We start from the raw sequence: 72,089 nt of genomic DNA on the forward strand, positions 1-72,089 counted from the left end.
CAACTGGAAGAGAAGGTACTAAGTACCCTGGCTTCCTCTCAGGCCTTCCTCGATGGACTCCCAGAGATAGACTCCCTTGTCTTGTTGTCACGAGTCTTAGTGTCGTAGACTTGTATTAGCATATCCACTGGGAGTATAACATAATGTGAGCAGAGCCCTCTCTATGACATCAGAGCCCTCTCTATGACATCAGAGAGGACTGCTGTAACCTGTATGGAACTTTTTACTTGTGATCTATTTGGACTTATATAGCGCCTTTATCCAAAGCGCTTTACAACGGCCTCTCATTCACCCATTCACACACACATTCACACACCAATGGCGGCTTGCGGCCTCGTACCTATGACTGAATCTGTCTTGTTATTAGTAATAGAGTAAATAGCTGTCTGTTTTAAGGCTATCTAGTTAAAATTGGACTACTGATACCTGTCTGTTCATAGGGAGAGTGTGGGAATAGGGAGAAAGCACATTGGGATATAGGTCCGTAGAGTCACGTAGAGTCCAACTCACTATCCACTAGAAGAAGAAGAAGAAGAAGAAGAAGAAGAAAAAGAAGAAGAAGAAGAAGAAGAAGAACTCAAGGGCACACTAGTAGTGGTGTGGTTTCAGGCAGGATTTGACCTCACAACCTTCTGATCACAAGTCCAACTGACTATCCACTGCGCCAGGCGAGGGGAACGATAGCCTGTTAAGGGTGGGGAAGAAAGTGCAAGAGGGGGAAGAAGGGGGAAGAAGAAAAGGGAGGAAAAAGAGAGGAAAAGGGGAGAAAAAGAGGGAAAAGAAAAGGAAGAGAGAGAAATTGAGGCTTCTTTTCCATTATCTACATGTTTAATAGTCTCAATGTATTCTAAACAATTAATGCACAATAAAAAATGTCGCCATTGCCATTTTTGTATGGGGGGGAAGAATGGATCAGAAGGTCACCGGTTCAAATCCCACCAGAAACAAGAAAAATTAAAAATGTCTCCAAAAGTGTTGTTTTGTGTAAATTCAAAATCACTTGAGCCAAAAGTTGCTTTTTGTGACATAACAGAAGTTTATAGACACTAGCTGTTGTTTTATTGATGTTTAAACATCAATAAAAAGAATAATAGTATAATATTATATATTATAATAATAGTACAAATAAACAAGTTAGCCTCTTAAAAGCCCTGAGGTTGAATGAATAACTTTTTACAAAGAGAAGAAGAGAGAGCTACTCAGAATCAGAATCAGAATCAGAATTGCTTTTATTGCACCAATGTACAGGTACACAGAGTAACATTCTTGGGTTCAGGTTCATTCAACATTGGCATTGCAGCAGAATACAAGATCAGTAATAAAATAAAGTATGATATAAAAACAACAAAATCAACAATCAATAAGCAGGATATGAGAACAACAAAATCAACAATCATTAATAGCAGCAATAGTATCAGTAGCATCAATAGCAGCAGAATGCAAATCAACAATAAAAGTAAATGAGTAGGGTGATAAGAGACTACAGCAGTACTACAGCTGCACCAGTCATGCTGCTGTAGAACAGTGGTGTAAAAAGCTGTGCAGATTCCAATGACATGGGATGTAATATCATACAGTATGCAATAATATAGTTCAGATATGATACAGTACAAGTTCAAGTACTGTATGGTCAGGTGGTGCATAAAATGCTGTGCAGGTAGCAGTGAGATGTAATACACTGTCATACACACCGTCTATGTCTCACTGCTACCTGCACAGCATGTTATGCACCACCTGACTACTACTTGAACTTGTGCAATATGGTACAGATAAGGAGCAGTACATATGTTTCAGTAGAAGTAGTGTTCAAGTAATCAGGCAGTATGTAGTTAGTTATAATATATATTATTAATGCAGTGGGTTTGGTTTGGGGGAGACAGACGTTTGCCTTCCTACTTCCTCATCTTATCCAACTAGTGCTCCTTAGTCAGAGACTAAACGAGGGACAATGCCAGATGAGGGGCAGGTGGACCTTTGGGACAGCCAGATGAGGGGCAGGTGGAGCAAACAGGGTTGAGAAAACGACAGGAGGGACAGCAAAGACAAGGGCGGTAGGGGGGGGGTTTGGTGGTGGGACGCAAAGTAAAAAAATGAAAGTGGGGTCAATGGTGTCGTCTTGGAAGTCCTCATCCTCTAGTTCCTCCTTCGTGGCCAGGTCCTCCAGCAGCTGGTCAATATCCTCTGCCTCAGGGTCCATGTCCTGCAGGGTTCTCCCTGTCTGCCTGTACAGGTAGTCCACACCAATCATCTTTCCTGTTGACGAAAGCAATAATCTTGTTAGTATAAACATACACACAAGCACAGATATGTACAGTTAAAATACAATACTCCAGAATTGTTACAGCACTACTGGTTAGATGCTGAACCGCATTTCATTGTCTGGTACTTGTACTCTGCAATGACAATAATGTTGAATCTAATCTAATCTAATCTAATATCTATCCCTTCCCGTCCCCTGACTATAACCATATACAATACACAGTACCGTGAAGGCTATACACTGGGACTGATCTATACCTATGCCTCTATGCCTGAGCTTTAAAGAGCAAATAATAAAGTTTGGACGAGTAGGAAAATATTAATAATAATAATATAATAATAATAATTAATAATAAGTCATCAATCAAATACCTCAAAGTTAGAGGCTCTACACACAACATACAGTATGACATAGTACAGTATGCGTAATGTAACACTTACAGACTATTTATAGACTTAAGGGCTCTGCACACAGCGTGCGATTTCTGTTGCGCGTCAACGTTCCATTTTGAAGTTTGAATGGAAGTCTATGAGAACATCGCATTTACCCACACACGGCCCCGATTTTAATCGCACGGCGAACATTCGATTCCATTCATTTTGAATGGGACAAAGCACACGGCGTGCGAGTTTTGTCGCACTGTCAAATGAATGGAATCGAATGTTCGCCGTGCGATTAAAATCGGGGCCGTGTGTGGGTAAATGCGATGTTCTCATAGACTTCCATTCAAACTTCAAAATGGAACGTTGACGCGCAACAGAAATCGCACGCTGTGTGCAGAGCCCTTTACAGACTATTTATAGACATCAACCACACATCAACCACATATCAGGGGTCTTATTCAACTTATTCTTTCTTGATTCAATAAGCTATGTAGCTATTCAAGTTGTTTTTAGTGACTTTAGTGACACATTCTAAGTGATCGAAAGCGAGTTTACCTTGCACTCGTATCGGTCTCATACACAGCGAACGTTGAGTGTGTTGCTAAGAATGGATTAAACAACACAGCATTAATTCAGCAGGATATGTATTACATATATAATATTCAATATAATTGATGGATACATTTTTCTGCGAACGTGAGTGTTCAACATAGAACTAGCCGTGTCCGTCCGTAGTCAAAAACGAGAGGTGCAAAGTGTTGCTATGAACTGACAACACCGTATTCATTTATATTAACAATTCCGTTGATAAAAACAATTTATAAAGCCAAGCTCAGTATCTGGACTTACCATAAACGGATGCAGTGAAGCTGAAGGTGACAAAACCGATGGACTGACAGTTCGAAATGTCATGAGTTGTTTGCATAATTATGATGACGTGCACCACCACTAAAGCATTTGGGCAACATGATTGGCCACCACCACTAAAGCATTCTAAAGACATGATTGGCCACCACCACTAAAGCATTCTAAAGCATTGATTGGCTGCACTAAAGCAACCACTAAAATGCGGGCGACATGATTGGACACCACTAAAGCATTTGGCGATATGATTGGATGTGCACGTTCTAATGAACCAGACTAACGTGCTCTAGGTAGCGCCACCACTACCCACTAAAAACGCACAAGCCTTTCACCTTTTACTAAAGACTTCCGTGGAGAGGAACACTTACGAGTTCAAGCTATTTTTGGCAGGCTCTGCGTCTAGCTGAGCCCATATCCGTGTTTCAAGGTAAGCCAGGTGGGGGTCACAGGTCAACCCAGCTTTCACACTTTGACCTGAATGGCGGCGGAGGTGGGCGCGGTTCAATTTATGGGTTATCGCTTCTCGGCCTTTTGGCTAAGATCAAGTGTAGTATCTGTTCTTATCAGATTTCGAAACTTATCAGCAAAAGAAAAAGATCAAGTGTTGTATCTTGAATCTGCCTTGAGAAGCGGAAGATGGATAACTCATTTGAGTCGGGCCCAAAGGCCGGAATGTTCAATGTTATACGGTTTGCATGGAGAGACCAGACGGAGGAGATCCAGCAGAGGGATACCTTCACTCGGGCAGTTCTGCTGGGTCAACTGAAATTGACTGTCCCAGAAATCTTTTGCCTCCAGGGCAATAGGCGGGAGAACGCTTTCGACGTGACTTTTCACACGGCGGCCATGATCGGAAAGGTGATGGACATGGTTACCGTCGGGGCCGAGACCATGCCTCTGTCACTCTATAGGGTGACAAACATGGCGAAAAATAACTTCAGGGTCATGACGGTGACCATGTACAATGCGTATGTGACGGATGAAGCTGTGGTGGGGTTCCTGAGCCGCTACTGCAAAGTCACGTCGGGGGCACGCCACATCAGGGACGCCCGGGGGATCTGGAACGGGACGCGCCAGTACCAGGTGCTCCTACGGCCAGAAGAGGGTGGGTTCGACGGCTACACACACCCCCCGGCACTTTTCTCGCTGGGGGCGGACAGGGGCAACCTTTACTATGCCCGGCAGGCCCCCTTCTGCAAAAGGTGTATGCAGGCGGGTCACGGGCCAGGTTTTGCATCCTGACCCTCCACAAAAGGATGGGGGGCAACAGGGTTGTTTTTGTTTTAATACAAATTGACTGATTGTGAAAAGAAAGTGCTGTTTGTTTTGGTTTGCGCCTTAACTCCCCACAAAAGAACGGGGGGTGGACGTGTTTGATTATTTTTGTGCAGTTTTAATTAGGGATGCACGATATGCATTTTTCCCAACCGATACCGATACCGATATTTACCCGCTTCTCGTGGCCGATACCGATACCGATACCGATATTATTATTTTATTTTTTCTTTCCTAGCACCAGGGGAGCTCCCCCTCCCAAATTTCGTTGTTTGGTACCTGTACTATATCAATGACAATAAAGACCATTCAGATATCATTTCACAGTTGATAACCTGTAGTTCATGCACACCCGAAGGTAAGAAAGGCTATGTAGTGAGCAAAGATTGATGATTTAATATTCCATAGTGATCTCACCAAATCTAACTTACATCACTATTGTTAACACAACAAAGAGAACACTTCTGAGTCTTCAAATAATCATTTATTATTTCCTCTAACAAACAGAATCTGTTATACAGTGCACAATGCTTTTTTTAGCCAAGATCTGGCCTCCTTTTATGAAAACAAAAAAGGCTCACCTAAGAGTAATAAGATCAACAAAGTGTCAAAAATAAAGTGCACCTTGTGCATCAGTCAATACAAAAATAAAGACTTTTAAAGAACCAAAAGTTTTATAGAACTTTTACAGAAACTAGTGCCAAATGGCTGCTTAGTCTGCAGATAAACAGAATGATACAAGGCACATAGTAGGCTACACTAGTATGCTTAATAAAGCAACTGAAAAGGGCTGGGCTATGCTACTTTTAGTGCATGAGGATGAGGTAGGTTGTGATAAAGCCCATCAAACGTTTTGCATAAGAATTCAAAATAAATTGCACTGACATGGAAAAACAAAAAGTGCATGTTTTCCTTGTAAACAACTTGTCTTGTATAGCCTACATTCACATTCTCACCTAAATAATAGACACGTTTTCCATTGGTGTTCCCTAATATACAAACTGAATACAATTCCTACCTCATAGAACCTTTGCTAGCCTAGTCTTCAGAAGCAGTAGCCTAGCCGCGGTGGTAGCCTAGCCTTCAGAAGCAGTAGCCTAGCCGCGGTGCAACACATTGAACACGCATTTGAAAACTGCAGGAAGACAGCAGACAGCTCAAAGGCTCAAGCAATCAATGAAAAAATAATGGAGTTGGTGGAGCTACCACCGCGGCTAGGCTACCTTCTGAAGACTAGGCTACCACCGCGGCTAGGCTACCTTCTGAAGACTAGGCTACCACCGCGGCTAGGCTACCTAGTGCTTGATATTCCTTCCATACAGCGTGCTTGCAATGGTGAATCTTAAGGTGACTTACGAGATTCGTTGTGTTGTAACTCGTAGACCTTTGCCCTCCTCTCCAAACTTTTGTTGAACATGTATTGCAAATTGCAAACGCACTATCTGCCTTAGAAATTGTGAAGAATGTCCACACCGGGGAAGGCGTGTTTCGCTCGCGTCTCGTCTATACAAACTGCGTGCCTGAGCGCGGAAACCGGAAGCAGAAATATTTCCGGCTTCATATTATCGGTTAAATATCGGCTAAATTTTATAATAAATACCGATACCGATAAACATTAATTCCTCAATATCGGGCCGATAAATATCGGTGCCGATAATATCGTGCATCCCTAGTTTTAATGGAAAGGGGGAACAAGGTTCCCCGTGTACGAAAAATGGAAATAAAAATACTTTAACAATCTGATCTTATCAGATTTCGAAACTTATCAGCAAAAGAAAAAGATCAAGTGTTGTATCTTGAATCTGCCTTGAGAAGCGGAAAATGGATAACTCATTTGAGTCGGGCCCAAAGGCCGGAATGTTCAATGTTATTAGGTTCGCATGGAGAGACCAGACGGAGGAGATCCAGCAGAGGGATACCTTCACCCGGGTGGTTCTGCTGGGTCAACTGAAATTGACTGTCCCGGAAATCTTTTGCCTCCAGGGCAATAGGCGGGAGAACGCTTTCGACGTGACTTTTCACACGGCGGCCATGATCGGAAAGGTGATGGACATGGTTACCGTCGGGGCCGAGACCATGCCTCTGTCACTCTATAGGGTGACAAACATGGTGAAAAATAACTTCAGGGTCATGACGGTGACCATGTACAATGCGTATGTGACGGATGAAGCTGTGGTGGGGTTCCTGAGCCGCTACTGCAGGGTCACGTCGGGGGCACGCCACATCAGGGACGCCCGGGGGATATGGACCGGGACTCGTCAGTACCAGGTGCTCCTACGGCCAGAAGAGGGAGGCTTCGACGGCTACGCACACCCCCCGGCACTTTTCTCGCTGGGGGCGGACAAGGGCAACCTGTACTATGCCCGGCAGGCCCCCTTCTGCAAAAGGTGTATGCAGGCGGGTCACGGGCAGGGGAACTGCCCTGGGATGAGGTGCAGGAACTGTAACGCCAAGGACCACGTGGCAAAAGACTGCACCCAGCCCAGGGAATGCCACAGGTGTGGCTTGAGAGGACATTTGTACAGGGACTGCCCAGACCGCCCTAAGCCTAAATCCTACTCCGATGCAGCAGGGGGGGCTAAGCCGAGAGACCAAGGAGCCGGAGGAGCACCGAGCGAGGGCGCCCCCAGCACCTCCACCCCCACAACCCCCCCCGCCCCCAGACCCACCCCCCCCACCCGTCCCCCCCCCCTCCCCCCACCCCCCAGACCGAAGGACCCGGAGAACCAACCTCCGGTAGCAGGCCCTGAGGTGGGTGGGCTGGGGGACGGGGCTCCGGTTTCGGCCCCCGGGGAGGGGAGTGACGCGGCGGGGGAGGAGGGGACCCTGGAGGCCCTGGAGAGGGAGCTGAATGCGCTCCTGGGGGAAGAAGACCCGCTCCAGGATTTCGTGACACCTCTGGGGGGCACGCAGCAGGAGTCGACCCCCAGGAAGCAGCGGAAGAGGCAGCGGAAGAAGGAGAAGGACAAGGAGAGGAAAGCGGACAGGGGCCGCAGCAGGAGCCGCAGCAGGAGCCGCAGTGGGAGCAGTGAAGAGAGCCCGGGTGGGGGGTCTAAGCGAGGGAGTCGGTTTGACCCGTCGCGAGTGAGTCACTTGCATTTACTGATCGCTGGTCCCCCTGCCCGGGGGGAAAGTGGAGAAAATCTGGGGGAGAGAGGGGGGCCTCAGGCGGTTCTGAGGATGCCGGAGCCCCCGGTCTCAAGCCCTACATGGGCTGCACAGATGGAAAGGGAAGAGGCTGAAAAAGCCATGGAGACGGATGGAAGGTCTGATGAGACGGATGAGACGGACGAAAGTTCTGAAAGGAATTTCGATTGAGGAGGACCTTTACCCCTCGGGGTGATGTATAATTGTTTGTTGGTTTATGTTGCACATTGAGGAGTGTGGTTGTCGGTTTGTTTGCTTGTTTTGTTAAGTTGATATGCAGGTTTTGCATCCTGACCCTCCACAAAAGGATGGGGGGCAACAGGGTTGTTTTTGTTTTAATACAAATTGACTGATTGTGAAAAGAAAGTGCTGTTTGTTTTGGTTTGCGCCTTAACCCCCCACAAAAGAACGGGGGGTGGACGTGTTTGATTATTTTTGTGCAGTTTTAATGGAAAGGGGGAACAAGGTTCCCCGTGTATGAAAAATGGAAATAAAAATACTTTAACAATCTGTTCTTATCAGTTTAATATCTGATACGTCCCCTACCCTACAGAGAGGTATGGGCTTTGTGCCGTCTGATCTAAACTGCCTGATGAAGCCCCCTGGGCCGAATGAATGTTTTGAAGTGAGCTTTAAAACCCCCCAACTGTTAGAGGAATTCTGGACCTTTCATAGGATTAATGAACACAAACCCCCACTTAACCGTTTTACAGCCCACCCACTAACGGATTTAGAATCAAAAGTGGTCACAATTCAATTCCACAATGAGGTGATTCAGGAATATGATATTGAGGTGTGGCTACACCGTCATGCCACCCTTAAATCGGGGGCCCGGATGGTCCTGGATGAAGACGGAGTGTGGACGGGGGCCAAGAAATGGCTGGTGCAACTCCGTCCGGACCCGGAGGGGATAGGCGGAGTCCAACATATCCCCAGCACCATCAACCTGGGGAACAACAGGGGCTCCGTCTACTACTACGGTATGCCGAAGCTCTGCAGGAACTGCGGCCAATTGGGCCATCTGGCAGCGGCCTGCAAGGCCGTGGTATGTAAAATCTGCCGCCAAGACCACCCGACGTCGGAGTGCACCACGACCAGACCTTGCAACCTGTGCGGGGGACAGGGGCATCTTTACCGTGACTGCCCAAGTTCCTATGCAAGTAGAGCCCGGGGCTATAAATCCAACCAACCACCACCCCCCAACCCCCACCCCCACCCAAACCCACACCCCCACCCCCACCCCAACCCCCACCCCAACCCCCACCCCAACCCCCACCCCAACCCACACCCCAACCCACACCCAACATGGAGGAAGAGAAGGGAGAGACGGAGGAGGACCGGCGCTCGAGCGATGGAGGGGACGATCAGAGCTCGAGCGACGGAGAAGGAGAAGGAGAGGAACCAACCGTCCCAGCACCCCCTACAGACAACCTCAACACCCACCCCCTCCTAAACCCCATTGCCACCTCCACCCCCTGCAAAAACACCATGAAGGGGGAGCCGGCCTCTATTGAGATAGCCACCAGCAGCACACCGCAGATCCACCTCCCCTCCCAATCAGACAGTGAAAATGACTGGAGCTTGGCTCAATCAAAACGCAAAAGACCACAAAAAAAGGCAATCCGGAAAAAACCAGACAAAAAGACTACTCCAGAACCCAAACCCCAACGCCATACAGGTAAGCCGGCTCCCCCCCCCAAACCCTCCTCCCCACCCTCTTCCTCTCTCCAGTCATCACATGCTCCTCACCCTGCACAGCCCACCAGCCACCCCCAGTCCATGCTCACCGGACCGTACGGGCCACCGAAAATCACCTCATCAACAACACAGATGAGGGGGCCACCAGGCAGTCAGTGGGGAGACAACCCCCACACCATGAGCAGCCAAGGGGAGGTGCCACACTATCTGGCCCCCAACGACCCATTGGAGGGCCTCATCCTCATTTGCAATAGCTTAGCAAAAATTGGAACAAACCAAATCCAAGAACCATGAAGATAACAATCTCATCTCTCAACACCAGAAGCCTCCGGCAACCAGACAAACGGGAGGTCGTCTACCAGTACATCACCCAACATCAGTCAGACATGTATATCCTCCAGGAGTGCGCCATCCCATTCAAGGAGATGGACGCCACCCTGGAGGAGGAATGGACACGGGGGGACTCTCTCTGGTCAGGCTCAAACATCGATAGAGCTGATGGGGTCGGCATTTTGGTGGCCAACCCTTTTCTGCAGACCAAAAAGGGGGAGGTTGTAGAGAGCGGGCGAATCCTGGTTCTGGACCTAGAGATCCAGGGTTCGCCGCTGAGGGTCATCAATGTGTACGGCCCAACCAACGTGGCCAAGAGAGTCTCCCTTTTCAAGAAACTTCGGTCTCTCCTCCTCATTCCCACACCAGTCCTAGTGGGGGGAGATTTCAACTGTGCCCTCCGGGATGAGGACCGCAGCAGGCCCAGGAGAGACCGATCCACTACAGAACTTCAGTCCATCATAGACGACTTCCAACTGGTAGACGCCGGTGGCACCTCCCCGCCGACACACACAAGGGTGAGTTCCTCTGGGAATTCTTCCTCCAGGATAGACATGTTCTTGCTCTCGCCAGGTCTGAGGATGGGAACCCTGACCAGCCAGGCGGCCCACTTCTCGGACCACAGGATGTTGACAGTGTCCCTGGAATGGGACGGCCAAACAAGAGCGGGTAGGGGAACCTGGAGGATGAATACATCGATCCTTCAGGACCCAACAGTGGTGCATTCCTTCTCCAGGCGCTACCTGGAGTGGAGGACCCTAAAAGAACTGTTCGACTCCCCGATAGAGTGGTGGGAGATGGTTAAGGCCAGGACAAAGGGCTACTTCGGGTCAGTCGGAAGGAGGAAAGCGGCAGAACAGAGGGCCAGGTTTCAACACCACAACGCGGCCCTCCAACGCCTGAGTCTCCTACAGCTGGGTGGTCTGGATGTGGCCCGAGAACTGGCCGAGACCAAACAACACCTTGCCACCCTCTACCGGGAGCAACAACAAAAGAAACAGTTCAGGGAAAAACTCCAGGGCCTGGAGGAGGAGGAGAAATGCACACGCCACTTCTTCCGCAAGGCACGGTCAAAACACAAGCCTATCCTGTCCCTATACGACACCAATGGGGACACCGTGTCAGACAGAGGCAACATCCCGGGGGTGGCAAGAGAGTTCTACGAGAGTCTCTACAACATCAAGACAACCGACGAGACTCTCATGGCCCCCTTCCTGGATGGTCTGGACCGGGTCCCCGAGGGTGGTGAGAGTGAGAACCCAGAGCTGACCACGGAGGAGCTCACCCGGGCCGTGCACTCCTTGAATACACACAAGGCCCCTGGACCGGATGGGATCCCAGCAGAGTTCTACAAGACTCTCTGGGATCTCCTCAAGGAGGACTTGGCGGAGGTCTTCAAAGCCGTCTACAGGGAAGGGAGGCTTGGAGAGTCAATGAGACAGAGTACGGTCACACTGATCCCCAAGAAAGGGGACCTCAAGGACCTCCGGAACTGGCGCCCCATCAATCTCCTCCCAGTGGACTATAAAATCATGACAAAAGCCCTCACCCAACGGTTTCAAACCCTCCTCCCCTCAGTTATAGCCCCTGACCAAACCTGTAGCGTCCCCGGTAGGTCCATCAACGACAACCTGCTCCTGGTGAGAGACCTCATCCTGCACTCCCAGGAGCGGAGGTCCACTTTAGGCCTTCTCAGCCTGGATCAGGAGAAGGCCTTTGACAGGGTTAGCCATGGTTTCCTGCAGAGGGTGCTGAGAGGCATGAACTTCCCCCAGCACCTGCTCAACTGGACCGAACTCTGCTACAACAACATCACGAGCAGAGTTCGGATCAACAACCAGTTGACAGACCCCTTCCCCATCAAAGCTGGAGTACGGCAGGGATGCCCCTTGGCCCCTCTACTGTACGTCATCTACCTGGAGCCGTTCCTACGGAAGATCAGGAGCTCCCCCAACATCATGGGCTACCCTCTACCAGGGGCCCGGGGGGAGAGGCTCAAGGTGGTGGCGTACATGGACGACATTACCATCGTCGGCACAGATAGTCGCTCCATTTCCACAGCAACGAAAGTGGTGGAGGACTACTGTGCAGCCACTGGCGCCCTGATCAATAGGGGTAAGTGTGAGCTGTTTCTGTCGCAGCACTGGCAGGAGAACCTGGCAACCTCCTTCCCTGTAAAGACGGAAAACATTAAGCTGCTGGGGATCACCTACCAGAAAGATGGAGGAGCCTCCGGCAGCTGGAAGGAGACCATCCGCCAGGTCCAAAAGAAGATCTGTGAGTGGAGTGCACGGCCTCTCACAATGACAGGCAAGATCCTGGTCCTGAAGGCTATTGTTCTTCCCATTCTCCTTTACCTGGGCAGGGTGTTTCCCCCAGACAGAGCAGTATCCAAAACCATCGAAAGGATCATGTTTACCTTTGTCTGGGGGAGCCAGATGGAAAAACTAAAACGCACCACCCTGTACAAAACAGTGGAGAATGGGGGGAAAGGGGTCCCAGACATCCTAAACATCATTAGGGCACAGGGACTCTCCAACCTCATCAACAACATCAACAACAAAGATAGGAAAGCCAGGTTCTTTGAAATATTCTATGCCACACCCATCCTCCGGACACTCAGGGTGACCGCATCAATAAATCACACTGTGCCCTACAGCTGGGACCCCCCTCCAGTCTACAAGATATGGAGGGACTTTGCCTTCAAGACAGGATTGTCCGCGGCTGGGCTGGCCTCATGGAAATACAAAGACATTATGACCTTCATAAGGTCGAAGGAAACCATTACTCACCCCAAGGCCAGCACAGCCGTGGACTCCAAACAGGTATGGAAAAACATTAATCATAAATGTACTAACAATAAACAAAAAGACATTGCCTGGATGGCTGCTCATGGTTGTCTCCCCACTAGGGAATTCTTGCATAGGCGGCACATCGCAACGACTGATAAATGCCCCCACGGATGCACGGACACAGAACACATTAACCACCTGTTCTGTGAGTGCTCCGTGGCCAGGCGGGTCTGGGCCCTGTTTGTTCCCTCTGTCTCCCTAAACAGCCTGCTGACCCTGCCCCGCTTGACGGGCGAGAACATCCTGTATCACCCTCTTCCTCAGGGACCATGCTATTGTTGACTTTAAAAATAACCCGGATCAAGCAAGAGCGGTGTGGGGGGTGGAGAGATGGAAGGACGTCATCCTCTAAACCGCCCCCCATGCCGCGCCGCATTTTTCCCTGGATAAGCTGTGTACAGGTTTTTCGCCTCTGCTTGCCTGCCATGCGCCGAGCTCTCTGGGCCTCTCCTCGGGGGCCTCCGGTCGGCCTGCGTGCTCGATCTGCTCCGCCGCTGGGGCGCCTGGTCCGGCTAGCCTCGTGAAGGGCTACAGGAGTCTGAGCCTGGTGGGCTGGGCCGGATGCGCCGGTGGTGGGGCGGGTCGGGTGAGTCGGGTGTGTGGGGTCCCTCGGGGGAGGGAGGTGGGGGAGCCACGGCTTTGCACTGGTGGGCAAACTGGATAGTAGTCGCTCTACAACTAGAGGGCTGCAGGGGAATTTTTTTCCCGGATGCACAGCGAACAGGTTTTTTACCCCTGCCTCCTACCGACACTGGAACCTGGACACTGAACACTGAACACTGAACATTACACTACACTGGACAATACACTGAACACTGAGCACTTTAGTTAGTTTAATGTTGGTTGTTGTTGAATGAAATGTCTTAAATGTCTGATTATTTGATTAATTGATTGTATACACGGTGTTGCGTTTTTATAAAAACCAATAAAAAACACCCTACCCGGGGACCATATATTAAATTGATTTTTGCAACAGGGAGCTGGAATCGGGGCTTGCTCCGTCCACTCCACGCATCGACCTGGTATTGCAGTACATCCAGGAACGGTGCACTCCTATCTCATGTGAAGAAGAAGAAGAAGAAGAAGAAGAAGAAGAACCCATATCAGCCAGGTGGGGGTCACAGGTCAACCCAGCTTTCACACTTTGACCTTAATGGCGGCGGAGGTGGGCGCGGTTCAATTTATGGGTTATCGCTTCTCGGCCTTTTGGCTAAGATCAAGTGTAGTATCTGTTCTTATCAGCCCTCCACCGTTTGGCGCAACGTAGCCCACCCTGCCCTCATGAACAGACACCGAGACCTGTCGTGGATGGTGGCCCATGAGATCCTCCCGGTCAGGGCCGTCATGCACTCCCGGGGCATGGCGGCATCTGCCACCTGCCCCCGACCAGGGTGTGGCGCCCCCGAGACGGTGCGGCACTTGCTCTGGGAGTGCAACACAGCGAAAGACCTGTGGGCACGAGCCGGCCCCCTACTATACCCGTGCCTGCCAGCGGGAGAGGTCCTAGATGCCCAACTGGTGCTCTACGGGGTGAGCCGGAGGAGCATACCATCAGCGGACTTCGCCAGACTCTGGCTCACCCTGACATGCTTTAAAGAAGCACTCTGGACCTCCCGCAGCCTGCTGGTAGGGAAGCGCGTGGAGACCACCCCACAGGCGGTGGTAGCTGCGGCCATTGAGACCTTGAGGGGATGTGTCGCACGTCGCCCATTCGGAGGAGGGGGTCAGAGGCCCACCATAGAGGTCCGGCCCTGAATGCGCGAGTGCCACCGCTGCCATGGTTGAGGGTCTCCTCTGGGAGCCTGAAACGGCGGTCGCGGGGAACTGTTCATGAAGGCGGGCGAGGCAGTCTTGATAAGGACTCACCCCGCTCCTGTACAACAGCCATGTTTTTTTTTAAACATGTAATGTCATAACGTGTACTTGTATTTTTTACAATAAAACCTTTCGAAAGAAAAAAATCTGTTCTTATCAGTGAGCAGAGTTCTTTAACTTGCAAAAGGCAAAAATCAAGTGTTGTATCTTGATTCTGCCGGGAAAGCAGAAAATGGAGAAAGAGTCGGGCCCAAAGGCCGGAATGGTTAACGTGATTCGATTTGCATGGAGAGACCAGACGGAGGACATCCAGCTGAGGGATACCTTCACCCGGGTGGTGTTGCTGGGGCAACTGAAACTGACGGTCCCGGAAATCTTTTGCCTGATGGGCAATAGGCGGGAGAATGCCTTCGACGTGACCTTTCACTCGGCGGCCATGATCAGAAGGGTGATGGACATGGTTACCGTCGGGGCCGAGACCATGCCTCTGTCGCTCTACAGGGTGACAGACATGGGGAAAAATAATTTCAGGGTCATGACGGTGACCATGTTCAACGCTTATGTGAAGGATGTAGCTGTGGAGGGGTTCCTGAGCCGCTACTGCAGGGTCACGTCGGGGGCACGCCACATCAGGGACGCCCGGGGGATCTGGACCGGGACTCGTCAGTACCAGGTGCTCCTACGGCCAGAAGAGGGAGGCTTCGACGGCTACGCACACCCCCCGGCACTTTTCTCGCTGGGGGCGGACAGGGGCAACCTGTACTATGCCCGGCAGGCCCCCTTCTGCAAAAAGTGTATGCAGACGGGTCACGGGCAGGGGGACTGCCCTGGGATGAGGTGCAGGAACTGCAACGCCAAGGACCATGTGGCAAAAGACTGCACCCAGCCCAGGGAATGCCACAGTTGTGGCATGAGAGGACACTTGTACAGGGACTGCCCAACCCGCCCTAAGCCGAAATCCTACGCCGATGCAGCAGGGGGGGCTAAGCCGAGGGACCAAGGAGCCGGAGGAGCACCGAGCGGAGGCGCCCCCAGCACCTCCACCCCCACAACCCCCCCCGCCCCCAAACCCACCCCCCCCACCCGTCCGAGGATCTGGGGGAGAGAGGGGGGCCTCAGGCGGTTCTGAGGATGCCGGAGCCCCCTGTCTCAAGCCCTACGTGGGCAACCCAGATGGAAAGGGAGGAGGCTGCAAAAGCCATGGAGACTGACGGAATGCTGGATGAGGAGGACCCATACCCCTCGGGGTGATGTATAATGGGTTGTTGAGGTATGATTCACATTGAGAATTGTGGTTGTCGGTTTTTGTTTGCTTGTTTGTTCTTAAATTACACATTATGGATTTGGTTTTTGTTACGTTAAATGTGAGGGGTTTAAGAGACAGGGTGAAGAGGGCAGCAGTTTTTGGTTATTTATTGTCACTAGATTTCACTGTATGTTTTTTACAGGAGGTGCACTTAAGGGATGAGGGGGATGTTAGAAAATTTAAGAGGGAGTGGGGTAGGGGGGAGTCCTTTTGGAGTGTGGGGGGGGTCCACTCATCGGGTGTAGGGATTCTGTTAGGGAACAGAGAGGTGAGGGTGGAGGGTACTTTTGTGGGGATGCAGGGTAGGGTTTTAGGATTAGATATTAGTGTAGGGGAGTGTAGGTTGAGGGTAGTTGGGGTATATGGGCCACAGGTGGCACAGGGCAGGAGGGAGATGGTAGACTGCCTTGTGCCCCTGTGTGCGACTAATAGACACTTGGTGGTGGGGGGTGATTTTAATATGGAACTAGGCAGGGGGGGGGAGGGCAGCGCTAAGGCCATGGGGTTACTGATGGCTAGCTGCGGGCTTGTGGATGGGGGGCTACACACCACACCACCACTGGCGGTTCCCACCTGGCGTAACTCGCGGGGGGTCGCGAGGAGGCTTGACTTTTTTTGAGTTGATATGCAGGTTTTGCATCCTGACCCTCCACAAAAGGAGGGGGCAACAGGTTTTGTTTTTGTTTTAATACAAATGGATTGTGAACATGAAAAGAAAGTGTTGGTTGTTTTGATTTGCGCTTAACCCCCCACAAAAGAACGGGGGGTAAACGTGTTTGATTATTTGTTTGTGAAGTTTTAATGGAAAGGGGGAACAAGGTTCCCCGTGTAAGGAAAAATGAAAATAAAAAACTTTAACAATCTGTTCTTATCAGTTGTTTTTATCATTATTAATGGCTCTCACAGTCACTACTTTAAATGTTAGAAGTGTTAAGTCGACTGTGAGAGCCCAAACTGTTTTATCCTTTTTAAGTAAATGTGATTCAGATGTGTTTTTACTTCAAGAATGTTCTCTACCCTTTTTAAAATCTTACCAGGAGTGGGAGAGGAGATGGAACCATGGGCCCTCCATCTGGAGCGGGTCCAATAACAACCGCTCCGATGGAGTGGCCCTCCTGATCAAAAACCCCCAAGTGCTGGTGAAGGGCAGCACTGTGGTGATTGATGGGCGGGCACTTTTAACACATTTGACATTTTTAGGAAAGGATTTTAACATTTTGAATGTGTATGGTTTTAATGATAAAAATGACAGGTTTGACCTTTTACAGGACTTGCAGTCCCACATGCTAGGTAGGGCTCCCCTAGTGGTAGGAGGGGATTTTAACACTGTTTTAACCAATAAAGATAGGAAAGGGGCAGGGGAGGGTTTTAGAGTAGATAAGGCAGGGGTTTTATTGCAAAACCTATGTAGAGATTTTAAACTAACAGACTGCTTTAGATGCATGCATCCAAGAGAGGAGGGCTTCACCTGGTTCAGTGGTGATGGCACCAGAGCCTCTCGCATTGACTACATTTTTACACGGGACTGCCCGCCGACTGATGCTAGATTATCCCCTGTTTTCTTTTCCGATCACGCTATGCTAACATGCACCCTCTCACTTTCTTCGGGTGTGACTGTAGGAAGAGGTCTGTGGAAGCAGAACTGCTCCCTCCTAGAAGACAAGGAGGTGGTGAAGGAGTACAGGGAGCAGTTCAGTGGATGGCAGACCCTTCAAGACTGTTTCCAGACACGAGCACACTGGTGGGAGATGGTGAAGGAAAGGACTAGGAACTTTTTTAGGAAGGTAGGCAAGCAGAAAAAAGATAGGGAAAACAGATGCATGTTGGGACTGCAAAAACGACTTCAAAGGTATTTTAATTTAATTCAACAGGGTTTGGATTTTAATGAAGAAATAAAGGAGGTGAAAAAAGAAATGTCAATTTTAGCAGAAATAAAAAGCAAAGGTGTCATATTAAGAAGTAAAGAACGGGATATAGAGGAGGGAGAGAAATGCACAAACTACTTTTTTAAGAAGATTATTAGTAAAGGGGGGGTAATATCAAATTTAAAAGATATAGAGGGAAACACAATAAAAGACACAGAAGGGATAAAGAAAGTAGTAGAAGATTTTTATGGGGATTTGTATAAAGAAAAAGAAATTTGCAATGACACCTTGGGAGAAGTTTTAAAGTTCATTGATAAGACAGTAGGGGATGGTGTGTTTTTAGCCCAGGATTTCAACCTTTTAGAGTTGGATAAATGTGTAAAGAATTTTAAGAAGGGGAAGTCCCCCGGCCAAGACGGACTTCCCCTGGAGTTTTATCTGACTTTCTGGGACATTTTAGCACACAACCTTTTAACTGTTTTTATGGACTTTGAACGACTTGACAGACTACCTGACAGTTTTAGAATAGGGATAGTCTCGCTTTTACACAAGAAACATGACAAGACTGACCTAAAGAACTTCAGACCAATCACTCTTTTAGACTTCGACTGCAAACTATTTAGTAAACTTTTAACAAATCGAATGTCTTTGTTTTTAGGGGATGTGATTCACCCGGATCAAGCCTGCGCCATTCCGGGGAGGAGGATCACAGACAGCCTCGTACTGATCCGAGACACCATCTGTTATACGAGAGACAGAAACATGCGGCTGGTAGTCCTAAATTTAGATTTTGAGAAAGCATTTGATCGAGTCTCGCACCAGTACCTCTTCCAGGTACTGCAAAAAATGGGGTTTCCAGGGAGGTTCCTAGCTTGGGTGGGACTGCTGTACAGAGACATCACCAGCAGAATTCTTGTAAATGGGCAACTGACAAAAGCGGTGGGAATACACTGCGGTGTCCGTCAGGGGTGTCCGTTATCCCCCCTCCTCTACGTTGCCTGCATCGAGCCCTTGGCGCAGCTCTTGAGAAGGGATCAACGAATCTGTGGGGTGGGCATTCCTGGGAGTGGGGGACTGACCGCCAAGTGTGTTTTATATATGGACGACGTGAACCTTTTATGCACTGACCATTTATCTGTTGACCGAGCACTGGACCAGACTGACTGGTACGGACGGGCCTCTGGGGCTAAATTAAACAGAGAAAAGACCCAAGCCCAATTTTACGGACCATGGACAGTGACCGATGTGGACAGACTCCCCCTGACAGTGACACAGACTGACCTACAGATACTTGGGGTTAAGTTTGACAGGGAGGGGGGAGGGACAGGGAACTGGAAGGACGTGATGGGGAAAGTTAGACAGCGACTGGGGTACTGGGGACTCAGACGACTGACTTTTGAAGGCAAGGTTTTAATCATTAAAGCTGTGATTTTACCTGTGCTTTTACTCATCTGTTCTGTTTTTATCCCGTCACGAACCACTCTTTTAGCTTTAGACCGAGCCATGTTTTATTTCCTGTGGGGGTCCAAGTGGGAGAGACTGAAAAGGGAGTGTTATGATTAATAACTGTCCGCACCGTGGGTAACAGTCATCACTTTATTATCTCCTCACATCGCCATCTTGCACACCAACAACACGTGTCAACCGGGGGTAACTCCACACACTTCCGGTGTCTCTTAAAGGTGCAGTCCCACATACATAACATTTACCCCCCCCCACAGGAACCAGAAGAACACAATGAATAACACAACATTATAATTATCAAACTTATTTTTTCTTTTTTTTTAAACTTAATGAACTGGGTAGACTGCCAGTCACCCACTGAACAGGCTATGCCCTAAACCCTACCCTTGGGTTCACCAGTCAACGGCATAGTCCCTCAGGTGTGCTGGTCTGACCCGGGCACGGGCCGGACGAGCCTCTGGGCGAACCCCGGCCTCCACCAGTTCAGGTGGGAACTCAGCTGGACCCTGCGGTTGTTCTGGGTCTATGATGGGAGGCGATGCCACCTTCCGAAGCCGGCTTGCGTGCCACCGTGATCCGTCGTCCAGGCGAAACGAGGCTGGGCCCAGCTGAGCGGTGACCTTCATCGGCGCAGACCAGAACGAGAGCAGCTTGTGGTCCCGGTTAGGGCGGCGAATCCTGACCCAGTCCCCCTCTGTGAAGGGAGGTATTCTCACCCTCCGTCTCCTATCGAACCGCTGCTTCATCCGCCACTGTGCGTCTGCGACCCTGGCGCTCTGGCAGGGTGCTGCTGCTGGCGTGGCGACCGCTGGGGCCCGCAGCCGATTGAGGGGAAGCTGCAGCTCACGGCCCATCATCAGGAGTGATGGGGAGCTGCCGGTAGTTGAGTGCGGCGTTGCTCTGTAGTGAAGCAGGGTGCGGAGCAGCGTGGCTGAGAACGGCAGGCCATCTGCCAGGTGTGCTCTGACCCCATTCTTCAGAGTCTGGTTAAAACGCTCGACCCCCCCATTTGCCTCCGGGTGGTAGAACGCCGTTCGTATGTGGTTGATCCCCCTTTCCTCCACGAAGACGGCAAACTCCGCTGAGACAAACTGCGGGCCATTATCCGTTGTGATGGCGTTTGGATTGCCCCACCGAGCAAACAGAGAGGAGAGGAAGTCAGTGACCACCCGAGCTGTTACGGACCCCGTGGCGACCACCTCTGGCCACTTTGAGTGGAGGTCGTAGGCCACTAGGAGGAAACGTTGGTGGTGTGGGACGCCATGAAGTTCGCCACATATGTCCAGCTGGATGTGCTCCCAAGGCGTGGGTGGCCACTGCAAGGGCTGTAGGGGTGGTGAGGGTGGCGGGCCCGTCTTCCCACTGACCAGGCAGGCCGTGCACTCCTTCACCATCATCTCGATATCACGGTCTATGCCCGGCCACCACACCAAATCCCTGCAGCGCTGCTTCACCTTTACAATGCCCAGGTGGCCCTCGTGCGCCATGGCGAGGACGCGCGCCCTGAGGTCGCTGGGGATGAACGTGCGGAGCCCCCGGGCCACACAGACACCGTTCCAGCAGGTCAGTTCATTCCTGACCCGATGAAAAGGCGCCAGCTCCTCCGGCACTTTCGTGGGCCAACCCTCCCGGATGTAAGTGCGGAGATGGGAGAGCGTGGGGTCCTCTGTCGACGCGCGCTGAAGGTCCTCCAGGGAAACCGTGGCCTGGAGTGGGGCGTGAAGCATGAGCACGAGCTCTGACTCCATCTCGTCTGGGCCCTTGTTGGGCAACGGGCCGGGGTTGGGGCCGCCGAGTGCTGGGACGGGGGTGGCTCGGGAGAGCAGGTCAGCCACTACATTTTCCCTGCCGGGGGTAAACAGTGTGGTGAAATCATACGGTTGAAGCCTCTCCGACCAGCGGTAGATCCTCAGCGGCTTGTGGCCCGAACCTGAAGTAGCGAGCAGGGCCGTGAGAGCCTGGTGGTCAGTTCGCAATGTAAAGTGTCGCCCGTACACATACATATGCCACCGCTCGCACGCCCAGACGCAGGCTAGCGCCTCCCGCTCCCCCACCGAGTACTTTTGTTCAGCTGTGTTGAGGGACCGAGAGGCGAATGCCACCGGGCGTTCCGTGCCCCCCTGGATCTGGGACAGCACCGCCCCGATCGCCGTGTTGGATGCATCACACGTCACGAGTGTGGGGCTCGCCAGGTCAAAGAATGCCAGCACCGGCGGCGAGGTCAGCTGCTTCTTCAGTTGGTGAATAGCAGCAGAGCAGGCCGGGGTCCACTCCCAGACCGCGTCCTGTTTCAATAGTTCACGCAGTGGGGAGGTGGTCATGGAGTATCGGGGAAGGAAACGCAGGTAGTAGGCCGTCATCCCAAGAAACGAAGCCAGCTGAGCTGGGCAGGACGGCTCTGGCAGGCGCAGCACAGCCTCAACGTTAGAGTGTAGCGGGCTGAGTCCGTCGGCGGTCAGGCGGAACCCCACGAACTCGATGACCGGAGTGGCGAAGGTGCACTTTTCCCCATTTAGCGTGAGGTTGTGGCTGGCGAGGACGTCCAACACCCTCGCCAGGCGCTCGTCATGGACGTCCGGTGTCGCACCATGGACCACTATGTCGTCCAGGAAGATGACCACGCCCGGGATGCCGGCGAAGATGGTGGTCATGATCTTCTGGAAACAGCTGGGGGCTGAGCTGAGACCGAAGGGCATGCGGGTGTAGCGGAACACCCCGCCATGCGTCACGAAAGCTGTCAGGTTGCGGCTGTCGGGGTGCAGCGGAACCTGTAGGTAGCCTTGGCGAAGGTCGAGTTTCGAGAACACAGAGGAACCGTAGAAATGTGCAGCCAGCTCCTCCACCGTGGGCAGCGGGTACCTGTCCGGGATCACTGCCTTGTTGACTGACCTGAGATCGATGCACGGACGCAGGCCCCCTGACTTTTTCTTTACCACCACCAGGTTCGAAATCCAGGGGGAGGCATCGACACGCTCGATGATGCCCGCATCCGAGAGTTTCTGGAGCTCGGCGGTGACGTCGTCGCGTAGGGCGAGGGGCAGGCGGCGTATGGGCTGTATCACCGGATGCACCTCGGGCTTGAGGAGGGGCTGGTGGTTGAAGGCGGTGAGGCAGCCCAAACCGCTGAATAGAGCAGGCCAGCGTTGTTCCCACGGCGAGCCGACAGACAAGATGGCGGATCCAACATTGTCCATGAGGGTGAAACCCAGCTCGCAAAACAAATCAAAACCCATGAGGTTAGAACCCTGGTGAGACACCTGAAAGGTGAATGAGGGGAGGGCCTTAGTCCCGTAACGCACAGTGAAGGCGATTGTGCCCACCATGTCTATTTTGCAGCGCCCATAGCCATATAGGTCCTCGGCGTTGGCAGTGAGCGTTCGGAGTGGAAAGAGCCGCCGTACCGTGGCAGCGTTCATGAGCGACCTGGAGGCCCCCGTATCCACCAGCAGTGGGAGGCGAACCCCATCCAGCTCAACAGTGCACCACTTAGCCGGTCGGGGGGTGGCAGTCACTGAATGGATGGTCGTCTGTGTGGGCCGTCCCGGTGTACCTTGTGGCCGTGGACTGTCTGTTGTGGGGGTAGAGCGGCAGACCCGGGCAAAATGGTTCTGCCTGCCACAGCGCTGACACTGCTGCCCCTTGGCAGGGCAGTTTGGGGCTCGGCTTTGGTGTGATGATGAGCCACAATTACCACAGGCCCGGCGTGTTGTCGTACCCTGGCGTGCAGCAAAGTTCACATCGAGGCCGTCCTCTGGGAAACCGGACTCGGAAGGCTCCGTGGGCGGTGCCACCATTTGAGTTAGTAGCATGGGTCTGGGGGGAAACGAGCTGGAGGTGGGCGCTAGCTGTGACTTCAAGGCTGCTGCTGACTCGAGCTGGAATGCTAAATCCACAGCTTTAGCTAAAGTTAGGTCGTCTGGCATCATTAACAACTTGTCTCTGAGCTTTGAGTTATTAGTGTGTTCAGCCAGCTGATCCCGTATCAGTTCGTCTTCCAGCACCCCGAATTTACAGAGGCTGGCTAGTCCCCTCAGATCAGCCACGTAATGGCGGATAGACTCACCCGTCTGCTGCCGACGTTGGCGAAACATTATCCGCCGGAGCATTACATTCTGTGGAGCAGCAAAATGTCCATTGAGCAGTGTCACACAGTCCGCGTATCTCGGAGCGGGTCCGAGAGTCCGAAAAATCCGCTGTCCCTCGCTGCCCAGTGAGTGAATTAGCAGGGCTTTTCTTCGTTGGTCACTAGCACCGGCCAACCCGGCGGCTATTATGAACGTTTCGAAGGACTCACACCAGCGAATCCACGGGACCGGTGGATCGCCCGGCAGGGCGAAGAACGGGGGAAGAGGTGAGAGTAGAGAATCCATAATCCTCGTCGCCAATGTTATGATTAATAACTGTCCGCACCGTGGGTAACAGTCATCACTTTATTATCTCCTCACATCGCCATCTTGCACACCAACAACACGTGTCAACCGGGGGTAACTCCACACACTTCCGGTGTCTCTTAAAGGTGCAGTCCCACATACATAACAGGGAGGAGGTAAAAAAGACACCCAAGAACGGAGGGAAAGGACTCCCAGACCTCCACCTGTTTTTAGGCAGCCGCTACACTACGCTACATATGGCATACGCCTTGGCCCCATCCAGAGATCACAAAACAACAGCGATGGCACGGTTCTGGATGGGGTCATACCTGAGACGGCTGCAACTTTTAAAAACAGACTTGAGAGAACCCGTGTCTTTTAATCTCCCACCGGCATATGTTTTTATCAAGAAGTTTTTAAAAAAATATAACATGGAGAATGAGAACAAAGCTATTTTAATTAAACACCGTTCTCTTCTTTCTCTTGTGCAGGAGCGGGAAGCAGTGAGTCCAGTGCGCGGGCTTGCATTCGGCGAGCCCTCCACCGTTTGGCGCAACGTAGCCCACCCTGCCCTCATGAACAGACACCGAGACCTGTCGTGGATGGTGGCCCATGAGATCCTCCCGGTCAGGGCCGTCATGCACTCCCGGGGCATGGCGGCATCTGCCACCTGCCCCCGACCAGGGTGTGGCGCCCCCGAGACGGCAACGAGTCTACAGTAGTGCAATGTCTATACTCACTACGCGTTGTCCATACTCGCTACGCCAATCAGATGACAGTGTCTATACCCGCTACACCAATCAGATGGCAGAGCCGGGTATAGACATCCCAATCAGATACAGAGCCGCCTTTTGATGGGCGGAGCCAGAGCAATCGCTCATCAGGTTAGGTTCAAGAAAAGTTCAAATTCAGCAGAGAGAGCGAACGTCTGTTCTTCAAAACGAGTGAGTAAGAAAAAATAAATATTTGAATAAGTCAAAGTATTTCTGTGTAAATGAATGTCCTTCACGAAGCATGCTTGTGTGATGTGTATAGCTTGCTAGTTAGTGCGTTAAAAATACTTCCATCAGGAAGATATAACAGAATCTATAAGCTTAAGTCATCAATGTGAGGTTTGTGTGCGATATCCAGCACCGCCTTTGTCCGCGAATAACACCGCCTAACACCAGCTAGGAAGGTGGTAAAAATACAAGACTATGCTGGATAACTCCACCATCAGTATACGGTCAGTTTGAGCCATCAGGCATCATTCGGGCACCCCGGGAAGTAATGTTTTGAACCCCGAGAGCATGCATATGTCTAGCCGAAAATAGTACACTCTCCTCGGCCACTGCACGCGCCTACAGCACCGTGTATTCGGCACGGTTCTTTGCCGGTGTGAAAGCCCTATCCTATCCCTCTGCCTCTCCACTCAATTAATCCTTTATTCATTCATTCATGTATGAATCCACCCATTAGTCCATTATGGACAGTGCGCTAGTTATGGGTGATTGTCAAATGTTTCAGATGTACACATGATTGGTGAAGATGATATGTACTGTCTGTCAGACCATATATCTTTTTTTTTATTCTGGCCCAATATGATTTTCTCTCTCTCCTCCTCTCTCACCCTTATGTCTCTCTCTCCTCCTCTCCTCCTCGTGTCTCTCTCTCTCCTCCTCTCTCACCCTTATGTCTCTCTCTCCTCCTCTCCTCCTCGTGTCTCTCTCTCCTCCTCTCTCACCCTTATGTCTCTCTCTCCTCCTCTCCTCCTCGTGTCTCTCTCTCCTCCTCTCTCACCCTTATGTCTCTCTCTCCTCCTCTCCTCCTCGTGTCTCTCTCTCCTCCTCTCTCACCCTTATGTCTCTCTCTCCTCCTCTCCTCCTCATGTCTCTCTCCTCCTCTCTCACTCTCATGTCTCTCTCTCCTCCTCATGTCTCTCTCTCCTCCTTATGTCTCTCTCTCTCCTCCTCATGTCTCTCTCCTCCTTATGTCTCTCTCTCTCCTCCTCATGTCTCTCTCCTCCTTATGTCTCTCTCTCTCCTCCTCATGTCTCTCTCCTCCTTATGTCTCTCTCTCTCCTCCTCATGTCTCTCTCCTCCTTATGTCTCTCTCTCTCCTCCTCATGTCTCTCTCCTCCTTATGTCTCTCTCTCTCCTCCTCATGTCTCTCTCCTCCTCATGTCTCTCTCCTCCTTATGTCTCTCTCCTCCTTATGTCTCTCTCTCTCCTCCTCATGTCTCTCTCCTCCTTATGTCTCTCTCTCTCCTCCTCATGTCTCTCTCCTCCTCATGTCTCTCTCCTCCTTATGTCTCTCTCCTCCTCATGTCTCTCTCTCCTCCTCATGTCTCTCTCTCCTCCTTATGTCTCTCTCCTCCTTATGTCTCTCTCCTCCTCTCCTCCTCATGTCTCTCTCTCTCCTCCTTATGTCTCTCTCCTCCTTATGTCTATGCCTTATGACTTCTCTGGCCAGTGCTGCACCCACAAAGCTGCACCCACAAAAAGAAAAAAATGTGGAGACAATGCCAACCCAACTCAACCCTACTTCATGAAGACAGGAACCACAGGCAACCGGTGAAAATCACAGGCATATGGGCTACCATGTCAGGTAAAATAGTCTTACTGAAAGACCTTGTATAAAAAATATTGATGGGAATCTATAGCCTGTATACCTTAATACTTGATGTCTTTTATTTTCAGAGAATCCACAGCTCCTGTTTGAAGGGACCGTGTTCCTGCCACTCCACAGAGAAGATCCCCTGACAGGCTGTGAAGAGTACAAGCTTCTCTTCCCACCCTCAGCCATCACTGACACCCTCCTGTTCCTACATCATAAATGTTTTTGGGAACCACGCCAACTTGTTGGGATAGGTATGAAGTCAACTGCCACCAATGGGCAATACTGTGAAATTGTTAATAAAAGAGTAGTCCACAACATCAGGAACACATGCTACCTGAAGAATAGGTTTCTCCACTCTCATATGGAGTAACTCTCCCATGTCACACTGTGATGGTGGTCATTGTAGTCTGTCTGGGATGGAGGATGTCAGTGTAGTCTCTTTCAGAAGGACAGTTTAGTCTCTCTGTGGTGGAGGGGAATCTTGGGGGAGTTGTTACACAACACATTCTTGTTTATTTATTTATTTGTATTTTACATAATTAGAGTTAGTAGATTTGTGACAGCGTGTGACAGTGTGTCTGAATTGGAGTCCTAGTATACTGTACTTCCAAATGGTTTAGCATGGGGGGTCAGGTTCAGTACTAGATTTGGGCCGAGGTCCAATAGTGTCCTACCTACAAAAGGTTTTGTACATATAATCATTTTGTTCATATAATAATGTTGTACACATGAATGAATGAATGAATGAATAGTTTAATGACCACACGACCTAGGTCGGTGGAATTTGTTTTCGGTACAGCTCAAAAAGCAGTGTCAAAAAACATACACACATTTTACATGACTATTACATGGACATGAAACACACAACCACAAGACAAGACAGAACATATTTACAATTTACAATGTATACAGTGCAGTGAGTCAGGTATTGAGAGTCCTTAATCATCATAATCATTTTGTTCCTATTTATAATAGTTCCTGCAATTTCCTGTAAATGTCTTTATCAATTAGTAATCCACAGTATGATTATGTATTTGTGTATGTTGTTTTTTAAATAATAAAATGCTGAGACAATACTATGACATTCATTGTGTTCTTCATATTTCCAAGACATCTCAAGACATCTTCATATTTCTGTGTGAATAAATGTAAATAAATGGCATTTAGGAAAAGACAAAGCACTCTCACACAAGTATACTTTTGATAAAATAAGCTTTATTTCCATGCAGGAAAATCAGTCCAATAACATGTAAATAAATGGCATTTAGGAAAAGACAAAGCACAAGTATACTTTTGATCAAATAAGCTGTATTTCCAAGCAGGAAAATCAGTCACCTAGTGAAAAAATAAAATGTGCACCTAGTAACACATGGCTACTTGGTATGCAGGAGATCTCTGTCACTCTCGGTCAATGTCACCTCCCCTTTATTCCTTGAACCTCCCACGTCAGGTGATGCGACTGTGTATGGACTATTAACCAATCACGTCATCAACAATTGCACTCCGATACGACGGACCCCCGTTCGCTGCGGCACTTGCTCTGGGAGTGCAACACAGCGAAAGACCTGTGGGCACGAGCCGGCCCCCTACTATACCCGTGCCTGCCAGCGGGAGAGGTCCTAGACGTCCAACTGGTGCTCTACGGGGTGAGCCGGAGGAGCATACCATCAGCGGACTTCGTCAGACTCTGGCTCACCCTGACATGCTTTAAAGAAGCACTCTGGACCTCCCGCAGCCTGCTGGTAGGGAAGCGCGTGGAGACCACCCCACAGGCGGTGGTAGCTGCGGCCATTGAGACCTTGAGGGGATGTGTCGCACGTCGCCCATTCGGAGGAGGGGGTCAGAGGCCCACCATAGAGGTCCGGCCCTGACTGCGCGAGTGCCACCGCTGCCATGGTTGAGGGTCTCCTCTGGGAGCCTGAAACGGCGGTCGCGGGGAACTGTTCATGAAGGCGGGCGAGGCAGTCTTGATAAGGACTCACCCCGCTCCTGTACAACAGCCATGTTTTTTTAAACATGTAATGTCATAACGTGTACTTGTACTTTTTACAATAAAACCTTTCGAAAGAAAAAATCTGTTCTTATCAGTGAGCAGAGTTCTGAAACTTGCAAAGGCAAAAATCAAGTGTTGCATCTTGATTCTGCCGGGAAAGCAGAAAATGGATAAAGAGTCGGGCCCAAAGGCCGGAATGTTTAATGTGATTCGTTTTGCATGGAGAGACCAGACAGAGGACATCCAGCTGAGGGATACCTTCACCCGGGTGGTGTTGCTGGGGCAACTGAAACTGACGGTCCCGGAAATCTTTTGCCTCCAGGGCAATAGGCGGGAGAATGCCTTCGACGTGACCTTTCACTCGGCGGCCATGATCAGAAGGGTGATGGACATGGTTACCGTCGGGGCCGAGACCATGCCTCTGTCGCTCTACAGGGTGACAGACATGGGGAAAAATAATTTCAGGGTCATGACGGTGACCATGTTCAACGCTTATGTGAAGGATGAAGCTGTGGAGGGGTTCCTGAGCCGCTACTGCAAGGTCACGTCGGGGGCACGCCACATCAGGGACGCCCGGGGGATATGGACCGGGACTCGTCAGTACCAGGTGCTCCTACGGCCAGAAGAGGGAGGCTTCGACGGCTACGCACACCCCCCGGCACTTTTCTCGCTGGGGGCGGACAGGGGCAACCTGTACTATGCCCGGCAGGCCCCCTTCTGCAAAAAGTGTATGCAGACGGGTCACGGGCAGGGGGACTGCCCTGGGATGAGGTGCAGGAACTGCAACGCCAAGGACCACGTGGCAAAAGACTGCACCCAGCCCAGGGAATGCCACAGGTGTGGCATGAGAGGACACTTGTACAGGGACTGCCCAGACCGCCCTAAGCCTAAATCCTACGCCGATGCAGCAGGGGGGGCTAAGCCGAGGGACCAAGGAGCCGGAGGAGCACCGAGCGGAGGCGCCCCCAGCACCTCCACCCCCACAACCCCCCCCGCCCCCAAACCCCCTTCCCCCCCCCCTCCCCCCCTTCCTTTAATATGGAACTAGGCAGGGGGGGGGAGGGCAGCGCTAAGGCCATGGGGTTACTGATGGCTAGCTGCGGGCTTGTGGATGGGGGGCTACACACCACACCACCACTGGCGGTTCCCACCTGGCGTAACTCGCGGGGGGTCGCGAGGAGGCTTGACTATTTGTTCATACCTAGGTCTTTGGGCCCTGTGGCCGGGCAGCATTTGCCTGACCCATCACGCGCGCGCCAGACCCATCACGGGGTGAGAGACACTGGGGGGTCGGTGGTCAGGGAGCAGGGTCAGATGGTGCAGGCGGCCACCGAGTTTTATAGGGATTTCTTTAGGGAGAGAGAGGTAGATGAGGCTGGGGGGGAGGTTTTTTTAGCGCATCTGTCCCGGCGAGTGCCGGAGGACATCATGCAGGCGATGGAAGGCCCGATCACACTAGTGGAGGTCGAGCGGGCCCTCAAACGGATGGGGAAGGGGAAGGTGCCTGGGATGGACGGCCTGCCGGCAGAGTTTTACCTACAGTTATGGGGTATACTCGGCCCGGTGGTCGTCGAGGTTTTGACATCCGTTCTCGAGACTGGGGTCATGGGCAAGTCAATGGCCGAAGGCGTGCTCTCCCTCCTGTATAAGAAGGGGGACGCCGCCGACCTTAACAACTGGAGGCCGTTGACAATGCTGTGTGTGGACTATAAGCTGTTGGCCAAGGTCATGGCTGACCGTCTGCGCGCAGCCCTTCCCTACGTCGTCCATGAGGACCAGACGTGTGGGATCGAGGGCCGCTCGATTAGGTGGAACCTTCAGCTGGTCAGGGACTCCATCGCCTGGGCTGAGGATAGGGACCTGCCTTTAATGGTGGCTGCACTCGATCAGGCCAAGGCTTTTGATCGGGTGCATAGGGGTTTTTTATTTAAAGTGATAGAGCAGATGGGTTTTGGGCCTAGATATAGGGGGTGGCTCAGCACACTCTACAGGGGGGCGGGGTGCCGGGTGAGGGTGAACGGCCACCTGGGGGAGGTGTTTGGCCTCCCTTCGGGGGTCAGGCAAGGCTGTCCTCTCTCGGCGCTCCTGTACGTGCTGTACATGGAGCCTCTGGCGGCGGCCATTAGGGCTGACGCAGAGGTGGAGGGCTTGCTGGTGCCCGGCAGCGGTGGGCTGAGGGTCAAACTGACCCAATATGCAGACGACACCACTCTGCTACTCTGCAGAGACTCATGCCTGCTCAGATGTCTCAAAATTTTTGACGATTTTACCCACGCGTCGGGAGCAGTCCTGAACCTGGGTAAGTCATCGGTCAAGTATTTTGGCCGGTGGAAGGGTAGGACGGATGCGCCTGGGGGAGTAGCTCTCTGCACTGGGCCCCTGAGGGTGCTCGGGGTCTGTTTTGAGTCCTCCGGCTCTGCGACGCTGAACTGGAACGCGAGAATCGCGGAGGTACAAGGGAGGTTGGTGCGGTGGAAGGCCAGGTCTTTGTCCTTTGGGGGCAAGGTCTTGGTCTTGAAAGTGGACATATTGCCTTCTCTCTTGTACCTGGCATATGTCTACCCGCTGCCTGCGAGCATGAGGAGACCCCTCATGCGGCTTGTTTTTCAGTTCATGTGGGGGGGAAGGCATGAGTACGTGGCCAGGGCCCGCATGCTCTCGGCCACCAGGGAGGGAGGTAGGGATGTCCCCCACCTACCCCTCAAGCTAGACTCGCTGTTTGTCTCCTCTCTGCTGAAGGAGCTCGCTCACCCGGTAATCCATCCGTCCGGTTTCTTCCTGCGGCTTTTCTTTGCCTACCAGGGACGACACATTATGGAGTGGTCCAATGCGGGTCCTCGGGCGGAACAGCTGCCGTGGCACTTCAGCCATGCGGCGAAGTGGCTGCGTGCGCACCCCGAGGTTGAAGTTGCCCGTGTAGGTTTGGACCACAAGAGTATGTATGCAGTAGTGAGGCAGGGTGCCTGCACGGCCCCTGTGGTGGGCATCCCGGCGGCGGTCTGGGATGCAGTACAGCTGCGGGGCCTGGACAATAGGCTCAAGGACCTGAACTGGTTATGCCTCCACAAGAGTCTGCCGGTGCGGGCCACCATGCACCAGCGTGGCCTGGCGCGATCCCCCTTATGCCCCCGGCTGGGCTGTAGCGGGGAGGAGAGTGTGCGTCATGCTTTATGGGACTGCGCCTTTGCTGGAGTGGTGTGGGCCCGGGCGGGAGGGCTGTTAGAGAAGGTTAGAGGGGGTTTTACCTTGTCATGGGCCAGAGTAGAGAGAGGGGTAGGGAGAGTGGGGGGTGGGAATAGGGAGAGATTCCTACTCTGGCTCATAGTTAGTTTGTTTAAGAGGGAGATATGGAGGTCGAGGCAGGAGGTGGTGGGGGCAGGGACAGCGACAGGGGTGGAAGGGATAGTGAGGAGGGTGGAAGGAGATTTGAGGGGGAGGATGAAGAGGGAGGAGAAGAAGTGGGGTCACCATGCGGCCCGGGAGCGGTGGAAAGGGGGGCTGGGACTTTTTTTGAGTTGATATGCAGGTTCTGCATCCTGACCCTCCACAAAAGGAGGGGGGGCAACAGGTTTTGTTTTTGTTTTAATACAAATGGAATGTGATCATGAAAAGAAAGTGCTGGTTGTTTTGATTTGCGCTTAACCCCCCACAAAAGAACGGGGGGTAAACGTGTTTTGATTATTTTTGTGCAGTTTTAATGGAAAGGGGGAACAAGGTTCCCCGTGTAAGGAAAAATGAAAATAAAAAAAACTTTAACAATCTGTTCTCACCAGTGAGCAGATTTCTGAAACTTGCAAAGGCAAAGATCAAGTGTTGCATCTTGATTCTGCCGGGAAAGCGGAAGATGGATAAAGAGTCGGGCCCAAAGGCCGGAATGTTTAATGTAATTCGTTTCGCATGGAGAGACCAGACAGAGGAGATCCAGCTGAGGGATACCTTCACCCGGGTGGTGTTGCTGGGGCAACTGAAACTGACGGTCCCGGAAATCTTTTGCCTCCAGGGCAATAGGCGGGAGAATGCCTTCGACGTGACCTTTCACACGGCGGCCATGATCAGAAAGGTGATGGACATGGTTACCGTCGGGGCCGAGACCATGCCTCTGTCGCTCTACAGGGTGACAAACATGGCGAAAAATAATTTCAGGGTCATGACGGTGACCATGTTCAATGCGTATGTGACGGATGAAGCTGTGGAGGGGTTCCTGAGCCGCTACTGCAGGGTCACGTCGGGGGCACGCCACATCAGGGACGATATGGACCGGGGGATATGGACCGGGACTCGTCAGTACCAGGTGCTCCTACGGCCAGAAGAGGGAGGGTTCGACGGCTACACACACCCCCCGGCACTTTTCTCGCTGGGGGCGGACAGGGGCAACCTTTACTATGCCCGGCAGGCCCCCTTCTGCAAAAGGTGTATGCAGACGGGTCACGGGCAGGGGGACTGCCCTGGGATGAGGTGCAGGAACTGCAACGCCAAGGACCACGTGGCAAAAGACTGCACCCAGCCCAGGGAATGCCACAGTTGTGGCATGAGAGGACACTTGTACAGGGACTGCCCAGACAGCCCAGACCGCCCTAAGTCCTACGCCGATGCAGCAGGGGGGGCTAAGCCGAGAGACCAAGGAGCCGGAGGAGCACCGAGGGAGGGCGCCCCCAGGGCCCCCCCCACCCGCCCCCCCCCGCCGCCCCCCTCCCCCCCCCGCCCCCCCAGACCGAAGGACCCGGAGAACCAACCTCCGGTAGCAGGCCCTGAGGTGGGTGGGCTGGGGGACGGGGCTCCGGTTTCGGCCCCCGGGGAGGGGAGTGACGCGGCGGGGGAGGAGAGGACCCTGGAGGCCCTGGGGGCCCTGGAGAGGGAGCTGAGTGTGCCCCGGGGGAAACAGACCCTGGATGCCCTGGAGAGGGAGCTGAATGTGCTCCTGGGGGAAGAAGAACCGCTCCAGGATTTTGTGACACCTCTGGGGGGCACGCAGCAGGAGTCGACCCCCAGGAAGCAGCGGAAGAGGCAGCGGAAGAAGGAAAAGGACAAGGAGAGGGAGAGGAAAGCGGACAGGGGCCGCAGCAGGAGCCGCAGTAGGAGCAGTGAAGAGAGCCCGGGTGGGGGGTCTAAGCGAGTGAGTCGTTTAGACCCGTCGCGAGTGAGTCACTTGCATTTACTGATCGCTGGTCCCCCTGCCCAGGGGGAAAGTGGAGAAAATCTGGGGGAGAGAGGGGGGCCTCAGGCGGTTCTGAGGATGCCGGAGCCCCCTGTCTCAAGCCCTACATGGGCTACCCAGATGGAAAGGGAAGAGGCTGAAAAAGCCATGGAGACGGATGGAAGGTCTGATGAGACGGATGAGACGGACGAAAGTTCTGAAAGGAATTTCGATTGAGGAGGACCTTTACCCTTCGGGGTGATGTATAATTGTTTGTTGGTTTATGTTTCACATTGAGGAGTGTGGTTGTCGGTTTTGTTTGCTTGTTTTGTTGAGTTGATATGCAGGTTTTGCATCCTGACCCTCCACAAAAGGATGGGGGGCAACAGGTTTGTTTTTGTTTTAATACAAATTGACTGATTGTGACAAGAAAGTGCTGTTTGTTTTGGTTTGCGCCTTAACCCCCCACAAAAGAACGGGGGGTGGACGTGTTTGATTATTTTTGTGCAGTTTTAATGGAAAGGGGGAACAAGGTTCCCCGTGTACGAAAAATGGAAATAAAAATACTTTAACAATCTGTTCTTATCAGTGATCAGATTTCTTAACTGACAAGCCATAGATCAAGTGTTGTATCTTGAATCTGCCGAGAAAGTGGAAGATGGATAACTCGTATGAGTCGGGCCCAAAGGCCGGAATGTTCAATGTTATTAGGTTCACATGGAGAGACCAGACGGAGGAGATCCAGCAGAGGGATACCTTCACCCGGGTGGTTCTGCTGGGTCAACTGAAGTTGACTGTCCCGGAAATCTTTTGCCTCCAGGGCAATAGGCGGGAGAAGAGGAACTGGACAAGAGGCCGGACCCCTGACTGGCCGACACCCCAGAAACCCCCAACATCTGGGAGTCCGACAGCAACACTGCCACATTGGTGAGGTTCCCCCTCACCTCCCCCCCCCCTTCGCTCAGGTGAATCCCCCTCTGATTCCTCAGAGGCCCCCAGGTCGAAATTAAGGACCCAATCCTCCCTGACTCCTTCCTCCTCCACTGTGTCACCCCTCAGGACCTGAGCCACATGGACCCGCACTCCGGTGGGTCCTGTCGGTCCAGGTGGAGTTTGGGCTCGACCAGATCCCAGGTACGGGCCCAAGTTAGGGTCAGGTGTGAGGCCGAGAGAAGGGTTAAGGTCAGGGTTAGGGTTAGGCCCAAGCTTAGGGTTAAGGTTAGGCTCAGGGTTAAGGTTAGGGTTAAGGTTAGGGTCAGGGTTAGGGTAAGGCCCAGGCTTAGGGTTAAGGTTAGGGCCAGGGTTAGGGTTAGGCCCAGGCCTAGGGTTAAGGTTAGGCTCAGGGTTAAGGTTAGGGTTAAGGTTAGGGTTAAGGTTAGGGTTAAGGTTAGGGTTAGGCCTAGGGTTAAGGTTAGGGCCAGGGCCAAGGTTAGGTTTAGGCCTAGGGTTAGGGTTGGGCCTAAGGTTAAGGTTAGGGTTAGGCTTAGGGTCAGGGTTCGGGCCAGGCCTAGGGTTAGGGTCAGGCCTAGGGTAAGGGTTATGGTCCGAGATCAGGTTAGGGCCAGAATCATAATGGGGGTTGAGGTTAAGATTAGGGTCAGGATTGAGGTTAGGGTCAGGGCCGAGGCCAGGGTCAGGGCCCAGGTTGGGCCGCAACAGCTCCGGCCACTCCACAGGGTCCAGCCGAGCCCCTCTGCCCTCTCCCTGCACAGTGGGCTCATGATCGCTCCCCACGAGCGATGTCAGAGTTGTAATAGACAGGCTTGTTAGCCTATTTTTGTATCTCGCCTTGCCATATGCAATGGCTTTATCTAGTGCAACCTGCTCAAATGGGGAGATACCCTGAAGTCCCGATGCCAAAACCGAATCATAATGCTCTTTAAGGATTTGCAGGTTATTCTGCATCCACAAATCCGTATTGAGCTTTACTTTTCTTAATGTTTCTAGGTTTGGTGATGATGGTTTAATGAATTGTGTGAGTTTTTGTACTTGCTTCATCATTCCCACCGGGAATCTTTCTGACCTTTCTGCCCTTTCCACCACCTCAGCATGGTGTACTGCCTGGAGTAGTTTGAAATATCTTTTCTCCAGTCTCATCACAGGCACCTCTGGCCCTCTACCAAGACCCGACCACACCGCCCCAACACCAGAGCCATCCGGCCTCATGCTTTCCCAATAGGGGAAGTAGACTAAAGCCGTTGTTGATGGTCAAACTGAGTTAAGTCACTCAAGAAGTGCTTGAAAATAAACAAATTAAGTGCTTTTAAACTAAGAATTTAAGGGAATGGGAGACAAACCAAACACAGGACAATAAAAGTTCCTAATGACACATACTCTATTTCTCCCAGCTAAATTGGTCAGTAAAAAATGTTCGGGGGTTTCGATCAACAAAACCCTTAACTGGTTCTCAATACTATTTTTCCAGGTTATTCCTGTGACCCGGTATGGGAGACGGCCAACCCACTACCCACACTGTGTAAAACAACCACACTCTGTGCTCTTAACGATGTTCAATCAACAACACGTGTATCAGGTGAGTCTGTTTTCACTGCACAAAAAACCACAAAACACCCAAAAATAAGGGGTCTGCTTGGCCCAACCGGGCCCAGGTTTTCCCTGGGATCTAGTATTGAGTTTAACCAGAATAATCTCCAAAACTGGAGATCTAGAGCACATCAAAGATTTAAAAACAACCACAGGTTGATTTTAGGTCTACTCAGACCTTCAACAAAGATTTAAAAACAACCACAGGTTGATTTTAGGTCTACTCAGACCTTCAAATGAATATGTTAAAAGTTGTGTCAAAGGACTTTCAAAGGTTTAAAACAATAAAATAGCGCTCCTGACAGTTTCGGCACACTGTGCCTTCTTCAGAGGAAATAACAGAATGACAAAAAAAACACTCATATATATAGAGAGGAAACAAGGGGGGAGGGGCTACACTAATCGCTGCGCTAATTGCTACAGGTGTAAGTGCTTTGTCTGGTGATTCAAATTCAAGAAAATGTTTTTTCAGGACAACGACCTAATATTCAAAAACCGGTAATCTCTTTTTCCAATAATATGATAACGTGTTACCCGCCCAAACACATTCCCCAATAAGGCAGGTTTCCCTGGGAGATATCCCACAATTTTTCCACTTTTTCAGGTTTTTGAAAATTGTTTATTAGTTGAAACTTGTCTCCCCCAAAGGGAATTTTAACATGTATTACATATTTTTATGATCAGTGTTCAACTTCTGAAAGTAGATAAGTCGATTGTGGCACTGGCTGGTTAGGTTAGGGGAATAAAAGGCCCTGCTTGCCCGAAGGCTCGCAGAATGCACGGGCACACTAATCTTTTAGTTTTTTTCTCTACTTTCAGATCTTTGTTCAGATTATGTCGTCGACCATCCATAATTCAAGGATCTCCGGCTTCAGAATTTCAGTACGTATCCAGGTAAGCACCCATTTTAACTGTATTTTTTATTTTATTTTTAAACTTTTTTCAGGTTCTATCAGATCACAGGTAAGTGTTTATTTCCTTTACAGATTTTTTTCAGGACTGGACTGTACATATTAAATGAGAGGTAAGTTTTTATATTTCATTTAAACCACTGGGTGAAATTGTGTTTAGTTCTTTAATCCAGTGTCTTTCCCTCATCATTCTCTGTCTTTTTGACCAACAGGTTCCAGATTCCAGGCCTACAATCAGGAGATTCTCCCTACCATGATCTCTAAAATGTTCGTACAGTAGGGTGGATTCCTCAATCCGATTTACCCTGTAAAGGTGCTGTTTTAAACGTTCACAAAGTTTGTTCTTAGTTTCACCAATGTACCATTTAGAACAGACCCCACATTTTTTTTATTCCATATACCAGGTTTGAGGACTCCAAACCCAGAACATTCCAGATTGGAGCCCCTTTGTCTGTATATATGTTCGTAATGTATTTTGGTGTTTTTAAATGTCTTTTTAGTGTATTTTGTTTATCGCTTTTTAATGCTGCATGTACTAGCAAATCTTTTATATTTTTATTCCTCCTAAAGGCTGCAATAATTTTAAAACCCACCAACGGTTCGACGATATCTTGAGTCCTTTTAAAATTACTTTTAAGCATTTTATTAAGTTCCATCGAGGATGGGGAGAACATGGAAACAAAAGGAATTATCCTGCAATTGTCCCCTTCTTTTGCAGGTCTATCCCCCCTGCTGAAGTTTTGCTGGACCTCAGCTTTGATGGTCCGGAGGAAAGTTCTCCCATAACCCCTCGATCTGAGGACCTTGAAGAGGGTCCTCGTGGCTGACTCCGCGTCCTCCTCTGCTGTGCAAATTCGCTTGAATCTGATAAGCTGCGATTTCACTATTCCCCTAAAGGTATGTTTGGGGTGATAGCTAGACTTGTGCAACAGCGCATGAGTATCTGTGGGTTTAAAATATACTCTTGTGCCCAGACTATAACCCCCCTCTCCTCTCTTAATAAACACCTCTGTATCCAAAAACTCGATTTTCTCAGGTTGAATATTGAATTTTACAGTGATTGCCTGATGATGCGTGTTCAGCACATTGATAAAAACCTGGAAGTCCTCCCTTGTGTGGCTCCAGATGCCAAAAATATCGTCCAAATAACGGACATACAGTGCTGGGAGTTTCGGGCATTTGGGGAAGACAGTCCGCTCCCAATCAGCCATATAAATGTTGGCATACGCAGGGGCGAACTTCTTCCCCATAGCTGTCCCATGTACCTGAAGGAAACATCTGGAATCAAAGACAAAATCGTTTCTAGTCAACCCTAACTCTAAGAGATGGAGAAGAGCCTCATCTGGTCTAGAAGGGTCTGGATGGTCGTTAAATAGCTCCCGCACCGCTTTGAGCCCCAATGGGGTCTCTATGTTTGTATACAGGGAGTCAATGTCGACCGAGAAACGCATCGAACCAATAGGAACCTGGGTGTTTTTCAGTTTTTCCACAAATTCATATGTATCTTTAATGAAACTTTCATGAATTTGAGATAATGGATTTAAATAAAAATCTATGAATTCTGCTATTCGATAGGACTCGCTCCCACAATCGGACACAATCGGCCTTCCTGGGGGGACCTGATGTGGAACTGTCCAGGTCTCTGGATCCTTGTGGATCTTTGGCAAGAGATACAGTTGCCGTGGACGTGGCGGATCCTCCCCATACAGGTAAGTCATTTGTTTGGCCGATATAACTTTCTTTTCATACAGGTGAGACACCGTCGCTCTAATCTGTTTCTGGGTCTCCAGTTGCAGAGAGCCAGTTAAAGGTACGTAGTGTGTTCTATTTTCCAATTGTCTGTTAGCCTCTGTCAAATATTGATTTTAATCCATTATTACAATTTTAGAGCCCTTATCGGCAGGCTTAATAATTATATCCTGGTTCTTTTTTAATTTGTTCAATGCTTTTCTTTCCCCTTGTGACAGGTTACTTTCTTTTTCACAGGCCCAACGGATTCCCTCCAGGTGCCGCACATCTTCCCTGATCAATCCCTTAATAGGGTCCGAGATGGAATTCCAATCAGGTTCCCAATGAGAGGGATTGATGAACGGTTCCCTGGTGAAATCCGCGGTAAACAGGAAATGATCTAAAAGTTTCAAACGCCTGTGATACTTTGCTAAATCTCTTTGTAAATCTTCTCTGTCTGTTACAGATGGCGTAGGAATAAAGAAGAGGCCCCTCTCCAGCAGCATTTCCTCTTCTGTGGATAGTTCAAAGGTAAGTGAAAGATTTAAAATATTCGAAACATTTAAAATATTAGAATGGGGCTTGGTAAGTGTCCCAGGTCCCCCTCTTTTCAGTTTAACTGTAGCATCCATGCCTCTAACATTTTCTTGCCCGTAGCCGGGGTCCAATGTATCGGATCCCTCTCACAAACTTTGAAATCCCGGGCCTCTACCCCTCTCAGGGTCCTGTATGTGGACTCCACATAGGTGTTTATTTCTTCCAGGAGGGCCCGTACTGGGGCCTGCAACCTGGGTGAGTATTGTGTCAAAGCAAAAAACACCTCTGCCTGAGGGAAAACCACTCTTGCCCTCGCCATCAGCTGTTGGAATTGCTTTTTCATGGTCGAGAGCAGGTTTCCCCCCAGACAGTTGTTTAATCCCACCACAAAGACCACTTTGTGAGTGGCAGGACTAGGGTTCAACTTGGTCAGAATATCCCTCAGATGGAACATTTTGGCCCCCGGGAAACTGTCAACTTGGATCAGTGGATAGTTGAAGGGGGGGATTCTATTGAGATTCGAATCCCCCACTATCACCACTGGTTTTTTAATCTCAAGGTCCCACACCACACTTTTTTGGTATGCACTGCGGTGACAGAGCAGTCTGTCCAAGTTGGATGGAACCTCCACCTCCTCCTGCTCCGACCCCGAACTGGACAAGAGGCCGGACCCCTGACTGGCCGACACCCCAGAAACCCCCAACATCTGGGAGTCCGACAGCAACACTGCCACATTGGTGAGGTTCCCCCTCACCTCCCCCCCCCTCCGCTCAGGTCGAAATTAAGGACCCAATCCTCCCTGACTCCTTCCTCCTCCACTGTGTCACCCCTCAGGACCTGAGCCACATGGACCCGCACTCCGGTGGGTCCTGTCGGTCCAGGTGGAGTTTGGGCTCGACCAGATCCCAGGTACGGGCCCAAGTTAGGGTCAGGTGTGAGGCCGAGAGAAGGGTTAAGGTCAGGGTTAGGGTTAGGCCCAAGCTTAGGGTTAAGGTTAGGCTCAGGGTTAAGGTTAGGGTTAAGGTTAGGGTCAGGGTTGGGGTAAGGCCCAGGCTTAGGGTTAAGGTTAGGCTCAGGGTTAAGGTTAGGGTTAAGGTTAGGGTTAAGGTTAAGGTTAGGGTTAGGCCTAGGGTTAAGGTTAGGGTTAGGCCTAGGGTTAAGGTTAGGGCCAGGGCCAAGGTTAGGTTTAGGCCTAGGGTTAGGGTTGGGCCTAAGGTTAAGGTTAGGGTTAGGCTTAGGGTCAGGGTTCGGGCCAGGCCTAGGGTTAGGGTCAGGCCTAGGGTAAGGGTTATGGTCCGAGATCAGGTTAGGGCCAGAATCATAATGGGGGTTGAGGTTAAGATTAGGGTCAGGATTGAGGTTAGGGTCAGGGCCGAGGCCAGGGTCAGGGCCCAGGTTGGGCCGCAACAGCTCCGGCCACTCCACAGGGTCCAGCCGAGCCCCTCTGCCCTCTCCCTGCACAGTGGGCTCATGATCGCTCCCCACGAGCGATGTCAGAGTTGTAATAGACAGGCTTGTTAGCCTATTTTTGTATCTCGCCTTGCCATATGCAATGGCTTTATCTAGTGCAACCTGCTCAAATGGGGAGATACCCTGAAGTCCCGATGCCAAAACCGAATCATAATGCTCTTTAAGGATTTGCAGGTTATTCTGCATCCACAAATCCGTATTGAGCTTTACTTTTCTTAATGTTTCTAGGTTTGGTGATGATGGTTTAATGAATTGTGTGAGTTTTTGTACTTGCTTCATCATTCCCACCGGGAATCTTTCTGACCTTTCTGCCCTTTCCACCACCTCAGCATGGTGTACTGCCTGGAGTAGTTTGAAATATCTTTTCTCCAGTCTCATCACAGGCACCTCTGGCCCTCTACCAAGACCCGACCACACCGCCCCAACACCAGAGCCATCCGGCCTCATGCTTTCCCAATAGGGGAAGTAGACTAAAGCCGTTGTTGATGGTCAAACTGAGTTAAGTCACTCAAGAAGTGCTTGAAAATAAACAAATTAAGTGCTTTTAAACTAAGAATTTAAGGGAATGGGAGACAAACCAAACACAGGACAATAAAAGTTCCTAATGACACATACTCTATTTCTCCCAGCTAAATTGGTCAGTAAAAAATGTTCGGGGGTTTCGATCAACAAAACCCTTAACTGGTTCTCAATACTATTTTTCCAGGTTATTCCTGTGACCCGGTATGGGAGACGGCCAACCCACTACCCACACTGTGTAAAACAACCACACTCTGTGCTCTTAACGATGTTCAATCAACAACACACGTGTATCAGGTGAGTCTGTTTTCACTGCACAAAAAACCACAAAACACCCAAAAATAAGGGGTCTGCTTGGCCCAACCGGGCCCAGGTTTTCCCTGGGATCTAGTATTGAGTTTAACCAGAATAATCTCCAAAACTGGAGATCTAGAGCACATCAAAGATTTAAAAACAACCACAGGTTGATTTTAGGTCTACTCAGACCTTCAACAAAGATTTAAAAACAACCACAGGTTGATTTTAGGTCTACTCAGACCTTCAAATGAATATGTTAAAAGTTGTGTCAAAGGACTTTCAAAGGTTTAAAACAATAAAATAGCGCTCCTGACAGTTTCGGCACACTGTGCCTTCTTCAGAGGAAATAACAGAATGACAAAAAAAACACTCATATATATAGAGAGGAAACAAGGGGGGAGGGGCTACACTAATTGCTGCGCTAATTGCTACAGGTGTAAGTGCTTTGTCTGGTGATTCAAATTCAAGAAAATGTTTTTTCAGGACAACGACCTAATATTCAAAAACCGGTAATCTCTTTTTCCAATAATATGATAACGTGTTACCCGCCCAAACACATTCCCCAATAAGGCAGGTTTCCCTGGGAGATATCCCACAATTTTTCCACTTTTTCAGGTTTTTGAAAATTGTTTATTAGTTGAAACTTGTCTCCCCCAAAGGGAATTTTAACATGTATTACATATTTTTATGATCAGTGTTCAACTTCTGAAAGTAGATAAGTCGATTGTGGCACTGGCTGGTTAGGTTAGGGGAATAAAAGGCCCTGCTTGCCTGAAGGCTCGCAGAATGCACGGGCACACTAATCTTTTAGTTTTTTTCTCTACTTTCAGATCTTTGTTCAGATTATGTCGTCGACCATCCATAATTCAAGGATCTCCGGCTTCAGAATTTCAGTACGTATCCAGGTAAGCACCCATTTTAACTGTATTTTTTATTTTATTTTTAAACTTTTTTCAGGTTCTATCAGATCACAGGTAAGTGTTTATTTCCTTTACAGATTTTTTTCAGGACTGGACTGTACATATTAAATGAGAGGTAAGTTTTTATATTTCATTTAAACCACTGGGTGAAATTGTGTTTAGTTCTTTAATCCAGTGTCTTTCCCTCATCATTCTCTGTCTTTTTGACCAACAGGTTCCAGATTCCAGGCCTACAATCAGGAGATTCTCCCTACCATGATCTCTAAAATGTTCGTACAGTAGGGTGGATTCCTCAATCCGATTTACCCTGTAAAGGTGCTGTTTTAAACGTTCACAAAGTTTGTTCTTAGTTTCACCAATGTACCATTTAGAACAGACCCCACATTTTTTTTATTCCATATACCAGGTTTGAGGACTCCAAACCCAGAACATTCCAGATTGGAGCCCCTTTGTCTGTATATATGTTCGTAATGTATTTTGGTGTTTTTAAATGTCTTTTTAGTGTATTTTGTTTATCGCTTTTTAATGCTGCATGTACTAGCAAATCTTTTATATTTTTATTCCTCCTAAAGGCTGCAATAATTTTAAAACCCACCAACGGTTCGACGATATCTTGAGTCCTTTTAAAATTACTTTTAAGCATTTTATTAAGTTCCATCGAGGATGGGGAGAACATGGAAACAAAAGGAATTATCCTGCAATTGTCCCCTTCTTTTGCAGGTCTATCCCCCCTGCTGAAGTTTTGCTGGACCTCAGCTTTGATGGTCCGGAGGAAAGTTCTCCCATAACCCCTCGATCTGAGGACCTTGAAGAGGGTCCTCGTGGCTGACTCCGCGTCCTCCTCTGCTGTGCAAATTCGCTTGAATCTGATAAGCTGCGATTTCACTATTCCCCTAAAGGTATGTTTGGGGTGATAGCTAGACTTGTGCAACAGCGCATGAGTATCTGTGGGTTTAAAATATACTCTTGTGCCCAGACTATAACCCCCCTCTCCTCTCTTAATAAACACCTCTGTATCCAAAAACTCGATTTTCTCAGGTTGAATATTGAATTTTACAGTGATTGCCTGATGATGCGTGTTCAGCACATTGATAAAAACCTGGAAGTCCTCCCTTGTGTGGCTCCAGATGCCAAAAATATCGTCCAAATAACGGACATACAGTGCTGGGAGTTTCGGGCATTTGGGGAAGACAGTCCGCTCCCAATCAGCCATATAAATGTTGGCATACGCAGGGGCGAACTTCTTCCCCATAGCTGTCCCATGTACCTGAAGGAAACATCTGGAATCAAAGACAAAATCGTTTCTAGTCAACCCTAACTCTAAGAGATGGAGAAGAGCCTCATCTGGTCTAGAAGGGTCTGGATGGTCGTTAAATAGCTCCCGCACCGCTTTGAGCCCCAATGGGGTCTCTATGTTTGTATACAGGGAGTCAATGTCGACCGAGAAAAGCATCGAACCAATAGGAACCTGGGTGTTTTTCAGTTTTTCCACAAATTCATATGTATCTTTAATGAAACTTTCATGAATTTGCGATAATGGATTTAAATAAAAATCTATGAATTCTGCTATTCGATAGGACTCGCTCCCACAATCGGACACAATCGGCCTTCCTGGGGGGACCTGATGTGGAACTGTCCAGGTCTCTGGATCCTTGTGGATCTTTGGCAAGAGATACAGTTGCCGTGGACGTGGCGGATCCTCCCCATACAGGTAAGTCATTTGTTTGGCCGATATAACTTTCTTTTCATACAGGTGAGACACCGTCGCTCTGATCTGTTTCTGGGTCTCCAGTTGCAGAGAGCCAGTTAAAGGTATGTAGTGTGTTCTATTTTCCAATTGTCTGTTAGCCTCTGTCAAATATTGATTTTTATCCATTATTACAATTTTAGAGCCCTTATCGGCAGGCTTAATAATTATATCCTGGTTCTTTTTTAATTTGTTCAATGCTTTTCTTTCCCCTTGTGACAGGTTACTTTCTTTTTCACAGGCCCAACGGATTCCCTCCAGGTGCCGCACATCTTCCCTGATCAATCCCTTAATAGGGTCCGAGATGGAATTCCAATCAGGTTCCCAATGAGAGGGATTGATGAACGGTTCCCTGGTGAAATCCGCGGTAAACCGGAAATGATCTAAAAGTTTCAAACGCCTGTGATACTTTGCTAAATCTCTTTGTAAATCTTCTCTGTCTGTTACAGATGGCGTAGGAATAAAGAAGAGGCCCCTCTCCAGCAGCATTTCTTCTTTTGTGGATAGTTCAAAGGTAAGTGAAATATTTAAAATATTAGAACAATTTAAAATATTAGAATGGGGCTTGGTAAGTGTCCCAGGTCCCCCTCTTTTCAGTTTAACTGTAGCATCCATGCCTCTAACATTTTTTTGCCTGTAGCAGGGGTCCAATGTATCGGATCCCTCTCACAAGCTTTGAAGTCCCGGGCCTCCACCCCTCTCAGGGTCCTGTATGTGGACTGCACATAGGTGTTTGTTTTTTCCAGGAGGGCCCCTACTGGGGCCTGCAACCTGGGTGAGTATTGTGTCAAAGCAAAAAACACCTCTGCCTGAGGGAAAACCACTCTTGCCTTCGCCATCAGCTGTTGGAATTGCTTTTTCATGGTCGAGAGCAGGTTTCCCCCCAGACAGTTGTTTAATCCCACCACAAAGACCACTTTGTGAGTGGCAGGACTAGGGTTCAACTTGTTCCAAATATCCCTCAGATGGAACATTTTGGCCCCCGGGAAACTGTCAATTTGTACCAGTGGATAGTTGAAAGGGGGGATTCTATTGAGATTCGAATCCCCCACTATCACCACTGGTTTTCTAATCTCAAGGTCCCACACCACACTTTTTTGATATGCACTGCGGTGATAGAGCGGTCTGTCCAGGTCAGGGTCAGGGTCAGGGCCAGGGTCAGGGCTAGAGTTAGGGCCAGAGTTGGGGTCCAACACCAGATTAGGGAGGGTAGGGTGGGGGTTGTGGTTAAGGTGAAATACAGGTCCGGGGCCTTGATGGAGATCAGGGTGGGTGACCGGGTCCAGGGAAGGGCCCCGGTTGATGTCACGTTTCCGTGGGCCCTTCTTTCTCTTAGAGAGAGGCCCCGGGTCCCGAGGACTATGAGCCCCTGAGCTGGGCCTCGGCTGGGCCACCGAAGGCAAGTTGGGCCACTCTGTCTCATCCAAACTAACCCTCAGTGTAGGAGTTTGGAGAGCAGGGGTTTGGAGAGCAGGCCGCAAGTGGCCCTCAACCAAATTCACCAAATTGGTGGTTGTGGTAACCGTCAGGCGCCGCCCGTATCTGGACCTCCCAAAGGTCAATGCTTTATCCAAAGCTAACTGGTCAAATTGGGGTAGATCCCTAAGCCCCTCTGCTAACACAATATCATAATGATCTTTGAGAATGTTCAAGTTATTAACCATCCACTCATCTGTGTTAAGTTTCACTCTGTGATTTGTGTCAGGATGGGGAGATGAGGGTTTAATAAAGAATGTTAGTCTATTAACTTGTTTCATCATCCCTACCGGAAACTGTCCTGTTTCCAGAGATCTACTGATCACTTCAGCATGGTGAGTAGCCTGGAGTAATTTGAAAAGTTGTTTTTCAACTCTGGGAGGTTCTTCTTTCGTGTAACGTCAGAGGTCCAACTCGGTGTCGCGTAGCCATGCCCGCATCTCTGGTTCTAGGTCGAAGAGGCTGGCTTCTGAGGGTGGTCTATATAAGGGGCAGATGGTGATTATGTGGTCGGCGGTCTGCTCTGGGTCACCGCACTCGCATGCCGCACTGTCCGCCAGGCCCCACGCCTTCATTGATGTTTTAAAGCGACCGACACCAGTTCGTAGACGGTTCAGTGTGGTCCATTGCCGGCGTGGTAGGTCGTCTCCTCCAATGGCGCCATCTCCTGGGTCCCAGATGTAGCGGTGGATTCGGGAGGGCCCGGCTGACTCCCACTCCTGCTTCCAAGCTGCTGCCAACCATGCATCTCTGGAGATGTCCTCAGAGGTGGAGTTGAGCATGGCTTGTGCTGCCTTGTTGTAAGGGTGGCGGGTCTTGAGTCGGCTTGGAGGTGCTGGTGTTATGGTGGTGTTGTGCAGGATGTGCCAGTCATGCTTTTGTGCCTTCCTGGCCAGGGCGAGGGTGGCAGCCTCCCGTCGGAGGCCGGCCGGTGCTATTCCCACGAGGACTGGCAAGAGGGACACAGAGGTAGGCTTCAAGCATCCAGTTATTATTTTGAGGGAGGTATTGATAGCCACGTCGACCTTTCTCGCATGAGGGCTTCTGCTCCAGACTGGGGCGCAGTATTCCGCTGCAGAGAAGACCAGGGCTTGGGTGGATATTCTTAGCGTCTTAGCGGAGGCTCCCCAGGTTGTACCAGCAAGGCGGCGGATCAGCGCGGCTCTGGATGTCACTTTGGCCTTGACTTCTTCCAGGTGTTGCTTGAAGGATAATGTCCGATCCAGGCGCACTCCAAGGTACTTCGGGGCTTGCTGGACCTCCAGACATTTGTTGTCAACGCGCACCTCAAGTTCCCTCCTGGCTTCTCTGGTGCTAAGGTGGTATGCCGCTGCGACTGTCTTTCCGACACTGAGTTGTCTGGGAGGTTGATGTTGTTGATGTTGTTGTTGATTTTTTAGTAGATACTGCGCTTGAGGCCCTCCGGACCCTCCCCCAGACAGATGCCCCTGCCGAGAAGCCCGTCTCCGTCGACGGGCCGCGGTCCACTCGTCGCTCATGGTAAGTGTTCAATGGATGCTAGCTAAACTAAAATACTTTAAGATAAAAGATAAAAGAAGAAATGTAGGCCTAAATTCAAGGCCTGCTGACTATTATTCCTGTTATTCCTGTCATATCTATTTGTATTTGTTTTTAGAAAAACATTTTTTTTGCCTTAAAGCAGGAGTGGAAAGAAGGTCCCTCTCAAACCAAGGACTGTAAAAGTACACCAAATTCACATTTGAAGAAACACACCAAGGTGCTTTTAAAGTGCAAAACTCACTCCACACACAACTGTGATTTGAAGAAACACACAAGGTGCTTTTAAAGTGCAAAACTCACTCCACACACACACACACACACACACACACACACACCACACACTCAATGTGTAAGAGAGTCTCAACATTTGGAGAGACTTAATTTCCCCTCCCCCAACCATGTGCAAAGGCAATTTGTTTGTACAAAATTATTTGTGCAAACTACTGACAGGAATAATTAATTTAAAAGGTATATATGGGTTCTGTCCCAACCTCTGTTATTTGAAGAAACACACAAGGTGCTTTTAAATTGCAAAACTCACTCCACACACACACCACTGTGGAGGCCAGTGTTACTGCAGCTGGCATGGCGCGGGCTGACCCGTCCGACGACAACGAGGACCCGCCACCTGACCAGTCTACTAGCTGCACTCTCACTGATCAACCAGGCGAGGAGTCTGAGGATGCTATTATTAATCTAGAGAAGGCAACAACAACCACAGGTGAACACTATCCATCAGACAGAGCCAATTTCCCAGTTGATTTAACGGATCCTATGCTAAAGAGGACCGTACTTGAGTTGGGATCGTGTAAACCGGTAGATTCTCTATTCGGACATTATAGCCGCTATATGTGGGACTGTCGGTCTGATATTGTAAAAAAAAAAAAAAAAAAAAAAAAATGTTTACGGAAGTAGATGTCTCAAGTATTATCTCGGTGGTTAGTCGAGTGAAAGAAAAACAACATACAGATGATAATTCACACAATATAATACCACGAAAGCGTACAGCACTAAACAATAACGTTTATTTGGGCAGCATCATACTCAAACTCAGGCAGAAGGGCAGGGTCCGGCCAGGTTCACAGTCACAGGCTGTCAGTGCATCATACAGGTACATCATTCAGCATGGTTAGGCTATATATAGCTGTTTCTTTTTCTATTCTACTTCTGCTGTCTGCGTCTCCCTGGGTATTCCTAGACCAGATGGCAAACAGTAAAGAAATGCCACAATATACCAGGACTTAAGAAACGAGATGTCCAACAAAGGATTTGACTAACCCTGGCCAATTTTACGCAACAAGTGGACTGATGCAGCGGAGACAGGGTTGCCAGATGGGCTGGTTTTTGGTGGATTTAGAAGTTTTTAGATTGGTTAGGTTGGAAATTCTCAATCCCATCTGGCAACCCTTAGCGGAGAGTCTACAGATATGTTTACAGATATCACACTGCTGTGCACACCACACTTTGTTAAAAGAAATAAAGCTTGTACTATTCTACTTATAATACATTCTACTGATGTAGTCTACCATTTGGTTTTAGTTATTGCTCTCACTTGTTTGTACCTTTTGCTAAGTCAAGCATTTAGAATGTAGAGTGCATATTGCAAAATTTCGCAACGTCAATAACGCATCGGACTCAAAAAAACACACTTTTTTTAAACTCCGTTGCGAAAGGCCCCCCGCCGCCACCTTGCGGCGGGGGGGCCTCGGGATTTTGCGGTACGCCACTGAAGAGAGTCTCAACATTTGGAGAGACTTAATTTCCCCTCCCCCAACCATGTGCAAAGGCAATTTGTTTGTACAAAATGATTTGTGCAAACTACTGACAGGAATAATTAATTTAAAAGGTAGATATGGGTTCTGTCCCAACCTCTGTGATTTGAAGAAACACACAAGGTGCTTTTAAAGTGCAAAACTCACTCCACACATGTAAGGCGATCAACTTCTCCAGAATCTATTTAATTGAGTCGTCACTTACAAGCGAGTTCGTTTAATCTCAACGAGACGTCCTTGATATAACTTCTTAAGATGATATGATCCAATCAAATATTAGGCACCACTACTGAACTGTTCATTAAGATAATATTTATTCAAGCACATCAGCAAGCAATAATAGTTCATTTCCATGGAAAAGTGGTCCCATCTAGTTTCACCCCCGCAGGCCAGTATCAGCTAGCCGTCAACAAGTTAACTGCAGAAGCTTCACCAAACAAGAACCCTGTTTAGCCTTGGTACATAGTACTTATACATTTTATTTAACATTTGGGGCTGGGCTGTCCCTCCCCCCCTATCTGGTAGTTTTTTAATTGTCAGCATAAAATCTGTTGCAGCTGTGAGCAAGTGTTCTAGTTAGTTATGTGGCCTTCAACTCCTCTCTGTGTGGGTGCGAGAGTGTACTGTGTGTTATCTTCTTCTTCTGGCCTCCCTCTGTGTCCCTCTGCAGTCACACCCCCTGTCTGGGGCTCGTTAATCACATATACACACACAGCTATGTCTTTAAGAAACAGGTAAGCATATGCACACAGTTATGTTTTTAGGATGTACAGACATTTTTATACAGTTACCTTGGGTATATTCTACTTGCGTTCTAAAGCACTGATTGGCCAGTTATTTGATCATCAAACCCATTCCCTGGGGTCATGACTAGGTCAGTAGGCTATGTTCTTATCAAAATAGCTTGTGAAAACATAACTATTGAAGTTACACAGAGTTAGGATTCGATTTACAAGTTAAAATATAGTATAGAAGAATAGACTTATCATTAATCATTAGTTATGAAAGTATAAAATCAGTACAGAAAAATAGAATATCATAACAGCAGGTGTAAAATGGTTGTTAGCACATAGGTAAAAATAAGTAATTTACAGGCGGTTTGAATCATAAAACGTTCTTTTAGTCAGGAGCTTTTCTTCTTCTTGTCGCTCAAAAACAGAACCTCTCTTTTGGCTAATTGCGTGACCTTCCTATTGTTCTCAACTGACCTCAGTCACATATCATTTAAATGAGCACATAGTACATGATTTATCACTTTTAGTTATTTTAATACAAATTCCCAACACACACACCACACACTCAATGTGTAAGAGAGTCTCAACATTTGGAGAGACTTAATTCCCCCTCCCCCAACCATGTGCAAAGGCAATTTGTCTGTGCAAAATTATTTGTGCAAACTACTGACAGGAATAATTAATTTAAAAGGTTCTTTTAAATTAATTAAAAGGTTCTTTTCTCTCCCCTCTGTCGTGGGCGGTCGCATTCCTTTTCGCTCTCCCTCTCCCCTGCTTTTTTTGTTTGCTCTACACTGCACTGACTCTTCAGAAGCAAAATGGATTTGTTAAGCTGGTCCCTGAATGCAATTGATAACCTATTTTCCACGAGGAAAGCTGGTTCGGGGGAACCTGCCTGCCCAGACGGAACTTTTGCCGGCGTCTCGTTTTGCTTGGCAGTCATGTCGATTGAGGACGTGGAAGATGTTTTCATTTTCGGATTCATGATAGTTGGACACATTGAGTGCTGCCATGATCTATCGGCAAATTAAAAAGATGGGAGCAGCGATTAGCGATCTGCGCGAACTGCCCCTCTTGATCAAAGAACTGGGGTGGGTGGCTGGAATGCACGGCGCTGCGCTTACGGATCTGAACCGTAAGGTTCTGGATCTGGATCGCAGGGTGGGCAATCTTGCTGCTCCCCGAATTGGCGAATGACAGGAGACGAATGACGAATGACAGGAGACCCCACATGTTCGAGAGGTTTGATTCTATGGAATGCTGTTTTCCCTCGCAGTGAACCCATTCACCTGATTATGGCTCAAAAGCTCCCCCATGCCCTGAAGCCTCCATGCAGCGTGCCAACCCACCCCCCCCCCCCCTCTGGTGAACTTTGTGCCGCCTTCTGGGGCAGTGCTCAAGGCCGTTGTCCATGGCGACACTGATTGCTGCTCTACGAAGACGGGTCGGACTGACCCAGAACATCCTCGCTCCCCCCACCCATACCTACCCCCCCCACTCCTCCCTCCCCCCGCTCCTCCCTCCCCCCGCCCATGCCACCCCGCCACCACCCCCCCCCCTCCCTTCTCTACAGTATTCTGTGGACTACAGCGCCGCACATGGCAGCTATGGTTTTACAGTTTGTTGTGTTCTGTCTGCACTGCTGTCTGTCCTGTGTTGTTTTGTTTGCATTGCATTTAGAAATGCTCTTACTGTAACGCCGAATCAAATTCCTATATGTGTATGCTTAATGTGTTTGCATAAATGGCAATAAACGTTATCTCCATCTCCATCTCCCATGCACACACAATTGTAGCCAGTGGTATTTCAGAATTATTTGGGATTTTTCAGACATAATACTGTATTTCGACAGTGACAGTGAAAACAGTGTACATTCCGTTCGTGTTTTGTGATTCAGCCTTTGCAGACATTTTTGAGAGATGTATTTCATAGCTATTGGCAAAAACAATCTTAGTTTGGTTCTTTCATTTCTATTCTTGTTCATCACCTGTATTTTCTTTACAGCTTTGATTATAATTAGATAAATGTGAAATTCAATTGAGAATATAAATTCAAAATAATAAACAGCAATGAAAACATTGTTTCATTAACATTTTTCCTAGATAAGTATGATTTATGACACCCAGGTCTTTATTATAGTGGATTTTGCATTTTCAAAGTTAGGGGCATCATGTGCGTAAAAACGCTTCTACTCATCATGCTGTCGTTCGGCCCCACCTATTCCCAGGGGTCTGACACTTTGTGGGTTGTTACTAAGCATCCTCTGCTCCAGCCTCTCCAAAGGGCAACCCCCTAGATCCACTAGAACAAAAGATATGCACTTTTGAATGTGTACATAGTACCTATTGTGCATTATTGGGTACAGTACCTGTTTGTGCCCACAGGAGGCGCCCTTTAATATCATGGGCTATTTTGGGGCTTTCTTGCGCCCTGAGTATACCCCCTTGTATGGGTCACCCTTGGGACTAGGAGCACAATGTCAAGACAAGTGCTTTTAAAACCCCAATGATGTCCCGGGTCAACTGGACCCGAACACTACGAAAGGGTCCAAAAAGTGAACATCACAAAAGGGTTAATAAATAAGCATAATTTCATGGTTATGTACACGGTCATTAACATTGTTACAAGTTTATAATGTGTACTTGTTTACAAGTTCTAATGTGAGTTCGCACATTGGCTATGTCATTCATTCATTTCTTTATTTCCTTGGTCCATCGGGAAGAGCTAGCCAACTGTAATGTATGCTGAGAGAGAGGGGGCGGGACTTTGTACTAATAGCGTTAGGTTGCACTAAGTAACGTGTCAGAATGATTGAGGACATCGTCGAGTGAAGTAAGACCGGTATATGCTGTGTGTAACATTTCGGGAATCAACGAACAGTTATTCCTTTGGATGTTGGTACACATTGAAGCTACCAGAGAATTGGAAGTCGAGAGACCAAGCCAAAGGAAAGCTCTCCGGTGGACAAGGAGACCGTTTCCAATCGCCTGGGGTAACTCGAGACCGTCCAGTGAATCTTCGCGTCCGTGTCCTTCAATCATTCTCCTGCGCTCGTGGGAGAGCGCTGGACTTCATCCCCCTCATCTCTGCCTCTTTTTACATCATCTTTCAAACCCCTCGTTTACCTACGAGTTCCCCACGAGGTTACGTGAGTACTGAACCACGCACAAGCTTTTGTTTTGGGCTCGGGTGGACGAGTGAAGTGGCCATAACAGTTTCAAGGCCCCCCGCTCACAAGCAACGTCAGCTGCAACGGTAACACTCGTTAATGGACTGAGTTACAGAGTGCGTGTGTGTGTGAGTGTGGGCCCACCTTTTTATTTTACTGAATGATATATTGTACAATTGTGAATCCTTTGAGTTGACTTTGAGTTTATTGGAAACATTACATTTATTTCTTTGAAAGGAATTGGAATAGGCTTTGAGCCTATATTTTGTTATGTGATATTGTGATATTGTCTGTTGACATTGTATTGTGAATATTGTCTATTGACTTTGTATAACATTATAATTGACTACCAACACTTTAAATTTACCATTTAGTAAATAAATATATACCCTTTGGTATTTGCATTTAAAGCCACTGTGTTGTGTCATAAACAGGTATGCTCAGATGTTTGCTGAAATTGACCTTGAATAATAGATGTTTACTTAGTTGATATCTGTTCTTTGAATTGTCCTAAAGGTGGGTTCATGCATTGGCCAGGAATAGAAACCTGGCCTCCCGCGTGGCAGGCAAGAATTCTACCAGTGAACCAGCAATGCTTAGATGTCTGCTGAACTTGGCCTTGAAGATTGGATATTGAAATGTATTGGTTGTTGACATAGTTCACCTGGATTGTTTCCAATTGTTTCATTTTCAATTTCCCACTGATGTCCCGATGCTTCGATGTCTGCTGAATTTGGGCAGGAGAATTCTGGTCCATGGCCTTAAAGCCAGCCGGCTCGTTGATAGCGTGGCTTCCAACAACGCCTGTGCCTTCCATATTGAGGCAGTTTCCGCACTCAAAGAAGCTACTCGATGATGTCCCATTTGAATGTGCTCTACGAAAGACGTTCCGGATGCTTTGCATTGTTTCTCCACCACCAACTCCTCTGTTGACACGGTGTTCCAATAGGGCTGTCAAGCGGAAAAAGCAGTAAGGCTGTGCGACGAGGATGGGATTCGAACCCACGCGTGCAGAGCACAATGGATTAGCAGTCCATCGCCTTAACCACTCGGCCACCTCGTCATGCACTCACTTTGAACCAGTAGCGCTTTCCACCGGATCTTTAAAGCCAGGACGTGTCAAAGCAGTTTTTGAACATGGAATTTTGTAGTGACCCGAGGCAAGATCTGTTGAAGCATTGAGCCAAAGCACTTCCATTTCGTGGTCCCAAATGGTGAAAGGTTTAGTTAAAGGGCTCGTCCGGGATTTGAACCCGGGACCTCTCACACCCTAAGCGAGAATCATAGCCCTAGACAAACGAGCCTTCTGAAGATAGCGTTCCCCTCCCCCGCAACAGAGCCTCAGGTTGGGAGAAGTGTCCGCCTGAAAGGCCTAAAGAAGGGACTTTTATTAAGCCGTGATATATCATTGTTGCGGTCCATCTTCATGTCGTGAGTGCTTTGGTGGTATAGTGGTGAGCATAGCTGCCTTCCAAGCAGTTGACCCGGGTTGGATTCCCGGCCAATGCAAGTAATCGAACCTTTTCCCAAGGGGCCCATGCCTGCAGTTCCAAAAGTGCTGGCCTGACACTGCAGGCTCGTTGATAGCGTGGCTTCCAACAACGCCTGTGCCTTCCATATTGAAGTATTATTCCTGTCATATCTATTTGTATTTGTTTTTAGAAAACATTTTTTTGCCTTGAAGCAGGGGTGGAAAGAACGTCCCTCTCAAACCAAGGACTGTAAAAGTACACCAAATTCACATTTGAAGAAACACACCAAGGTGCTTTTAAAGTGCAAAACTCACTCCACACACAACTGTGATTTGAAGAAACACACAAGGTGCTTTTAAAGTGCAAAACTCACTCCACACACACCACTCACTCAATGTGTAAGAGAGTCTCAACATTTGGAGAGACTTAATTTCCCCTCCCCCAACCATGTGCAAAGGCAATTTGTTTGTACAAAATTATTTGTGCAAACTACTGACAGGAATAATTAATTTAAAAGGTAGATATGGGTTCTGTCCCAACCTATCAAGAATGTTTTTAAAAAAAAGTCAAGCAAGACTGATATCATAAAAGGCTTAAAAGAAAGAAAAAGCTCCAACGTTTACGGCACACTGTGCCTTCATCAGGGAGAATTGAAGAGTGAACCAGGAAGAGGAAGTTTAAATAGAAAAAGGAAGGGGAGGAGTTAAAAAAAGGGAGGGGGGGGGAATCCGAGAAGGGTCCAGCTGCAGCCTTGCAGCCAGGACGGAAAGGAATGTGCCTTCTAGGACGGAATGGAATGTGCCTTTCACGTGTTTAGCACGAACTTGTAGCGTCAGCACTTGCCAGCTAGACCAGTTTGAGAAACTTCGCGAAGAAAGAAAAGTAAGTAGCGTAACTAACACTTAACATTTTTTTTCATTCAAACCTTTTTTTAAACTCGTAAGTTACTGAGGTTGCCCTCATTTACAGCAGCAACGAGTGAACAAAAGAGAACCAACAATACAAGTCATAAACAGAATAAAAATCAAAACAAAATCTAAAACAAACAACAACAAAAAAACATTACTAAGAAATGTACAACATAATTTAAAAATAGTTACAAGAAGTGACACAGAGGGGAAAAACCAAGTTCTTAAAATCATTTGAGTGATGGGAGAGTGACCAGTTTCAGAGAATTCTGAATAGAGTTCCAAGTGTTAGCAGCATCATCAGCGTAGGCTGTCCTACCCAGCTTAGTAGACATTTGAGGGACCGTACAAACCAACCACTCGCTGGAGCGTGTTTGATAGGAAGAAACATTCCAGTCCAACAGGGAAGTAATATAGGGGGGGAGTTTGCCTGAAATCCCCTTAAACATAAATGTAAATTTAAAAAGCGATATAAATTGGAGATCAGGTGAGACTAGGGTTTGGGTTAGGACTGTGTGGCGGTGTGTTATCAGACTGCTCAGCAGTGGGAATGTTGTTGCTTTTGACAAACATAGTTTAACATCCCTAGCTAGCTGGGTTAGCGTGCTAACGGCCTTTGTTAGCTGAGGTTACTTAGTTATTAGAATAGATTCGATTCAAATGTATTGTCAATGTACAGTACAAGTACAGTACAGCGAAAATAAGTTTGGCATGTTACCGGAGTGCAAAAATAACTATTATGTTATATTAACTATTACTATTATAACATATACTATGTATGTGCAGTAGGGCTGCAACGATTAGTCGACATAATCGACGACTTCGATCATAAAAACTCGTCGACGTGGAATTTTAGTGTCGACTAATCAGCTGGCTAAGTTTTGGCTAACGTTATATTGTTAGGGTCGTAATGTTTATGTTAGCTTTACTGTTACATGTTGGAAAACAACGTCTCATGGACAGGGCTGTACATGCTATGAGCGTTTGTGCTATTAATTTATTTGCCCTGTGGCACGCGTGTGACAGACAGAGGCGCTTGTATGTAACGTTACGTAGCAGGGGTTTTCCATGTTGAAGCCAGGAGAACGCGAGATGAAATGAAGTGAGGGGTGGTCGCTATTAAAATACCAGGTAGTCATGGTGGATGATCATGAATGATGCTTGAATGCTATTTCAATTATGTTGAGTCCACCAGCGAGCTGTCTGTAAGATAAACAGCGCCAAGCGTAGCCTACTAACGTGAGCTGTCTGTAGTCTAGCCAGCAATGCTAGCTAGCCAATCAACTAGCTCTGTGAGCAGCTGTAGCTTGGCGTAACGTTAGATTAGATAGCTAGTTAAGCCGGATTTATGCTTCTGCGTCACCATTTACGCGCAGCGAAAAGCCACACGACTAATCGCGACTAATCTAAAAAATAATCGACAGATTAGTCGACTACCAAAATAATCGTTAGTTGCAGCCCTAATGTGCAGGTATGTACAGATGGTAAATAAGAGGAATGGTGAATATAAATATATGTATAGGGTAAATATGTGTATAGGATATGAACAGCAGTATTATACAGCAATATTATACAGTATTATACATGACTATATTCTATGCAGGTAGGCTATGTCTATAAGCTATTTTACAGTATTGTACATGAACTCTGCTATATGCAGGTATGACTATGAGCTATATGTGGGTTTGTCAGGGGGGTAATCCAGAGTCTTCTGGTCAAAGTTATGTCTGTGGAATCATCTAAGAACGTTCAATTTGACCAATTAGGCCCTTTCTTTTTCTAGATGCATATTACATGTCAGAGAGAAAGGTTGTTGCCAGAGCTGAAAAGATGCAGCACCTGCTGCCAGCAGTTTCACTGTCCTTTCTGCGATGCAACGGTTTTCAAGCCAACACTTCTAAGTAAGGTGAAGAGGCACTTGGAGGGCCATTTCAACCGGGCAGTTTTCCATGAAGGTAAAGTTGGCCAACATTCTCTGGGAAATGCAAATGGATTGCAGTAGAGACCAATTCCATTTGAGCAATGAATCAAAACTAACCCTTCTGTGACATTTGTGGGAGGTATATGATTTAGATGTTGTGTAGCATATTCAATTGACAAATGATCATAGAATAATAAGGTAACACTTTAAAAAGGATAATTATAATCAATAATAATATTACAATTCTATGCTCTGTTATAGTGTATACCATTCACAGATGTGGGTTACAATGTAACCGAGCGTTACATTATCACTGCATCCACTGCCAGTCAACAATTTTACTTCGGGTGGACGTCATCAACCACCTTGGATCGTGCAAGCACAACAACCCAGCTGCAGCAACCACCGCTGCAGTGACTGCCACTTCCACTGCAGCGACCACCACCACCACTGCAGGGACCACCACTGCAGCAACCACCACCACCACTGCAGCGACCACCACCTCCACTGCAGGGACCACCACTGCAGCAACCACCACCACCACTGCAGCGACCACCACCTCCACTGCAGGGACCACCACTGCAGCAACCACCACCACCACTGCAGCGACCACCACCTCCACTGCAGGGACCACCACTGCAGCAACCACCACCACCACTGCAGGGACCACCACCTCCACTGCAGGGACCACCACTGCAGCAACCACCACCACCACTGCAGCGACCACCACCTCCACTGCAGGGACCACCACTGCAGCAACCACCACCACCACTGCAGCAACCACCACCACCACTGCAGCGACCACCACCTCCACTGCAGGGACCACCACTGCAGCAACCACCACCACCACTGCAGCAACCACCACCTCCACTGCAGGGACCACCACTGCAGCAACCACCACCACCACTGCAGCGACCACCACCTCCACTGCAGGGACCACCACTGCAGCAACCACCACCACCACTGCAGCGACCACCACCTCCACTGCAGGGACCACCACTGCAGCAACCACCACCACCACTGCAGCGACCACCACCTCCACTGCAGGGACCACCACTGCAGCAACCACCACCACCACTGCAGCGACCACCACTGCAGGGACCACCACCTCCACTGCAGGGACCACCACTGCAGCAACCACCACCACCACTGCAGCGACCACCACCTCCACTGCAGGGACCACCACTGCAGCAACCACCACCACCACTGCAGCGACCACCACCTCCACTGCAGGGACCACCACTGCAGCAACCACCACCACCACTGCAGCGACCACCACCTCCACTGCAGGGACCACCACTGCAGCAACCACCACCACCACTGCAGCGACCACCACCACCACTGCAGCGACCACCACTGCAGCAACCACCACCACCACTGCAGCAACCACCACCACCACTGCAGCGACCACCACTGCAGCAACCACCACCACCACTGCAGCGACCACCACCTCCACTGCAGGGACCACCACTGCAGCAACCACCACCACCACTGCAGCGACCACCACTGCAGGGACCACCACTGCAGCAACCACCACCGCCACTGCAGCGACCACAATGCCAACCCCCCCGGGTGGACAGATGAAAAGGGTACATCAGCAGCAATCCAAACAAAAATGTCCTATCTGCCGTCTTAACATGAACAAAAAAAACATTAAAGTGCACATAAAGAGGAAGCACACAAATAAGCAGAAGGACATAACAGCAACTTCCCACGTTCAAAGTGACTGTATAGATCCTATCAATGGGATCTATGCTGTCCTTAAGACGTTTCATGGTGCCAGCACTCCTCTGCATGCCCAGTTAAAAGTATGGGGGGAAAATCAACATGTTTCATGTGAAACCAAAAGAACATGGAGTTTGCATGGAGGAGTGGATTAGTCTCTTTTCAATGCATACACCTGAAGTCTATAGGATACTGTACATCATATGCTTCTCCTCCGGTACCTCATGAGGGAACCCTTAAAGAGATGGTTACCAGCAAGTGGTTTGGGGAAGACAAAAAACAGCTCTGCCTCACTCGACAAAAGCTTGCAGAAAACATCAAAATACCTCTCTCTGTGCACACTGAAGTTGGAGACCCTCAGTCCAAAAAGTACATATCCGTTTTTGAACCCACACTTTCATATTACAGTCGTTTGGGAAGAGTCATGGTGTCGTATGACATCAAAAAGAACACATGGCACTGTCCGTGCCTAAAGACTAAGAGATCATGCCCACATAAATACATCGCCAAATGGCACCTCTTTCAAACAGATCGCAAACTATTTAGAAAAGTCCGGAGTACTGATGTGGACTTCCAGAGCACAGCAACAGAGGACCAAGACAGTCATGATGATGAGACGACTGATCTGGGAGATCTTCTGTATCCACCAACCGAGTATAAGAAAATGGAAGGCATGGTGCAGTATATCCTAAAACACAAGAAATTGCCTGCTGTTCTCCCTGAAGACGTACGCCTTCCATCAGTGGAAAAAGAGTATCCAAGGCACCTCATTCGACAGGAAATGGTATGCCAGCACTGCCCAGGCAACGTGTCCCTGAGTGACCCAGTCCTCATTACATGCAAGGCCAAAATCCTCACCACCACACAGGTTGTTCAAGGTAGGTCAGCGAAGGTTAATGTTGTCAATCAATTTATCTTATAACAATCTACTTTGGGGGATTTGTTTCTCTTGTATTTATTATACATACATAATGTGTTGTGATTCTTGTTGAATCTTTGGATTTCCAGATATCTCAACCTACTGTAAATCCTGCCCACAATGTGGAGCCTACTTCCGGTACCAAGAGTGGAAAGAAGGTTTACATAACTTTGATGACCACTAGTAAGGGAAACATATGAAAATCTGCGAAGTAAATCGTTACCAAAAATGTTCTTCACCAATGTGTTTCTAAAGGTGTGTAATAACATGTACTAAAAGGTTGAAATTCAACTCCTGTGGGAAACCTCATAAAAAACTGCTCAAAGTTGGGGTACCGATAACCGATTTTCGAAAATTCGAAAATGCTTAAATTGGACTTGAGTAACTTTTGAGGGGTCAAACTAGGCATTTTTCATGATTCTGAGTTGATTGCAAGCATTTATTTGTCACCAAGACCACTTCCTGGTAGAGAAACTGCCACGCCCTTTTTTTTAGAGAGACACTCTGCTGGGCAGTAACTTACCTGTTATGGAGGCCTTCACTCTCACCTCCCATTGTGGAAGAGATGTACCAACCAGACTACCAGCTAGGTGTTCAGCTACTCACACAGCCCAGCAGAGAGTCACTATCATGGGTATGGTTAAAGACCCATAGGCCCTGTGCTGGAGGTCACATGAGTTGACCTTTAGGCCTTTGAGCTACTCACACACAGCCCAGCAGAGAGACACTCTGCTGGGCACTGATGCAGAGTCATAGGCCTCACTGCATGTGGAACGATAGAACCAGGCTTGTTCACATACACACACAGCCCAGCAGAGAGTCACTCTGCTGGGCAGTGACCTACCTGTAATGGAGGCCTAAAAAAAAAAGGGAGGTGAGAGTGAAGCTGAATAGCTTCACTCTCATGTACCAACATGAGATGTACCAAGGACTACCAGAGGTGTTCAGCTAGACACACAGCCCAGAGACAACACACCTTCCATGGGTGCTGTGACTAGGCCTGTGGCCCTATGCTGGAGGTCACATGAGCTCCAGGGCCTCAGGTCCTGCACTACCAGACTGAGTAGGAGAGCCCTCACTGGGCCTAGCTGTCTACCAGTCACCCCTCTTCTGGTGCTCTGACCTCCAGGGCCTATGTCATACACTATCAGTCCGATTAGGAGTAACCTCACTGGGCCTAGCTGTCTACCAGTCACCCCTCTTCTGGAGCTCTGACCTCCAGGACCTATGTGATACACTGCCAGTCCGATTAGGAGAGCCCTCACTGGGCCTAGCTGTGTACCAGTCACCCCTCTTCTGGAGCTCTGACCTCCAGGTACTATGTGATACACTGCCAGTCCGATTAGGAGAGCCCTCACTGGGCCTAGCTGTCTACCAGTCACCCCTCTTCTGGAGGTCTGACCTCCAGGTACTATGTGATACACTGCCAGTCCGATTAGGAGTGACCTCACTGGGCCTAGCTGTCTACCAGTCACCCCTCTTCTGGAGCTCTGACATCCAGGCTCTATGTGATACACTGCCAGTCCGATTAGGAGAGCCCTCACTGGGCCTAGCTGTCTACCAGTCACCCCTCTTCTGGAGCTCTGACCTCCAGGCTATATGTGATACACTGCCAGTCCGATTAGGAGTGACCTCACTGGGCCTAGCTGTCTACCAGTCACCCCTCTTCTGGAGCTCCGACCTCCAGGCTATATGTGAGACACTGCCAGTCCGATTAGGAGTGACCTCACTGGGCCTAGATGTCTACCAGTCACCCCTCTTCTGGAGCTCTGACATCCAGGCTCTATGTGATACACTGCCAGTCCGATTAGGAGAGCCCTCACTGGGCCTAGCTGTCTACCAGTCACCCCTCTTCTGGAGCTCTGACCTCCAGGCTATATGTGATACACTGCCAGTCCGATTAGGAGTGACCTCACTGGGCCTAGATGTCTACCAGTCACCCCTCTTCTGGAGCTCTGACATCCAGGCTCTATGTGATACACTGCCAGTCCGATTAGGAGAGCCCTCACTGGGCCTAGCTGTCTACCAGTCACCCCTCTTCTGGAGCTCTGACCTCCAGGGGCTAACTGCTACTATGCCAGTCCGATTAGGAGTAACCTCACTGGGCCTAGATGTCTACCAGTCACCCCTCTTCTGGAGCTCTGACCTCCAGGGGCTAACTGCTACTCTGCCAGTCCGATTAGGAGTAACCTCACTGGGCCTAGATGTCTACCAGTCACCCCTCTTCTGGAGCTCTGACCTCCAGGGACTAACTGCTACTCTGCCAGTCCGATTAGGAGTAACCTCACTGGGCCTAGATGTCTACCAGTCACCCCTCTTCTGGAGCTCTGACCTCCAGGGACTAACTGCTACTCTGCCAGTCCGATTAGGAGTAACCTCACTGGGCCTAGATGTCTACCAGTCACCCCTCTTCTGGAGCTCTGACCTCCAGAGCCTATGTGATACACTGCCAGTCCGATTAGGAGTGACCTCACTGGGCCTAGCTGTCTACCATTCAACCCTCCTCTGGAGCTCTGACCTCCAGAGCCTATGTGATACACTGCCAGTCCGATTAGGAGTGACCTCACTGGGCCTAGCTGTCTACCATTCAACCCTCCTCTGGAGCTCTGACCTCCAGAGCCTATGTGATACACTGCCAGTCCGATTAGGAGTGACCTCACTGGGCCTAGCTGTCTACCATTCAACCCTCCTCTGGAGCTCTGACCTCCAGGGCCTATGACCTACCCTATAGTGCCCGGTCTAAGTGCCTCATCATCGGACTCCTTTCCTCCATAACACCCCCTGGTTCCTCCACACCCTACCACGTGCACCAGGCGGTCCCGGGCCCCCACACTTAAGCACCCCCCCACTGATAAGGACAGCCATCCGCGACTTCCAGAAGAATGCATCCCTGGTATCCTAAAAAACGTTTTTAGTTACTAGTAGTACTGGCAGGACCAGTACTACAACACATGTCCTACAACACTAGGCCCAGTCTCAGAGCCTCTTACTCAGCCACTCTACCTACCAGCCTCCCTGCCCTGGAGCTTAGACTCTAGTGTCCACAGACTAAGTCCCATTAAGTACCAGGCCTAGTAATACTTCCAGTACTTAAATTTCATGAAAAATGCCTAGTTTGACCCCTCAAAAGTTACTCAAGTCCAATTTAAGCATTTTCGAATTTTCGAAAATCGGTTATCGGTACCCCAACTTTGAGCAGTTTTTTATGAGGTTTCCCACAGGAGTTGAATTTCAACCTTTTAGGGCATGTTATTACACACCTTTAGAAACACATTGGTGAAGAAATTTCTTGGTAACGATTTACTTCGCAGATTGGTCAAATATCTGGTAAAATGCCCTTACTACACATCATACTCGCTCTCCCTTTATGCATCACCATAAGGAACATGCTACAGGTAATGTTTGATAAAACTTTAATTGAAGTATTGGGTTAATTTACAAATGAATTGCTACATTACATTTGGTTTTTCCATAATATCTTTCTCTCTAAGGTCCATACTGCAGTGAGTCGAGTGGTCGGATATTTGGAGTTGACCACTGGTGTACAGTACCCCTCTGCTGATACGGTGCTCCATGGTTATCTCCACTTTGAAGCCCTCACAGCACATGATTACGAGTATTCTTGCGTAACCTGTGGTGATCATCCACCTGCAGTAATCATGGACCTCCATAAGAAGGGTGCCTTCAATTTGTCAGGTAAGAATGCTTTCATGGAATAGACAGATTTAGATGTTAATTGCAGACCGGGATTGCTCTCAGAATTTACTTACAATATTTCCTCCTTATTTGTTTAGTGAGTGACCTTCCCCAACCTCCTGAGGACTTCAATGGAGAGGTCGATATTGATCTTTTTTGGGAGGCACTTTCAAGGGAAAGGATCGGCCGAGGATTTGTAACAAGTAATGCAAGACAAGACTAATGGGCACTTAGTTAACATGCTAAACATTTTCCAATGACTGCAGAAATCTGACAACCACATGGAGATACATGTTGTGGTAGATGTTTATCAAGATGGCACTTCACTTTCAACTCTTGAATGTATTAACGTTTTTCTTTTCCTTTTATAAAGGTCAACAAAAAAAAACATTTACTGTTCCGCCAACTTTCCACTATTGGGCTCCTTGGATTGGAAAAAAAACACGACGCTCTAACCAAGTCATTAATACGGAATTTCAGAAAATCCGTCCAGCAAAACAAGCTGAGGTGCGGGAAATAACAGTCTCAGAAGACCGGCTGACAGAAGAACTGTACAAGCAGAAGGTAAAAATAACTGTTTATTTTTCCTTTTAGGAGTGAATTAAGGCCATGATTCCACCTGAAAACATGCAGCGCTCTATACATTTGAACATATTGTATTTTGTAGGTTGAAGTGATTCGCACATTATGTAAGGAGTGTGGACTGGATTCATCTGGATCACGCACTGATCTCCTCCAGAGATTGTCTCTTGAAATGAAATCAAGGGAGGCATACGACAAGGTGTTCCAAAAGATCTGGGCTGCGTCAGGTAAGCTTACAATTTAACACAGTACATGTCTGAGCTTATATTACTGATTACTTTCTTCTGGATTCTTAATAGGACTGGTTGTTAAAATCCCTAAATATTCAGCACAACAATTGAGTGGAGTTGGAGATGTCCTCTTGGGTGGAGTGGAATTTGGCAATGATCACGTGGTGCCACCAGTACGACACATCTTCAGTTGTGGTCCCCGACCTCATTGGGTGTTTCGGCCAGTTATCACAAGACACCCTCTGCCGAGGTTGGCCCACCACAGGCTGATCAGGCCTGGGTGTGTGTCGCACGGTGGCACCACGTGGTCATTTGGGAGCCCATGTTGGGTCCCTACGTTTCAGCCACAGCCAGTGACTGCTCCGTTCTGCTGCAGTGGACAGTTCTCTGATTGCCTTCCGTTGGGCCTGTCCTCTGATCCCTACTGCCCTCAGGAGCCTTGTGGTGGAGCTGGCTACAAAGCCTCTGCAGCCCACCTCCACTGGCCACACCTTCACGTTCCAGCCCCGCCCCTCTGCTTCGACTGCTAAGTTGGCATACCGCAGCCTCTTCCGTTCGAATGCCTCATCGATGGCCTCCTCCCATGGGACCGTCAGTTCTACGATGAAGACACGCCGGCAGGACTTGGACCAGAGGACTAGGTCTGGGCGCAGGTTGGTCGCTGCAATTTCGGGTGGGAAGGTGAGCCTCTGGCTGAGGTCTACCCGCATTTCCCAATCCCGGGCTGCGTTCAGTGGGCCTGAGTCTGGAGGTGATGGCTTGGTCCGCTGTTTCTCCCCTTCCCGGATGAAGGTTGTTTTCCGTGGAAAGGTGATTAATATGATCTCTGAGGGTGAAAATATTTTTAGCAGCATATCCTTTTTAAAACCGTTTCATTTGATGTCTTTTAAAAATATATTTCAGGTGGCTGGGCTGTGATTATGTGTCCATGTGGCATCGTTTACAGTATTAAATGTAACATTCGAGCGGAAAGCCCACGTGACTTCACAGATCTTCTCCTCTCTTGGAAACACATGCCAAACATTGTGATATATGACTTTGCACGTGGACTGGCAACACACATGAATCTAAGAGAACCACAAATATTGCCTTTCAAACCTTTTGAGGGACGGCTATCTGCTCCAACTCCAGACAACATAACGCAGGCCAAAGAGGGAAAGCTGAAGGTGTCACTACCTTGGCTGAACAGTAAGAAACTGGTCCCAGACAGTGGTGGCCATCCAATCACCGGTTCAGCAGAGCATTATGCTCTCTATGACATTCCATGAAGATAACACAAAGGATGACGGTGATGCTCTTCGGAAGCTTCGCCTGGTCCCGCAGCTTGAATGAATGAATGAATGAATGGTCTTTATTGTCATTGCTATAGTACAGGTACCAAACAACGAAATTTGGGAGGGGGGGCTCCCCTGGTGCTAGGAAAGAAAAAAAAACAGAAAAAAAAACAAGAAGGGAAGGAGCTGGTTTACATAAATAAAGGCTATGTACACTATCCACTATACTATACTGTACAGATAGACGACTAGGGTTGTCATATTGCACATAGTGTTATTGCACATTTATTTGAAGTGTCGCAGTTTGCAGGCTTGAAATGTACATGTTTGTGCCTCAGCACTACACCTGATTTTTTCAGTCCAGCAGCTGCCATCAATCCGTCCAGACTGTCCAGGGCCCAGCTTGCTGGAAAAGTAAACAGTCAAGTAGCAGAACAGTTGTTTTCAAGGATGAAAAAAAACAACTACTTCCTAAACATGAGTTTACCATCAACCCATATATTCCTCATGAGGAATATCATCCACCACGATAACATGGACAAAAACAAACGACGACTGGATGAGCTCAAAAAGGCTTTTGGAACAAAGGATATAGCAATGAACATCCTCAGCCAGGCAGTATTGGGTAACTTTCCAAATGTAGTTTTGCTATGCAATTATATCAAAATGCAACACATTAATCACAGTATTGTTGAAATATTTATTTTATTTGTAGGAAACCCAGTATTGTCAGACACATCTGCCACTGCTCCAATGGACACTGATGAACCACTTGGTGAGTAATGGGGTGGAGGTGGGGGTGTTCTTCTTCTTTCAAGGACCCCAATTGAAATAAGCCAGTGGCTTTCTTGGGTTTTTATCCTCTTAGTTTGACCTTGCATGTAATATGTACTTTCATGTACCTACTTCTGCAAACATTCTAATAAAGTTTTCAATTTTCAATTTTCAATTCTTGTCCTGTCATCTTATTTTTTTTTCTGTATGGCTGGAGGCTCACAGCATATTAGGATCAGAAATTTCTTGGAATTCATGATTTAGATTTTTCAAACATGCCTTAACATGAATGACTGGAAATCTCTATTATGTTTTTTAGTGGCAGCAGTGCCCCCAACAGCAGCCCCCACTGTGCCCCTGACAGAGACCCTTGGCGTGGCAGCAGCCCCCACTGTGCCCCTGACAGAGACCCTTGGCGTGGCAGCAGCCCCACTGTGCCCCTGACAGAGACCCTTGGCGTGGCAGCAGCCCCCACTGTGCCCCTGACAGAGACCCTTGGCGTGGCAGGCGTGGCAGCAGCCCCACTGTGCCCCTGACAGAGACCCTTGGCGTGGCAGCAGCCCCCACTGTGCCCCTGACAGAGACCCTTGGCGTGGCAGCAGCCCCACTGTGCCCCTGACAGAGACCCTTGGCGTGGCAGCAGCCCCACTGTGCCCCTGACAGAGACCCTTGGCGTGGCAGCAGCCCCACTGTGCCCCTGACAGAGACCCTTGGCGTGGCAGCAGCCCCACTGTGCCCCTGACAGAGACCCTTGGCGTGGCAGGCGTGGCAGCAGCCCCACTGTGCCCCTGACAGAGACCCTTGGCGTGGCAGCAGCCCCACTGTGCCCCTGACAGAGACCCTTGGCGTGGCAGCAGCCCCCATTGTGCCCCTGACAGAGACCCTTGGCGTGGCAGCAGCCCCCACTGTGCCCCTGACAGAGACCCTTGGCGTGGCAGGCATGGCAGCAGCCCCCACTGTGCCCTCCATAACAGCAGCGACAAAGAAGTTCTGGGACGAGGATTGGAATCCTATCCAGGAACAACTGGTAAGCTAATCAATCCAAATATAAATGCTTAGTCAAAGTATACAGTACAGCATTATCTGACTCAAAATAAATCAATAGGTAATAACTAATTATAATTAATAACTGTTATTCGCAGCTCAATTACGTCCTGGACAAGGGACGGCCGGCGGAAGAATATATTGTCAAAGAAGGACCCATATGTCTGATCCGTGAAGAACTCTGGAGCCTGGGATTGCAAAGAGACATGGATTCAACTGTGAGTAGTGGGAAGTAGGTGAACACAAGGAAGGTTAAAGCATATTTTGTATTTTCTTTCATGCTTGTTCACTGATGAGTTTTGTTTCTTGCAGATCGGGAATGCCTGCATGACAATTATCAAAGAAGTAGCTCAGCTACATGTAAGTCAATCTATACAAAAGACTATAGCATAAATGAAACACAATGCAATTGTTTATGCATTGTTATACCATTTGTATTTCAATGTCATTTATTCCGTAGGGCAAAGACATTTATATAGCGGACATGTTCGTAGTTCCTTCATGGAAGACTACACCACCCACCATGCTTGACTTTCCAGTAAGTCAGTGTACATAAAATAACAACATTTATGCTGTTAAAGATATTAATGCTGTTAGACAGCATAACATGTATGCCGTTAAAAATGTACTAATGTATAATGACAACTTTTTTTCATTCATGTTAGAATGATCTAGACATGAAAGACTTCTTAGTCTTCCCAGCTTGGACCAATGCAAATGGGCCGGACCACTACGTTCTCTGTGTAAGGCTATGTTACTGTCATTAGATGATATGAGTATATATGGTTATTGTGCAGTTTGAATAATGTGTATTCCAACAGAATGAAATCCAGCTCTACTCCTTGTCCTAATGACTAACTGTTGTGCAACTCGTAACCTATTGCCACATTATAGATCATGCAGCCATTGCGGAAAGAGTTACTCCTCTTGGACTCTCAGTACGCAAACCATCGATACGGGTTTGCAGATGCGGATTACAGAGTCCTGTTTAGGTCCTCAGATAAGACATATCGGTTGCCAAGTTCATATAAAATTACGTTATGGCTACGTTCCTATAGCCTGTACGTACTAGTAAGTTTTGGCTATGTTCCTAAAGCCTCTGTGTGCATGATTTTTAGGGTTGGGTATCAAGAACAGAACAGAGTACTGAGTGGTACTGGTTTCAACATGTATAATACTAGAAAAGTATTGATTTGTTTTTTGGCACCACAATTGAAAAAAATTCAACCATACCCAACCCTAATTGTTTGGCTACGTTCCTATAGCCTCTGGTTTTGCTATGTTCTGATTACATGTCATCATTGGTTGTCACATGTATCTCTTTCAAAAGAATATTGTTCATTTTATCTTATTATTATTAACATCTATCTGTGATGTTAACTCCGATTTTAACTCTGTGTTAGACAGAAGAAACCTCAATCTGTACATTTTGATGTGACTCATACTGTACATGTGACAGCCACTGTAGATTTTTGTCCACCAGTACTGAATAATTTTAATGGTTACATGACTTAACACATAATATCCTTCTCTCAATAATTGTATATTTCTCTATAGCAATCTAGCACAGCAAATCGACCCTGGGACCTGGACTGAAAAAACTGGCTATGATATGGGGAACTTACCACGCCAGCTCCATGGAAATGACTGTGGGGGTTTTATGCTTATGGTAAGGTCTATTTTTTTTTTTGGGGGGGGGGGGGGGGGGGGGTAATTACATGCCGGCTTTTGTCAACATTATGAATAAAATTGCCTTCCGCTTTGTCTGTTCCAGTACACCCTGTCCCTTGTCCTGAACACAGGGTTTGAGTTCCATGTGGTAAGTTAGAATCCCATTTAACCACAGAACAATTAGGCTAGTTAAAATAATGTTTATGTTGCACCATACTATTCATCTCGAAGAGAAGGAATACATTATGGACAAAAGATTATCCGCGTCGCTGTAATTTATTTCAGACGGACATGCCTCGGATCCGCAAGTGGTGGTGTCTCTGTTACGGCTGGGCCGTCACACACGCCCTCCCCCGCCCCCACAACTCGAGCACAGCGTGCTCTCCGCCGCAGATGAAGCTCGTTCCCGGTGATTGGAGGGTTATCCAGCCACAGTCAAACCAACACACCTGTCTCCACTCCCAATTAACCCTCTGGCTACATCTACCCTGGACTCCCTTCATTCATCGTCAGTTCTTCCCTAAGAATGGCCTGGCAAGTATCCTCTATTACCAGTCGTGTACTTTGCTCTTGTTACTAGTTTTGTGATTTGTATTTTCCCATATACAAATTCCCTTGTGCTTGTTTGGATGCGCACATACCTTTTTGTACTGGCCTACCGTAGAGACTTACGCTGTTTCTCTGTTCCTCTACAGCCCACGCCAGCCACTACCCCCAGCCCGCCAGGCTGAAACCCCCGGACTCATCATCTGTTTTTCCACCCGCCTGCACTGTAAATAAATACCCTACGGGGCTAACACTGTATTCTGCCTCCGGTGTCGTGTCCTTGAGCCCCCTCGCTCCCGTGTCATAACAGAAGAACTGACCATGCAATTGGGCTCAGACGACACGAAGGACCGGGCACCATCTCCCACCCCTGGATCCGGTCCGACGGCTATCCAGATCCTCGCTGAACACACTCACCTCCTCCAGGCGGCCGCTACAGCGTGCCAGGCCCTGAACACTCGCATTACAACCCAGGAGGCTAACCAGGAGCACCGCGCCACCCAGATGCAGCACCTCATCACTACGACCCAAGCGCTTACGGCACAGGTGGCCGCGCTCGCAGCCTTTGCCCCCCCCCTGCTCTCCCTGACCCTGCCCAGCTACCGGCACCACCTACTGGACAGCCACGGGAGCCCCACCTAGCCAGCCCCCGCCCCTTCGACGGAGCCTTCGCCCAGTTCCGAGGCTTCATCCTCCAGTGTGAGTTGGTGTTCTCGCATCAGCCCAGCCAGTTCTGGTCGCCGGCAGCCCGGGTGGCGTTCATCACCAACCTCACCACCGGCGACGCCCTGAATTGGGTCCAGGCCACCCTCTGCGCCCGCCCTGACCTGTTCGGTGACTACGCTACCTTCCTCACGGAGTTCAAGAGGGTTTTCGACCACCCCACTGCAGGACAGGAGGTCGGGGCGCGACTGATGTCACTCCACCAGGGGAACCGGACCGCGGCGGCCTACTCTACCGAGTTTCGCACCCTGGCAGCCGGAAGCGGATGGAATGACAGGGCACTGCGATCTGCTTTCCGCCAGGGGCTGAGTGAGGTCATCAAGGACGAGCTCGTCCGGGACAGACCCGCCACCCTGGACGAACTAGTGGTCCTAGCCATCGACGTTGACGAGCGCTCCCGGGAGCGTCGGAGAGAGAGAGGGCGCTACCAGACCAGCTCGCCACGCCCCCAGGACCCTATCGTCACAGCCAACCCCTCCTCCGCACGGGAGTCGACCTACACCCCATGCACTGGCGAGGAGCCGATGCAGCTTGGCCGAGCCCGCCTCACCACGGCGGAGAAGGAGAGGAGAAGGGTCCAGGGCCTGTGCCTCTACTGTGGAGAGAAGGGACACCTCCGTGACACCTGCCCGTCCCTATCAAAAGGGCAGGCTCACCCGAAGGGGGAATCCGGGTGAGCCGTGTCTCTCAATCCCCACCTACCACCAGCCCAGCCAGGTTCTCTGTCACCCTCTCCTGGCAGGGGCAGAACCTCACGGTCGAGGCCATCATCGACTCGGGAGCAGACGAGAACTTTATGGACGCCCAGCTGGCCCGCTCAGCTGCCATTCCCCTCGTTGCCCTCGAGACCCCCCTCTCCGTCTCAGCCCTAGACGGACACAGCCTGGGGCCTCTCACCCACCGCTCTACACCCCTCTCCTTGACCGTCTCTGGGAACCATGTGGAGGAGATCCGGTTCTACATCCTCAAAACCCCCCAGTCCCCGCTCATCCTGGGACGACCGTGGCTCGAGCTCCACATTCCCCATGTCAGCTATGGTGAGGGACGTATCCTGAGCTGGAGTACCGCATGTTACGCCCGGTGCCTCCGTGCCGCCCATACCCCCTCATCGCCTCTGCGACCGCCTCCGGCTCCCCCTGACCTCTCCTCCATCCCAGAGGCCTACCACGACCTCGGAGAGGCCTTCAGCAAGGAGCGTGCTCGCACCCTGCCCCCTCACCGGCCCTACGACTGTGCCGTCGAGCTCCGCCCTGGCAACAAACTTCCGGTCAGTCGCCTCTACAACCTTGCCCCCCCGGAGAAGGCAGCCATGGACACCTACATCTCCGACTGTCTGGCTGAGGGGCTCATCCGTCCATCACACTCCCCGGTGGCAGCGGGGTTTTTCTTCGTTAAGAAGAAGGATGGAACCCTCAGGCCATGCATTGACTACCGTGAGCTCAATGCCATCACCGTCCGGAACACCTATCCTCTCCCCCTCATGAGCTCCAACTTTGAGCCCCTCCTTGGGGCCACCATCTTCACTAAGCTGGACCTCCGGAACGCCTACCATCTGGTCCGGATTCGTGAGGGTGACGAGTGGAAGACGGCGTTCAAGACCCCCCGTGGCCACTATGAGTACCTCGTCATGCCCTTTGGTCTCACTAACGCCCCCTCCGTCTTTCAGGCCCTCATGAACGACGTCCTCAGGGACATGCTGGACATCTTTGTCGTCCTCTACCTGGATGACATCCTAGTATTCTCCAGGAACCCTGAGGAGCATGTCCAACATGTCCGCCTAGTCCTCCAGCGCCTACTGGAGAATCGCCTTTTTATTAAGGCTGAGAAGTGCTCTTTCCACACTCACTCTGTGGAATTCCTGGGGCTCATCGTGGAGGGTGGGTTGACTCGCCCTGACCCCAAGAA

This window comes from Nansenia antarctica (genome assembly GCF_963989245.1).
Source record: "Nansenia antarctica genome assembly, chromosome: 18".
Taxonomy (NCBI): Eukaryota; Metazoa; Chordata; class Actinopteri; order Argentiniformes; family Microstomatidae; genus Nansenia; species Nansenia antarctica.